We start from the raw sequence: 71,400 nt of genomic DNA, 5'->3' as shown, positions 1-71,400 counted from the left end.
CTTCCCAGCCACAGGCAGCTGGTGCTTGTTCTCTGACACACCATCATCCTGGAAAATGCAAAGAACAAAGCTTCAGAAACTCTACTTACAGTGCACTCTATCATAGCAGTGTTTGTATGTACATACAAACACTGCCGGTGAAAGGGCTAACTTTACAATGCTGAACTTACATTGACCCAGCTGTGATCAAGCACCTGTACAGCCGTATATCTCTGATCCACCTCTACCTGCAGCATCCCAGTGATCAGATCCTAAATAAAGACATTATTATACTGGATACTCATGGCTAATGTGAGACACCATCACAACACACCACTGAAAGATTGTGGTGTTTCACATGGAGAATAACAATGGCAGATGTGGAGAACACTTCCAGACACCAACCTTGGCAGTCTCAGAAACACTGTCCCAGTATGGTGCAGGAAAATCAAGCTGGGCCCTCGAAAGCTGTTCAAAGTGAGCCTCCTGATCTTCACCACTGCTGTAGAAAATAAAACAGGTATTTTAGAAGCTCAAACTAAGTTCCACATAATAGTCTATAATGTGATGCCATACAATAGACATTCTGAATAATATAATTGAGACAATTTAATGTGGTTAAAACATCATACTTCAAAATAAACACCCTGATACAGGAGCACATACCCACTGAAAGGAGGAAAGCCACACAACAGTATGTAAGTGATGACACCAGCTGCCCAAATGTCAACCTCGAGGCCATACCTGTAATTGAAGAGGAAGAGATCAGGTATCAACTAAGCACATCTGCAAGTAGCAATAGTTCACAAGAATTACTGTAGAAGTTTTTGATTGGGTAAATGGTATTTTTTTTTCTACTTTTCTTTTTACAGCAAATGCCTTAATAATCAAGTCTCAGATGAGGACTCTGGACTCACCCGGTCTCCGCGACAATCTCTGGTGCTACATAGGTGGGTGTGCCACACACAGTATAGAGGGGCCCGTTGACGACAGTAGCCAAGCCAAAATCCCCTAGCTTCAGAGACTTACTACCATCCTGGTGCTCAAACACCTGTGAAACACACACACACACACACACACACACACACACACACACACACACACAATAAGAGAAAGTGAGAAACCGCGAGTAAAGAGGTCTCCAACTCATATTCATTCATTTTGTGACAAAGATTCCATTAAGGTGCTTGATGCGAGTGTAAAATTAGGTAACACAGTGCAAAGAATGAAACAGAGAATTGAAGAAATAAAGACCTGGGAAGGGATTTTGTTGAAATTGCTTAACAGTAAAAACAGACCGTTTTGGAAAAGTACCAGAAAAGATCAACGCAAATACGGATGGTCTCTGTAGAATAAAATTTTCTTTTTTGCATAAATCATTACATAAATATATTATGTAATAAATGCAAAGGCTCAAATAAAAGTGCAGTTGAGACTGAGTTTAATGTAATTGAGGTTTGTGCCTTGTTTTAGTCTCAGGCTTTTCTTTTGCTGATGTGAATGAATGTCCTGCATTGATTCGATTAAGATACTTTATGTATTCTGCTTCTAAAATTTTAGTGAATAGATCAAAGCTATTTTACATCTAGGTCAGACTTTACAGAAGGGATGTGTTAGAAACGTGAGTTCCAAATGACCACAGTGATATGACACAGTAAATACCTTGTCCAATTGTGTCCAGTAATTTCTTTTCATGATTTAATGTATTTATCCTATGTATGTTACATGCCTTCGTGCATGTGTGATTGTTAGTTCTAAGTGCAAACTATTCTATGTACAAACTGAGGAGAAGAGTGACAATGGGAACGGGAAAGAGGAACATGGACCTATGAGGTTTGAAAATGGGAAGCTTTTACAATTTGGCTCCACTCACTGCCAGTACAGAATCTTTGTAGGTCATACTTACCAACAGGTTTTCTGGTTTTATGTCTCTGTGGACAATATTGAGGCTGTGCAGGTACTTGATGGCACTTGCCAGATTGAACAGCATACAGCTGGCATCTCGCTCTGTGTATTTGCTTGAGGAGGTGATTGCATCAAAGAGATCGCCCCCCTGGAGAAAGAGTATTTGGGTTGCTAGTTTTCAACCATGTTAATGGGCTGATGTAGCTGTATCCATTAACAGGAATCAAGTAAAAATCCATTTAGATGGATTAATATAAAACTATGGTACAAAAAAGATGTTTAGTTTAAGAAAAATCTGAACAGAACCTAAAATTTCACAATTATCCCTAAAATAGGATTTCTACTACATTTGAGCGTGAAATTGCTTTGAACAATTAACAAATATGTATTACCTTAACCAACTCCATTACAAGATAGAGCTCACTATAGGTGTCCATTTCCTCAATTAAAAGTACGATGTTGGGATGTTTCACATGCCGAAGGATTGACACTTCACTCTGGATCATGTGCTCCTGGGTAATAAAAGGAAGATCAATCAAAGTAAGAAAATCTATCAACACTGTATAGAGAAAATAATATATACAGAAACAGATCAGTGGAATGTGAGACTGGGTCAAGTTTGCTCTGAATATGAAAGACAAACAAGTTTCTTAAACGTTGCAGAAATTTGGAACGTCAGTTGAAATCATTTTGATCCTCGTTAACACTACTTAATTAGCTTTATCTGATATTAGACTGGTACATGAAAAATAAAGAAAGACAATTTAGTCCCAGAGCAGATAGCACCATCTGCTGATGAAGAAAAATAATGAAAGAGCATCCAAACCAGATCTCAAGATTGTACACAGAAAATAACTTCTTGATAGTGAATTTGATCAAACTTGGTGATGTGATAATTGAAGTCAGCGGATGTAGAGGTAGGGTCACCTTTCCCCTGCATTTTTCTTTGTTGATGATCTTCAGAGCGTACTCTCTTCCAGTGGATCTCTCCACACACTCTCGGACCACAGCAAAATTTCCATCCCCTAAAGTCCTCCCCACTTTGTACCTCTCTGTTATGGGCAGAGGCACTGTGCGGTACTCATCCACCGTCTCAGCTGTGGAGAAAAACAAAAGATCTATAATGTAAAGATATGAACAGTAGCCTTTACATTGCTTGCAAACAGTATGTTTCCACAATGATTACTTCTTACCTTCACTGCCAGGCCCATCTCCTTCATCCATTGAGCTGCAAACCTTGGTAGACGCTAAAGAGAGTGAAGAGCCACTGTGTTGAGATCCCTGGAAATAAGAGACAGCCATGATTTGAGAACGAAAGACACACTGATGCACTTGTTTTACTCAAACCTTAGAGGAGGCAAAGCTTTCACAAAGCCTACTTGTTGCACTCTAACGAGCCTCGAGTATGCTGTTTAAAATTAGACAAATAAAGCTTGGTGAACCATTATACTAACCTTTCCACCAGCATAAAGACTGGCAAGAGGTTACAAAATGGATTGAGAGAAAATAATATCCTCCGCCACAGCCACAATACCAAACACAGCCAGCCTGATGATTAATTAATGATGGTATCACTGAAAATTGGATTTCGCTCCAGAGTAGACTGTGCTATGCAGTCTCAAACTTGCTTGTCCTTCCCAGATCACAGCAAAAATGTGCTGCTGCAGTACTAACAATATTTTACTCAAGAGATAGCTCTAAAGCATCATAGTACATGTACGAACAGAGCTTGTGTTTACCGAGGGATATGAAGTTTGGGCGATTCTTTTTCTGGACAATATTTTAAAGGTCAGAAATCAATAAAGTTTAACGCTTCTGTTTAATTCCATGTCACTAGAATACTTTAAAATAATGTACATTGATGAAGAGATTTGTTGAACTCCTACCCAAAGTTGCTCTGGTATGATGTATGACAACATATAAAATACATCTTTAAGACATTGACATATTTACGGGAACATCCATTTTTATTACCCGTCGTCTTCGGAGGCTAGCTGGACTGGTCGGAGAGGGGCTCGAAGACTTCCCAGATCGAGGTGTGGACAGCTGACTGCCAGCAGTGCCATTAGCTGTCGGTACATTAGAATTGGAAACAAACAATCGGCATAATGATGAAATACTGCAGGATAGACCAAGTGTATATGTCTGCCTACAATCCTATCAGAAAAACTGTGTGAAGATTTAGAACAATAAATTTACTTTCAAGTGACCCACCCACCCACACACACCTGAACCAGTGGATGATGGGGACTTGCTCCTGCGGGACATCCCACCACCTCTTGGCGAAGAGAGACCCTGAACGGAGGGGAGCCGGCCATATGATGCAGACTTTACTACCTTGCAGTCTATACAGAAAGAAAACACTTAAAGACGTACACTGCTGGAGCAACATTTTCCTAGATAATACAAGGCTACCTTATTCAACCATTTTGTCAGACTTGAGTATGTGACAGACAGATACATTTCATTAATATGAAGTATTTTCTTTTGGGTACAACAGCCTATAAAACCACAGAGCCACAAAGTATTAGTGATGACATCCTCTTTTATTCTGACCTGCACATTCATCAAACACACAAACTTTATACCACAACTATAAACTAGGCCAGGCTAATGATAATGCCCTTCATATCAGCTGTATTCAATGTGAAGCAAATTAGTATTTCAGTCCAACTCTCTCCTCACTATAACAACTGTAAGCATAAATACTATGGTAAAGCTGTGACACCACTCCACTAAGGCTATTCTGACACCCTTACATTCATAAGTGGTCTTAATAAAATCAGAAATCAGATCTTCAGTATGTGGTATTTGAGAGTCCCGCTCTGTTTGAAAAATATGGTGTCTACATTTTTAACAAAAAGATTTGTAATGAAAAAAAGGTAACAGGGAACAAGATGGAAGCGACACCTTATACTGCATTTTAGTAGAGCTCCAAAAGGTCTGAGCAATAGCAGTAACAGCACTAGAAAGAATAGATGTATGAGAACAAACCTGCAGAGGCACAACAATAAAAGTTCCACATGTTTGGCCTATCCTGAATTTACTTTGGCCACAAAGAAGGATGGTTTGATGAAAAGCTATTCTCAAACGGCGTTAGTCCCATGTTTTCTCCACTGAGCGACCATATAGATGAAGGTACACTTACCACTTTCATCCAAGTTGAAGTCATCCTGATAACGGAACTTCTCAGGGCCACAGGCAAAGAAGATATCATCCTCCCCAAAAAAGTCCTGAAGGCAGGTGATCTGGTGAAGATGGAGATGTTTCTCTCAATTATAGTTCAAAAACAAGTTTGATAAGTGATGTGTACTCTACCCAGTGACACTGTAGATGATATTAATTCCAAAGACAGTACCTTTTTTTGAAATAGCTGGAACATTCCAAAAAAAAATCAAATGAACAATCTAGAAAGCTACAAGTGTAGGTATTATTTTTCACTCATTACACAGAAAGTCTGTTGCTGCACTCATGTCAAGTTTTTAACCACTTTCAAACTTTAATGAGTATCTTGGTTCAGTATCAGAGGTTACAAACTGAATCCACAAAATAAGCCTCTAATCTCTAAAACTGAAATAAATGATATGGTAGGAAGTTAAATAGTGCCTTTGATGTTTAAAAACTTTTGTTAAAATAATATCACTTTAATCTCATTAATATCAGAGAAATATAAATTATAAGCCTCACTTTTCTACAAAGAGAAACTAGATGACGGAGTTGATGCATCTGCTGTGGTCATTAACACAGCACCCCATCACAGTGGATGCAGTGTCATAAATAAATGAAGATGCTAATGGAGTCCTGACCTTCCACTCAACAGAGTTATTGATGTACTGAACTACAGCAATGCGCCAGAAAATGTTTTAATTTTTCTCGACAGAAGGGTGGACTCTGCAAAAGCTCCATCATCAAAAATGTGATTACATATAAATTATTCGTCACTAAGTGGACATTTGTCTTGTTTTGACTTTGCAGCGAGGCAAAGCTCTACTCCTGGCCAGAAGCTGCTGCAGGGTGCGAAGCTCTTCAAGCCGGAGCTTCCGACTGCAGGTCAAAGGCGTGAGCAAAGCCGGATCTAGGTCTGTCAGCGGAGGGCTGGTCGCTGCCAAAGGCCCAACTGGAGTCTGAGCTGAAGGACTTTCTGGTGAACCTGCATGATTTTCACCTAAAACATGATGTTTGTCTCCGTACAATGTAGTGAGGGACAAAAAGGTTTATAAAACGAGACAATTGCAAACATCTAATATGTACATATTAGTTATTGTCTCATTGTTAAGAACCACGAGGAGTTCAGCAGAAGCCTAATAAGATGAATTAAGTGCTTTGACATGAAGTGGACGGACAAAGAAGCCACCACCACAGTCCGTCAACCCGACTGCCCTCTAACCATATATTAAATGTTATGTTAGCATCCTCCTTAGTTATGAATGTGAATATGGTCTGATTTTATTAAATCTCAGATTATTTTGAAAGAATTGTAACCTTTAAAATGGTCAATTAATTAAGAATACGCTATATGCAACTTTGATATTTTTCATCCAAAATATTGAAATGCTGGATTGTTCACCAGACAAAGGGATCGGAATTACTTTTTTGCACATTACAGATAAATATATAAATAGGTACAGGTAATTCTCACCATGAAATCTTTTTATAAAATTGAGCACAGAGGGAGGTTTAATATGGACATTTTCTCTGCAGATGGTCCACTCTGACAGCCCCCCTGCCCCCCACCCCTCCTCCAAGAGTGTGAGATCCCAAAGAGAGGAGAGATGCACAGCCGTCGTCAGGGAGACCAGACAGAATCACAGCTGAGTTTGAGACGATGAGAGAGACACGACTGCTATAAGATTGTCCCGTCAGAGCATATCTGAGGCACTGGACATTACAAACTGCAGACAACAGAACAATGCCACAATCAGTCTAGGTAAGACAGAATCATTTACAACATCATGTCACTATGAAGATGTGGGTTGAAATCTGGCTTCACACCTATGGTTAATGGTCACCCACTATAACTCTCCATTTCTATCTTAAGCAATAAGTAAATCTGAGTAGAAAGAAGTGACAATGTTCCCCAATAGGATCAGAGATCTAATCAACAATGCACACCCTCAAAACAACAAATATGTGAACAACTATAGAGTGACAAAATATGGATTGCTTCATATAAAGGTTTTGAGTCAAATGTGTCTCACTGATTTAACAAGAGCCACTCTTTATCCGTTATATGTAACTCTTAAATAACTCATATTACATTGATATATTACATTAATTGCATATTGTTCATCTGGAATACTAGGAAATAGGAAAACGCCAAATTTTTGATGGAGCAGCGTCAGTGAGGCATTTGTGATTGTGCTTTATATTGATGCCTGCTGGCTGAGTGACACAGCAGCTCCATAAGGCCTACCATCCCCCTAAAACACACACACACACACACACACACACACCTAGCAGTTCTGAAGCAACCTGTACAAATATTGATCGTCAGGGTTTTATCCGTTTGAAAAACAACGGGAGGTATGCATGCTTTGGAATCTAATCAATCTGAGCCTTAGTACAGACCATAGATTACACACAAGACACAAACTGGTAATAAAGCATTGCTCAAACAGTCGACAGGTGGAGCTCTCCAGGGTGCTGAATCTCCCCTTTGAAGCGCATGACGGTCACTCAGAATGTCAGGGAGAAACATGACTCATCTTCACACGCAATTTTCTAATTGTTCTAGTTCATTTTGCATGGACTGCCCTCATTTACAGTTTCAGAGCATGTTTTACTTTTTTCAAATTTGTATCCTGTAGGATTAAGAATGTCCAGTAGAAAGAGAGGATGGAAAACAGTATCTTCAGTGACATACATTATCCAATATTCAGATTGGGTCTGCTGCAGAATTTTGTGACATAACTGCAGTTGCTGCATCAAAAGATTAGAGTAATAGCTGCCTTAAAAACTGCAAGTCAGCACTGTGAGTACATCCATAAGGACACACCCACAACTCAAGCATACATATGAGCAATAACTCTAGCCCTCACATTTTCAGCATTCCTAATCACAAAGTCCTAGTCTTCAATTTCTATATTTACCTTTTAGTAGTTCTAAAAAGGTATGCATTTTAGCAGCAGATATATTGTGTCAATATATTTAAAATATGTTTAAATGTTAAATTAATGCATATCTATATTTACGTATACAGACATATCTTAGTTCTCATTACAAATGCTCTTACTTTTCTGCAGTGTACAAATTAAAGTACAACAGCAACTTCCACTTTGGCTCAAGCATAATGAGTAGCCTCCCAGAACAAAAAGAGGATAAGGCAGAAAATGTCTTCTCTACACACCAAATGCAGTAGGACAGTGAGCATGTCATTGTTCTGTGTTTAACAGCCAAGTCACAGCAGTAGGTGAGCAGAAAGCCAGACATCCTCTCTACCTCCTTCATCCTTCTTTCTACCCTTTAGTTACAGAGAGATATTTAAAAATAGCAGGGTTTGAAAATCATTTATTCCGTCAACAGCAAAAAAAGTAATTTAATTCACTATGTTACATTCGCACCAGAAGGTAGTTAGTCTTTCTATTGTTAATAAATATCTTAAATACCATCCCTGGGAGGTCTCTTAAAACCAAAACCAAACCTATGTTTACATTAATGTCACTGAATTGCAGGAGAACATCATTTGATGCTCTCTTATAATCATTTTGTGAAATACAACTGATTTTAAAATATGGCCACTATGCATCATACAGGAATGACATCAGTGAGCAGAGACCAATAGAGATTCAGTATGGACACACACAGGCCAAACCAGGAAATGGCAGAGTCAAGGTCAACTTGAATTTTTTTTTTGAGGTTTTACTCTCTGACAAACGGGGCACCATACATTTCATAACGTCTTCCACTATATAATTTCTTAAATGTAAAAATGTTTTTCACATCTACTGATTTACTAATTTTACGAGAGAATTAAGCCTCTGCTTTCGTGCATTGATGTCATCCCATGCTACGTCCTTGGGTGGCTGTTTTGACATCTATTTCAACAAGAAGTGTTGACTCTAAAACACAGAAGTTAGCGATGTGCATAATACCATTACAGAGCAGAGCCATACCATATGGAATGCCATGGCCTAAGTCTCCTCAGACGTACTGCAAATGTTTTCTGCTCCATCCCACACAAACATACCAAGCCATGGCCTGTATTCTTGCTATGGACCTCGTCTGCAGATTGTTTGTTTATTTATAGCTTTCAGTGTGGATAATGTTTTATAAGCCATTAGTCATCTGCAACCCAAAAACTTTAACTTGGCTGTGCCCATTTGGCCAGGGATCACAGCCATCAAGCAGAGCGACCTGAGAAGCAGATCCACTAAACGTGAATCTAAAGACTCGGAAACAAATGTGAAAACAGAACTTGTCTGTCGATGACTTTTGCAGCAGAAGAATCAAGAGGGATAGACATGACTGAATGAAGTTATCAGCAGAAATTATAATAATCATTGTAAAACTGCAGCAAATACACCAATACCAGACATGCATAACAAGCAGTTATACCATGGCAAGGAAATCACTAAGCTGAATAAGCAAAGATACCTCATGTGAGAGATAAATGGAGAACCAGAGAAAGAAATTCTAATATTTTACTTTCAGAGTATACACAATGGACATATACCTTTGATATATTGCAGTGGCATGCCCGTTTATTCTTTGCTAAACAATCTGTATTCTTAAAACAATTCAGAGGATTTCTGGAGGCAGATTTGTTTGTTGTTGTGCAAATCCTTAACTGTTCGCTCTACGCACCATCACAGAATGGGATTAGACCTGAGCCGTCTTGCCGCCATGTGTATCAAGAGGCCGTCAGGCCGAGCACTGCCGCTATGAGCCCTCTCACACTACACCTACAGTCCTGACATCACTACTGCACTGCTCTGCCGCAGAGGCTGTTCCTTAGCAACCAGCTCAGGAAACCATGTCACCATAGAAACCATCAGAAGAAAATAAAATGACAGTATTGTGCGATAAGGATACTAATGCAGCATGCAGGTGATACCGTTAAAAAGCTGGTTATATCTGTGGGATGTTTTGAAACTAATGTTTGTCAGTTGAGCTCTATGTGAAGCAGCCACTTAAGTGTTATCCAATCAAATCAGCCCATAATGGCCCACATCCCCCATAACTGTGATGATATCTAGAAGAATATGAATTACTTATGAGTAAAATGTAGTGTGAAATAAGGCACTTGTGCCAGGATGTCAACAAAGTATAATAATGTAAATAATGGCTACTGTATCTGTGTGTATTACTAACTCACTGAGTCAATACTGTAACTATTCAACAGTGTGCTACTGTTTAGTAGGAATATGACATAGGGTACTAGAAACCCATTTCTTGTAATACAGTTAGTACATTTTCCCAGTTGACTTTGAACCTCTCTCTCTGAGAGAGAGAAATTTTCAGAGAATGACAGTGGAAAAGTTAAATTTCTATAAAACCTCAAAATTCCCTTTCAGCACTAGAATAACTCAGCCTGGATTGAAGGAAATATGTACCATGTCTGCCTCATGTGCAGTGTGCTGATGTAAGATTCTTATGCGAGATACAGTAACACAAATGGGAAGACAGCATGTGGAGAGAACATTTAAACTAAAACAGCAAAATACTAGTCTCCACAACCAAATGTATCTCGGTGCTGCACACAGCCAAGCTATGAACAGATAAGACAAGGTCATACCAGTGATTTATATCCAACAAAAGCATCATTTCTACTTCCCCAATTAATTGATCAGTGGTGGAACAGGGTGTAAGATAATGACAGTCTCTCAGAGTATAGAGAACTTAAAGTTGTCCTGGCTTCTTCCCTTTGAAATAAGCATACTGTAAATAAACAGCAACAAGTAGAATATGGGCTATATAAAAGGGTACATCTCTTAAATGTATGGAAATTAGGTTAATTTTCAAAACAGATTAATCAATGTTTGTTACAAATGTGCAACCAGCTTTACCAACTGCTTCCCCTCTGAGTAAAGGGAGCCCTTGAAGTCACAGACTGAGGTAGGGCAATGCCTATGTGACTTTCACAAACTAAAGTAGATATGATTCCTTAATTTACCAGTAGACACCATATCACATATTGTGACATACATGCTGTAGCTAGCTATACAAACTTAATATTGACTGTGTACTTCAGAAGAAAGTAACATTACACACACAGCTAATGTGTCATCATATTCTACAGTGTATTACATTCTTTTTTTCTGAAGTTTAAATATAAGAATATAAAAAAAATGTTGTTGGACCTAAAAAGTATAAAGAAAAACAACCAAATTATTTTATCTAGCCATTACCAAAATGGAATTTTCTCCAGTGTACCCTACTCGGAAGCATGTTGGGGAAAATGAGCGAAAGTGAGGCTCACAGAATCACCACTAGAAATGAAAACTTAACACCTACCATCTTGCCGTCAACAGTATATAGCTTTTTGACGAGTCCAGAGTCCATCTTGATGGCGTCTGTGATGTCAGTCATGACTTGCTCAAAGGAGTGTGCAGTCTTCTTGTTGAGCAAGATCCGTACGGCTTTGCGAGGCTTTACTCCGCTGCGGACAATGGTTACCAGTTTGGGCTTGATAAAGTCCTTGCTCTCCCTGGTTTCCGGGGATCCAGCCATGGCGCTACCAAGGGAAGAAGGGTCACGGATGGACACAGCAGTCCAGCCACCAACAGCCCAGTTGGGATTTACATTCTTTGTGTAGTCCAGCATCTTGTAGGGCTCTATGGATGCACAAACATAGCTCTCCCCTGCAGCAAATCAAGACAGAAAAAGAGATTTTTGATTTTCCCACAAACAAAAGTTGAAAGATTGGAAGATTAAAAAAAAAAAAGTGATTATCACATGATAGTGTGACACTGGCTTATTCTGTTGTACAAGATGGGGTAAGTCGCGCATTTTGTTTTGATCTGAATTAGCTGGTGGGGTTTGTGGCTTGATTGATCTTACATTACTCAATATAAACATAATCTGGAGCAAATTTACAACAATTCAAGAACACTACTCACCTTCCACCAGCTGGTCCATGCAGGTGATCTTTGTTGTCCCATCAATGGTATATATGGTCCGCACCCCTTGTGGCAAGTTGACATTATCTGACAGAGATCGAGTGAGGTCAGCCAGCAGTGCTTCTATAGACCCAAATCTGTCCTGAGAAATGGCATACACAATCCCTTTGAAGTAGCGGTCCCCATTGCGATAGAAACGAATCTTCTTGGCCTTCTTTTCTGAGGTCAGTTTTTGCAGTGTCCTGGTTCTGTACAGGCTGCAGTGAGCGCTATGAGTGGGACTGGGGAGCCCATTCCCTCTTGAGCCCCTTCGGGTGTATCTGAGAGCCTTGTCCCGCTCATCAAAGTGCTCCAGCTCCATGTCTGTGCAGTGCTGTTAGACCATAAATAATACAGGGAGAAAGCTTAGTTTTTGAATATGCCATTCAATTTGAATTTGTATAAGACATAGTGCAATTAGGCTCTCTGTCAGTTGTTTACACTCCTGATACAGCACTGATAGAGGCTTTGTTGCTACTGCTACTGCTGCTCCTACACACATCATGAATTAACATGTCACACCCATTTCATGCTCCCTTGTGATACTCAATTCAATCTTTACAGCAATGAAATTCACATGCACTTGCAATGGATATTAGACCATCCACCAGTGTAAGGCTGGTACAGAATGGTGGCTGAAAGCGTATCGATAGGTAAACTATAAAAATATATAACATAGCAAGAAAATGGTCTAGAACATATGGATTTTCTTGTACTGGTGCAATCTCTCTTACCTTTGAGGCCAGGACAAATGTAAAGCGTTTTTTTTCTTCCTATAAGCAGAACTTGAATCTCAATGAATCATTTGTTCATTTGATGCCTTGTAGATTAAACATGCGTCCCTTTGTTGCCCCCGTGATGGTGCTGTCTTCCTGCTCGCCTGCCTTCTCCGCTGTGTGTTCGCATGCAAAGAGGAGGCAAGGCTGTAGCCGGTGTCCTCCACCCTCCCCTCCTCTCCCCTTCTCTCCTCTCCCATTCTGCCATCGCAGTGATTTACATCAGACCTCTTGAGGGTCAGCGCTCCTCGCGCACAAAACATGAAACATCAATGCTAGTTTAGCTACATGGTGCGCCTTCACGTTGACCTGCTTGGCATAACCTCATACCTGTGATACTTATAGCTAACGTTACATATTAATACAACAGATCCACATATCGCCATTCACTAATTAGCACACAAGGACAGAATAGCGTTTAAACGGTTAAAGCTACCAATCTACCATATTCAATGAATTTGTAACGTTGTCGTTGGCCAGTTAGTGTTCAATTCAAAGCCAAGTAGGCTAAACCTAACGTTAATATATACAATGTAAATTCCACTGCAGGAAATTAGGTGTTAAAAATACCCTCACAAGGTGACCGAGCAGAGTAACATGCTGGGGTTACAGATAGCGGCTAATACTGCACTCCAAATGTAATATGACAAGGTATCTGGCCTGTTTGAGACCAACCCACACAGGTGTAGGTGATGTTTGTAATTAATTGGTTCACCTGGAGCGCGTGGATAAGTGTGGCGAGCGGGTGACGGACGCACAGGAACTAATAAACATCAATTAAGTATGAGCAGAATACCACCTAATGGGTAATTTGCACGTGTTTTTGTATCCAAATATTCACAGCAGTCTGTCACACTTCCATAGACCAACATCTTGAGTGAATACTTGATGTGGGAGAGGAGTGGGTCTAGGAAGTGACATAATGTTACTTTTATGAGTATCAGCATTTTTGAATTTGTTCAACCTGACATAACCAATTACTTTATTATACGGCTTCTGTCCAGTTGGCCTGCTGCAGGCACAATTCACTTAACATCAACATTTTGAAGGTTGTTTTCTGATCAGGCTGTCCAACTAAAAGATATTAAAACAATGGACAAACTTGTAACTTTGAAAAGTTTACTTTTCTTTTTACCGTCAACATTTTGTATCTTAAAATATTAGTTAAAAATGCTGTACAGGTTGTGATACATAAAAAATGTACTTGACTAGAGAAGAGCATGTTCACGTTTCATCTTCCTTTGTTTAAGTTGCTTCATATGTGAATCAACAGTGTTTTGTTTTTTTTGCTGTAAGGACAAAGGGAGGTTCTTAAAGATGAGCTTGCTAGAGAGAAGTGCTACCGCTCTTCAAAAAAGGAACGTGACCTCCAGGCTTCTCTTCATTCTTACAAGGACCAGAACCAGAGGTTAGACTTCCAGATTGTGTTATCAAAACAACTAAAAGTGGTTAACTGCTAAAATGCTTGTGTTTTCTGCAGTCATAGGGAATTTTGTTTGTGTGCATGTAATTCTGCTAATTTGGGGATAATAATTTTACTGGTGAAACTGTATCAACAATAACTTTTGACTCAAAAGTGTTGAGTCATGTTTGCAGTATATATTCACAAATCCTCATACATTCCACAGGCTACAAATCAGAACATCTTGTTGATGCTTGTGTGACCTTCTGCCCTTTGTCAATGGTCAGTTAGACCAAGCAACCACATTACAGCTCATGCAAGGTACATGAACTACCTGAAGGAGACTCTACCTCCGAGCATGAAGTAGGTCTACTGCATCCCTTTGGCAGCATGGGGAGACAATCTTTTGCTGTGATCATTTTCATGACTTAATGTCTTGTTTTCCACAGGTAAATAAAGCTGTGGAGGAGAATGTGAGTAGTTCCAGGAAAAACATACAAAAGCCACAGAAGATATGGTACATACTGTCCTAGCCAAAGAGTTATTATGACTAACGAAGAATATTTCGCACAGAGCAAAGCCAGCCGCTAAGAAGTCAACTGAGGGTATGAATATTTATTTGCTGTATTGTATTTTGTGTCTTTTGATGCAGTTGTATTGACTAACATGTGTAACATCTGCCATGAGACTACAGATGAAAAATAGCCTCTTGGCTAACTCTGGCACATTTACAGGAATGTTTTATTAATGTGCACTGGCCCTAACCAAATAAACCAATAAATAAAAAATAACTCTCATAAGCACGGGAAAGCAATTTTCAAATAAATGTATTGCATTGTTGGAGAATCTTTCCTGCAGTGTGATTTAGTATTCCATTTCAGAACATGTCTCAAGAAGATGCACTCAGCAGAAGATCTGTCAACAAGTAAATCGGACATCTAGCACAATAACCAATCCTCTGACAACGGCTCGAATGCTTCCTCCAGCTGACGGTCTGACCACAGTGCATGCACAGTGCCCATAAAAAGGACTCCAACCCTGGCTGGACATAAAATATAAAATTAAATTTCCTCTGTTGATGTTCAAATTTATAAGTAACAGAATAAACCGTCAGTTTATTATACTATAAAAACACTCTGTAATTAACATGTAAGACATACAGCCACTAGATGGAGGTATTAGACTGACAGATGTAAGGTAGTGTTTATTACATTTAATAAAACTACTCAAAAATAAAAAAAAATACTGAATTTCTTATTTCTTTAAACATTTTATTTTTTCAGAAAATTCTCAGTATTTCAGGAGGGAAAGAAATCTCAATGGCCAACTGGAATACTAGAAAGCCATTTAACATTTACATTAACCTGCTGAAGTCTTCAAGCTGCGGTTTAGAAGGATTACAAACCAGATCACTCAAAAACAAAAGACTAAACAGCTTTGCAAACAAAATCAGCATCGCACTTCAAAATTCACATTTATCTAAACGTTGTCCATCAAAATAACATCCAGATTTAAATATGAAATACTATAAACATCATTTTGATCCAACTGAAGTAAAATACAGACTATCGCACTGCGCATTGTACCAGAAACCCTCATTCATAGGAGATGGAAAAAAGTCTTAATACGTGAAGGTCTAATAATGCACTATAGACTGAAGTTTTACAGTTGCAGCTTTCTCAAGACATTACATTTTTGTACATCATTTGATGTTTGCAGGCACAGTGGGCAGCAGTGATTATACCTCATATTAAACAACAGTATAACAGACGCTTTTTTGTCTGATTATATCCAAAGATACTGACAAACATAAGATTTTTTTATTCATTCAAAGTATATAAACTGCACTTAGTCTACCAGTGATAAACTCAAACACACAGATGCATCACACAGATTAGGAACGTTTCCAGTGTCTAGTCAGCAACAATTAAATGCTGTCTTAGTACAAAGAGCAGAATTAAACCGATATCTTCCAAATTAAGTGATAATACCTGAAAAAAAAACGTAACCATGTTTTAATTTGAGTTATGAAATCTGCCGTTTCTCTTCCTTTAGGTCATCTATCTAATTTAACATGAAGATTAAAGTGCTCAAGAGCTGTACCAAACTATAGGATATGCATAGAACAGTAGTTATATTGTAAATATAGAACATGTTTTTTTTATAAATAAAGCATATTAAGTTTATAAAATATATTTGATAGAAGAATATAAATGATACTTTAAGGTGTGGCTTAGGGAATGAGGCTATTTGCCCGACTTCTCCACCTGCTTCCCACTCTCTGGTTTCTCCTGGAGCTTGTAGTCTTCCAAAATGGTCCGTGCCGTCTGCTTGCCAGTCTTTTTCACCACAGCTTTGATTCCCAGGTTGTCAACATTGAAGGCAGTGAGGCCAACATTAATGGCAGAATTGACAGCATGGTCTGTGGCTTGTCCTGCGGCCGCCCCGTACCTTCATCAGGAGTCAGATTGAGTGAGAGGTCAGAGCCAGGAGGCGAGAAACAGAAGGATTTCGGGGAGAATTAATTAATATGCGGTGCGAGGATAACAAAGATGGCATGCTGTATGTCAATTGTAGTGTGAGGACTACACCCATGCAAGCGCGATCTTAAATTAAGACATTTCTAAATGCCAGGATCAGAAGTCTAAGGGTGGGAAATATGGATATAATCAACTATAATGATATTTATATTTATTAATTTTTCCATAATAGATGTATATTGAAATTTAAATGAAAAAAAACAATCATTTTTGGCTAATCCAGTTAATAAATACCTGTCAAATCAAGTACTTCCCTTAAAAGACTCTACACAATATTCAGAGCATTAATAAAGTATCAAACAACTATTTTCAATGTATATATGCATAAGAGTAAACGTCAACCTGAGCTGAGAATGAAGTCTCTCCCCCTCTGTGTGTGTTGTAATGGTAGGTTCTCTGTGCTTTGTGTACATGGCCAGGCAGGGTGTGCATGCCTTATAGTACATGTGAGCGTCGCTCTGCACTGAGCTCATATGGTGCTTACAGCTGATAACGACTTTCCGACCGGCAACAGAAAGGTAAACAATGTTGGCTCTCTAAGTACTGTTGTCATTGTTTGCTCAGCCGTCTCCATGTTGAGAGCTGCGTGGAGGCGATAATGCTCCGAATTTCGTATTGAGCACCTTTCAAGGGAGACATTGTACGACAAAAATGGTTGATAAATAGATATCAACTCATAATATGTAACATGATAGCCACCCAACCCTATAGAAATCAATAATCGGCTATATTGTGTCGATATTTTGCTCAGCGTTGGAACATGTAGCACCAATACAAACAATATAGGAAGATTTTAAAAAACAGGTGGGACAGAGAAGTTATTAATTGTGAAATATCCATTAGAAACATTTGGAGAAAGCAGCACCATCATGTGAATTGTTACTCAGGGAAGGGCAGTGGACAGGCACAGAATTAAGACAAATCATTCAGAAGAAATATCATGCTTGTAGTGGTGAAGAGTTGAATAGCTGTGTAAAATTAGGAAATATTATGCTTATTGTCATTAGGTGAGTCAAGGATGTTTTGTAGACCCCTAAATCTGCAAAGTAAATCGAAAAGGGAAATAAGTGAGTGCACGTTTGGTTCTGCGTGTGTAATGCAGGAGGTCCTTTGCAACACACACGCATCAACAACCTGTTTATTAAGCAGGGGTGAGGAAAATGTGCATTGCTTTATATTAAAGCAAGTGACAGTGGTCAAACAAATGATCAGAAGGGAAGGGAAGACCTACTTATGTTTCACGGTGGTGACCGTCTCCGATGCCACACTCGTAGTAATGTCCTTTGCTGCTGTTTCCAAACCAGTCCACATGGTCGCAAATCCTGAGCACATACACAAAACACAAAGCATGTTGGGACCATTTTAGTACTCTTCTGGTAGACAACTTCCTCTTAGACAATACTAAGTGTAGTAAGTACTCTACCTTGCACTCCACTGGCAGCCACCACCATCGCTCCATCTATGTTGGACCGCCCATCCTTATCTTTCTTCATAGACTCTGGGATCAGCTTGCCTCCGTGTTTTTTCACGTGTGGAGCCAACTCTCGACCCACGCAGCTAGCGACCATGCACACCCCGTCCACTGCAGTAACACAGCATTACTTCATTAGACGTCCGCTGCCGAATAACCACACAGGGGGGGAGTGAAGCATGCTGACTGGGGATGACGTAGTCACCTAGAAACTGGCTGACTTTGACGGCTCCTCCTGTCGCTTGCTTGGCAACATGGAGGCCTTTGGTGACTGAGGGGCTGACGTGGGTGGGTTTGTCCTCCGGGGTGATGTGCTCTCGGAGTTTAGATGCCCCTTTGTGAATGGCCTTGCCTGTAAACTCCGCTCCTTTCACCAGGCCCCAGCTTAGCCACGACGCACCTGATAGGACAACGGGATCACACAAGGCTAGTCTCTCCTGGCGGATTGTTAACAAACAACAGCGTTAAGATGTTTGGCGGGAAGATGCGGTTTGACCTCACCTGTCAAGATCCCGCTTGCCACCTTTTCACTCCACTCGGGCAGCGCCTTCTCCTCCTCGGTCACCGCTGGTGCAGTCTCCTCAGGTGCAGCGATGGAAACCTTCTGACTGAGATTAATGGTGTCTGCAGCTTCATCTGGAGCCTGATCGTATAGACACATTGTTTAGCTACTGTAAGACGAGGACAGACGATGCATGCTGAAAATAAGACCTGCTGCATTGTGCAACCTGTACACATCTCCGTTCATATGCTTGTCACCAAGTTAACCCCTCCACTCACACAGTAGATCCTCTCATTATTCTGTGCTTCTCGTTACAATGCACTATTTGTTTGCTTCAAAGAGACAGTCAAAAGGTCTCCGTGCAGTCTGAAAACAGTATCCCATTGTGCTGAAAACCTCACATCTTCTACTTGATCTAAAGAATTTTAGACACAAAAATGCGTACTTGCTGATAAGGAATTACGTCCATCAGAGAAGATAAGTAGCCTGATTGCACGCATCAAAAATGACCTCGCTTGGCATCGATCTGAGCCAGCGTCTCCACCTTCATCGTGGCTGCACTGGCACTTGTCTTTCAGCTGAAACTCTAAAGGTTGTTCCAACTGCTGCAGATAAGAGCATTATGACTGATTAATTCCCCTCGCCTGCCTGTCTCAAAGTCCCACAATGCTGAGGCAGGGGGAAGTTGGAGAAGTGTGCCAGCTCACAAGTAAGACGGAGCAAGAGCTTCATGCAAAAGGCGAAAACAATGAAAACGTTAGATCCTCAAAGTATCGCGTAAGCAGTAACTAAAACCTCTTCGTGGGAGGAAGAGATGTGACATCTGCAGTGTTTGCAATGATTACAGAATATGTGGTGATTTTAGGAGAGTGGAGGTTGTTTAGGGACTGTCAGCACTATTTTTGTGCACTTATGTCAGTCTGCACTTTCATGCAGAATTTCTAAACCAAAAAAATATATATTTATGTGTACATCATTTGCATTTCTTTCATAAGAAATGTCAAAACTTGTGTTGGGTTTTCACAAAACTGACTGTCGGGCAACAATGACCTGAACTCTGAGATCCGTGTTCTGGGAGAGCAGGTCCTGGAACAGCTGTCTGTCTGCAGCAGACAGCTCAGCAGACAGCACCACCCCCACATAATAGCCTGGAGTCGGCGCCATCATGTCCGGGAACATAAACACACCAGTGTTACACAGCAACACTGGCGAGTCCGAGGCCATGAGAGGGTACAGCCAGTCACACACCTGCCAGGAAGTCAAATTAAAAAAAAAGGTAAGAAAAAAATAAAGAACGCTGGAAAATGTGATGATAAATAGATACATGCGTGACGTTATAATGATGTGTATGAGCCCAACATTTTCTATTCATTTCTGAACTATGAAAGTAACATGATGATTGGTTTTGTAGAGAGATCGGGCTAAAACATAGGATTCTAAATATAACCTCGAAATGACAAGCCTTCAATTTCTCATGGAGAGTCTAATGAGTGCAACACAGTGAACCGTCTGACAGAACCAGAGGACACTGTCCCCCTTTGACTGCCGCATGTCTAACTGGATTATAGGGAATACCAGTGGAAGCAGGGTTTAGATCGTTACTCATGTGAATCACTGATGTCACTCGCTGGCAACAGCACCTGGGAGATTCCCCAATGAAGAGTCAAATGTCAGTCTCATGATCCACTAGTGTCAGTGTATCGGCTATTGGAACAGCAGGAATAAACATTGCCACAAAAAAACAAACACAAAATTGCTCAAAACAAGAGGAGTTGGATTTAAAAAAAAAAAAAAAAAGAGATATAAGTATTGATTTAGTCTTAACAAAAGCCTGAGCTGATTCCTTTGCATAGCTTCATGGAATTTATTATCTATGGTACACGTGATAATCCCCTGATTGGTTCAAAGGCCCGATGGTCTGCACACTTGTTATCTCAACAAAAAACCGAACACGATAACCCTCTTCAATGTAGGTGTTACTGTGGTGCTGCTGGCTTTGATTGCATCAGACTGTACAGGTGTATTTTAAGCACCATACTGGGAAAAATATCAGCTTTTGGTGGCATTCGTGAGGAGTGCAACGATGTTTATCGTTTGCGAAACATAGCCCTTAGTTCATTTCTAGTAGGTCATGAGTAAGGTACCATCTGTGTCCTAATCTTGAGCCAGTAATGATCCTGATTTGGGAATTCCCAGGTGGATGACATCATATCCATAAACCCATTGGGCTTAGTGTGCCGAGTAAACAACGCTCGCATGATCGCGTCCATCGGGAGAGGCAAAGGAGATCATTAACAAGCCTATCGCTTCCTGCTGATGACTCACAGTCAAAGATCTTACAAAATCAGGTTAAAGGGCACAAAAATAGACTGGTGACACTGCAGTGATGACATTCCACTTCTTGCATCGGACGGGCATAAGAGTTGCATATCTAGTTCTTTCAGGCTTTGTGCCAGCGAATGTTTTAGGGTGCTGAAACAGGAAATCTTTATTTTATCTTACCTGCAAAAATGCTGGCGGTCGGTTGGGCATCCTGTCCTCGGGGTCACTGGTGAACTTGACCAGCCGCAGGTAGCCCGGGTACGACGGAGCGCTCACCTGCCCTTCAGGCGTGACAAAGAATATCTGCACACCATGAGGGATGCACACCAGCTCCTCTCCATCTTCACCCATGCTCTGCAGAGACGGTGTCGAGTTAGATGTACGGCTGTAGAACTCGTCCCCGACCAATGACATCTCGCCTGAGTCTGTTCCATACGAGACAGATAAGTGGCCGTCGGCCGCCTGAGGAGAGTAAGCTGGAGGCTGTTCGGCTGGAGCCGCAGGCTGCTGTCTGGTGGGTGAGAGAGGTAGATCCTCACTGCTGCATGCAGGCAGGCCTCCTACAGCTCCTGCTGCCCGGCCAGAGAGTGGGTTTAGAGGAGGTGGCCTCTCCGGCTTGTTTTGGGTGGGAAGCTTTGGGTAGAGACCTTTTTCAGACGCCTTTGTGGCACCAGGGCCAGACACGTCGCTATTGTTCAGTGCAGGTGCAGATCCCAGGTCAGAGCTGGTCTCTATTACGGCCAGCCGGGTGGTGATGTTGTTCAGCGTCTCCTGCATCTTCTGCTGCATCTGTCTGGCGGATTCCCAGGCGCTGCCGACACACTCTTCTCCCCCAGAAGGCACACTGATGGCCCGGAGAAGGTGCTGTCGCCCCCGCTTGTACAGCTCCAGGGCCTGAGCCTTGTCCCCAGCTTCATCTACAGTGAGACCTTCATTGATGCACTCAAAGGCCCTCTCATAGCCGTCTTTGATCACTTGAAGTCTGGCACTGTCGAATGCATCTTGTTTAGCTTTCTCCATTCCCTCTGAAATAACACTCACAATTAGCTTTATTTACAATTTGTGTGTCCATCCAAATATTGGCTTACAATCATGAGAGAGAGAGGGGGGGGGGGGTCACCATAACTAGAATTGAACACACTTCATAATGCTTAAAGTTACTTAAAGCTACTCAAACTCCTTATATTTAACTTTATTAAGATCAGCTAATCCACAATCAGTGGACATGTCACATCACTCAGAAGAGAGAGAGACACGTGAAACTGAATTGACTGTTTAGTTTCTCTGACTGATGATTCGTTACCTGATTCTAGTTCTGTGCGTTGGTTCATCTGGTATAAGAGAGGTCGCAGCAGGACCTACAACAGGCTAATGTTGATGTTAGAGTTGCCAACACGAGCTAACAGCAGCTAACGTATCTGTTTACACGCGTTCAGCCGATACGTCATGTCATTGTACGAACAGCAACATAAATATAACAAAGTATTATTATAGCTAGTTTGCACTAACACTAGCGCCTTCTCTAGCTAACGGTTTCCACGCTTACCCCAGTGAGCGAAAACAATCCGAAGATAAGTGTAATCAGCCAGTTAGCTATCGTGTAGCTAACGTGACGTGTCAAAAAGGGTCCGTCTGGCTCTCGAACGGCGTTAATGTCTTAATTAAAGTTGTTCACGACTCACCAATATAGAGTAGTGGTGTTACACACTACTCTCCACAGTATTTACCTTTAAAAGTATCGTGACAGGATGTGTCGACCCTTCGCCTCAAAACGAAAAAATAACGTTTGCCTCGAGCGTGATCTTCACTTTTGGTTTTATTTTGAAAGTATTTACCGGAAGTGTTATCACGGCTGCATCGACGCAAGCTGGACTAACGTTTGTCTCGAGCGGTCTCGAGGCTGAATGGATGGTGACAGGGTAGATCGTATTAGAATCACTGGATTTTACTGCCACCAAGTGGCCACAATGAGAAACTGCAACTGATTCAAATTAGTCAAGTCAACGTCAATTAACAAATTTGAGCATACTAACACTTTCTGGCTTACTCTTACAAAATACATTGACCAAAAAATATATACTGACCAAACGGAACACATCTCCAGCGAACTGCATTGACGCTGGTTTGACTAGTGTAGCAGTTCGTCGCTGCTAATGTGGACATGGCAGCATACTACCAGAGCCCTTTAAAGAGAGAGTCCCGTTATCTCCTTTCACTCCAATGGGGCTTTTTTTGCATTGGAAGTTAGCAGCACTATAGAGTTGCAGCGCAATGGACCGTTCGTGATGCGATTTTATCAGGCAAGACGTTTAAAGAAATGAATTTTATATCATCGCCACACCTGAATGCGCATGTGTATTACAGCATGTTCGTGGATTTTCCACCACTAAATTAGTAGATTTAGAGAATGTTATCAGATAACATATTAAGCTAATGAGAACCATACTGGATAAAGTTAGCAACACATAACGGTAAACGAGGCAAGAACAGCCTCTGAATTTTAAATTCCGTTTAAAAAAGGCCATTATATCAAACGTTGTATAATTAGAGGGATAAAGGCTTCTAAATGAGATTTTTTTTGTGGGATAGGGGGATTTAAATATTAATATTAAATATCATATTTTATGAGTGAAATATAACATTGGGGCGTGTGATTATAGAGTTGTGGATGTAGGTGATGGCATGAGCATATCAACTTTGAAGTAGGAGCCATAATAATAATGTATAACAGAAATAAATAATCTGCACACTACTATTGACGCTGCTTTGACTAATGTGTTGCAGTTCGTCACTATGGCCACCAGAGGGCAGTAAGCATACAAGACTGGTGCAGGAACGATGCCGTTGAACTGAGTGTATTTAAAATTCACGAGTATTTACCGCCCTCTAGTGGCCAATGCGAGAAACTACAACAACATAAAACGTATCAAGTCAGCGTCAATATAGCATGGCAGCAAACTACTACTTCCGGTAAGTTCTTTCAAAATACATTGACGAAACTGAAGTTATCGGAAGTGGAAGGACAAAGTTAGTGGCCAGACTTAATTACGTTTATTCTAGATTTGTTTAGCTGGAAATGTCTTCCACAAAAATACAAAATACCAAGGATAATAACAAACAGAGGGAAAGCAAACAAACAAGCGTATTTGTCCTGAACTCAAATTAATCTTAAAATATTTGAGAAAATTACAAAGTCCTGATTTATTTGTTGGTTACCACTTTACATCAGGACGTGCCCATCAATGCAACATCAACGTGTGTAACATTATGTTATAAAGCAAAAATTACCACTTAAAAATGAAGAAATGATGACAATATGGGTGATTGATGGTTTCCCCACTGTTTAAACAACTGTTGCCACATAATTAATGATTCAGTAGACACATAGTTGTCAGGATCAACGGGTTGAGTGAAGCAGACAAGCCATGAGCAATTCTTCACCTTTCTGTGCTTCATTTAAATTCTTTACAGCGAATGCCAAACTGTGGTAAAATATCATACTGTAGTCTGTATGTGAAAAGTTTGGATGTGTGCACACCTATTATCATAATGATAAGTTATAATGATCATATTTTAACTGCAGTAATTTCATCTTTACTATTATAAACACAAAGTTGTATGAAATATAAATACTTTGTGTGTGTGACATAACATGACTGCAATGTTACTGCATCACATACAAAAAGTATGATAACTTGACCATTTACTTTTCCATGAAGATAAACATAATGGCTTCCATGGTTAGTTAATAGCCAATAAAGTAAGCAGTTAAGGCATTCCTAAAGTACTGGTGGCAGATAAATGTAAATTAGCTTATTTAAATGCAAAGAAAAATGGCTATTTTTCGAGCTGCACCTCTATGCGGAAGTTGTAAATTGACTATGTCTAGTGAGCTCAACAACAAATGTCTGGAACTGAAACAGACTGCTGATACTCGTATTCTGTCTTTCATGAATGTTCACATATGAGCAACATATATGCCCTTCATGGTTTTGCAAGGCTGGTTTCTTTTAAATATATAGAAGCATAGATGTGGTTTGGTCAGAGCACCAATATTTCAATGTGACATAATAATAACAATGTAGTTTCATTGTTAAAGAAACCACGGACTATCATAATAGCTGCACTGTTAAAAGTTGATACCATTACCATTACCTTTATGTTGTTCTCATTGTTATCGTTCTTTATCAACAGTTGCCACACACAAAGAAGCCACATTAAGATTACATGTAATCAAAAAACAGCCTGTCAGCATTCCCTGTGCAAATGAGCAGACTTGATTGTTTCAGTACTCACTGAAAGGAATGATAGCACAATGATAAATGAGGAATGATAACTCAGCCAGCATTCAAATGATATGCACGTGCGCTTGGTGAAAGAAGAAGATAATTCTAAATTGTTTATGGATTCAATTGATACTTAGCTATCTAAGTCAATTTAAATTCACCAAGCTGTATTTTCATGAAGTTGAAATTTTGAGTTTTCCCCTGAATGTAGTAGCTGCCTGAACGGCGCGCACATATAAATTCAACCGCTGTAAATGTTTATGGAACATCTCAGCGGATGAAACTGGACACGAGCCTTGAAGGAATGTGCTGCCGTTTACTACTGATTTTTTACAGGCTGCTCTGTGGATCTCCTCGACGGTACAACTCTTAGATTTTATATTGTACATTTTTGCATCATTAAAAATCAAAACAAAATCATAAAACGTTGCTCTTTCTCTGATATCTTATTTTCCTGGACTGCTGGTCTTCCATTTAATCACTGCGTACACTATAACACACAGTTCATAGTTCATTAATAGTTATTATTAATCATTAGACACAGAACTGGTTTTTTTCTCTGTGCCAGATTTTATTATTTCAGCTCTGGATACAATTATGGGGACACTTTCTAACTTTCTTACTGATGTTCTACACCCATCTTCTCTTTTTTTGAAATAATGACAGGGTATAGGCCAGAAGAAGAGCTGCAACAGCTATCTATGGGTCCAAACAAATGCAAAAACACATGGCACATCACACATAATTTGTAGCATAGATAAAAAAATTCTGACAATGTCAAGTCAAACTTTGAATTAAAAACATGCTTTGCTCTAGTTTTTGCATCAACTGCAGTGGTCACTTGTGATTAATGTCTGCAGTATTAACTTATTCAGCTCCTCTGGTAAACCCATTTAACTGAGCTATCAACATGGAACAAGGAAGCTATGTCACTGTATTGCCATGTGAAGTTAATTACTAAGACACAGCAAAACGATTACATCTACACATGTTGAAATCAATATAGAACATCATATGCTGTCATCAATTAAAGGTATTCTATCAACAAATGTATGAAAAAATAGAAGGTTTAATTGTTGAAATCCCTGTGTCTCCTGTTCGTGAGATAAACAAGATTTATTAAAGTGTGATGGAAGAATTGCAACTATGGACAGAACGAGATGGAATGTGCAACCAGGACAGAGGGGAAAACACACAATTCTAATTAAGGCTAGTGTCAAAACTTGGGTTTTTTTTTTTCCCCACTGAAGACAGAAACTGACAAAACAGAGCAGCTGTGTCCTCTGTCCCTCATTTAGTTATATTTCAGACACAATTGCATGCCTAATAAAATCCATATGAATTAATGCAGTTCCTAATGGACATCACAACCTCAAGTCCCAGTTTCCCCTTCACTGTCCGCTGAGGCTCATCATTCAGTAAGTTATTGTCCCCACAGTGCATACAAATCTCTCCTTGAGGCACCAAATATGTGCTCTGGTTTCAACAAAAGTGTCACCCAGCAAGTTCACAACAACTGTTTAACTAAATCCTGTTTAAAATAATATTCCAGTAGCTGTTTGATACTTTTTTTTTATGTTGAAGTGAAGAAAACCTCCACAGGATGTAATTATTAGGACATAATAATTATTTGTGTCATTGAGAGAAAGGCTCAAAGTGTTAAGAGTATCAGACTCAGACTGACAGAGACGGTCAGGGTGGAGCTCTAAACTGTTGCCTCAGGTATATGTATAACTCATCTTCAGCTTAAAAAGGTATTAGAAGGAATGTGAAAACACTCCATTAATCACAAGAAATGACAGATGGGTGTTAGATCATATCTATAGCGAAAAGCTTCCATTCAGTGTAAATGTGCTCATCCTATCTGCTTTTAGTTTAGATTTTTAGTAAGTGTTCATTGTTCTCAGTTGACATCCTCATAACTAAAAGGAGGCTGAAAAGAAGAAGTTGTATTTTCTATTGGTGGATGAAGAAAATGGGACTGGATCACACTCCCTTGTAAACCTTTCTCTGACCCATGATTTATGGCCAGAGAGATCCTGTTTCTTTCTGATTCCAAGAAGCTGCAGAGTCTCGAGCTTTCAGTCTCGAGGTTAACCAAGACTCAATATTTGGAAAAACACTCTGTCCTCAGAGCAACTGCTGTGTCTTATTGAAAGTGCTAAATATGGAGCGGGGTACAAGTAATCTGAAACAGTCTTATACTCGGTAACATGAAGGTAAACCTTAAGTGCTGGCTCATAATAAATAAATAAAGGTTTCTTCAATAAATCAATCAGCTGTTAAAACGTTGTTAGCTTTACCGGAGGCTATAGTAAGTCCTTCCAGCAATCTGACAGCACTGCACACATGAGCACTTTTATCTCAGGAGAAATGACAAAGAGAACTGACGTCATTTGCACTAAAAAAGGGTATGTTTCCCATAAACTTAAACTTTAACAGGTTGTTGTGCCTGGACACAGCTTAGGTTCAGAGATATTAAAGTACATTTGTTTCCCTGTTGCTGCTTGTTTCTGTGATCTTACATTTATAATAACGTTAAAGATATTGAGAGCAGTTTAAATTGTGTCTGTGCATGGCTCAACTAGTGAATTGTGGTCATGTGGTTGTGAAACACTCTAATGCTGAAGCACATGAAGTAGTTTTGCTTAATTGTAGCAACATGATATTTAGATAACATGTATTACTCGTAAGTGCACTTTCACTTACCAGTGCAGAAGTTATCTAATGCTTATAGTAATGTGCATATTGCATACTTTCTTAGCAGCACTGGAACTGTACTAACATAGACACATGTAATGGCTTTGCTTCCAGTCTGATGAACCACATTTCCATTTCAAAACTACAAAGTTACCCGAGGTCATCATAAATTTATCTGAGTGAAGTTCTGTGTTTGTCCCACCATGTTTGATAGTCATGACTGAGCTATCAATGGTCATGAACCCGATTCAGGAGTCAGGTCTGATGTACTGTATCTTGCCATATTTGCCTTGTGTGTGAACCTCAAGTGACTGGCCATACTTTAAAAAGCATCAAGTAGATGAGAAATACTAATAACAATGCCAGTAATGGAAGATTCACCAACACATGCAAACATCATTGGTGCGGTTTCCCAAGACATTAAAATATCATTTTTCAGGAAAGTGTGGGAGGAAGGCCAAGACTATTGGATCAGCTACATCAACATCAAGACAGCCAACAAACGATCTAAGAGATAGAAAAATAAGGAACATATCTATGATGTTGCTTGTATTAAAATTTTTAAATAATTAGCAAAGTTAATTTAGATATAAAGATCTTTTTGTAATAAATTATATATTTTTATAATGATGCAGAATACAGTGATGTGAAAAACAGAAGGCACTCATGGGATGTAAATGATTGAAATAAAAGGACTCACTCAGTCCAAGCATCCCTGAGAGAGAAACGGTACTGTTATTATCATCATGACTGACAAGTTATGTAAAGTTTAAAGTGTTTTTTCAGCTTCACTATCAAAATGCAGCATGATACAGAAGTAGGAATTTGTGGAAAGAGAAAGTAGACTAAAGCAATCTCCAAAAAAAGAACATTGTGCCACCATACAGCCACCAACGCAAACTTTGAGGTGGGCTTTCTTCATTTTGGCTATGTCCTGTTTTTGATACCAGATGTGTATCATATAAAGAATAGTCAAATTAATTTATTTACTCGTATAGCATAGCCCACAAATAAGAAGCCAACACGAATCTTGCTGTTCACTAATGTCCCCACTTGTCTCAACACATCATGAATTACAACACTCTTGGCTACATTTCCAAGAGTGGAAAATGGAGATGTGTTCAGCATGTCAGCACACAGAAAGGAATTCATCAGCTGTATGTAGGTGTGGCTCTGCTACATTGTCTAGTCTCATGTTTTTCAGCATCTGAAAAACTTGACGTACAGAAATGTAGGAAATAATGGATGAATAAGATGGCAGATGCAGGTTTTAAAGGTATTGTAATCCAATATGTACCCCACAACCCTATGACTCACCAGTCATGGTGTAAATTACTGTAAAGTACTGTGTTAAGTAACACAATATTACCTTTTTAGCCCCCAAGCAGATTTCGAAACTAGAAGGCCGTTTTCAACTTGATCTGCCGAAGGGGGAGAGTTTCCCTATGTTCACATTAAATCTGACTTTATGGCCTGTACATACGAGCAGGACTTTGTGTTTGGCAACCAATCAAAGTCCAACATGCATCTTACAGAAGTGCGCTGTGCCAACTCAAAGCATCCAGAGTGCACACACTGAATAGACCGTTCAGTGAAGTAGGCGTCATCTCGTATCCAGCAGATAGACTTTTGCAGTCAGTTACATATCAGAGGCAAATTGCCATTCAAAGCAGATATTTCTTGTGCATCTTAAAACAAGTCTAAAGTGGATCTTTAAACATTTTCAAAATGCTGTTTGAACTCACATATCTTAGTCGGTCCGTTGGCTTTAATGAGGTATTAATTTCCAAGTGATCAGTTTTTATGAACTTCAGCATTGCATCACATGGAAAATTAAAAATATATTGTGCATCATTTTGCACACATTTTTCAGTAACTTGACCATTTTATTTGAAGACTCTTTCTTGAACTCAAAATAAAGCTCTGTGGGTTTGAATCATGGTGGCTGCAGTCCATGGGGATAATGAGGTTAGTTCAGGCGTGGCCTTAACGAAACCTTACACAAATATGCTCCTTTCACGTCAGGTTTTCTGCAGAGAAAAATCTTCCAGGAAATTTTGGTACAAAAATTCTTCCATGTGTGTTGAAGTGTACTTAATGATTTAGTTAGTTGGCAAGATTATTGTATTGTTCACATTTTTGTGTGTGTCTGTGAAGTTTGTCCGCCTGCAGCGATGCAGAAACACTGAGCCATTTCTCAGACCATCACAATATCACTGGCTGGACAGAGAGGAAATGGCAGACTGGAAATCTGAACCACGAAGCACAGGGAATCCCGTCTACGTGGCTCATGACTCCTATAAACTGCTGGAGGAGGGGAAGGGGAGTGTTGTTGGCGACCAGCTAACTGATCATGAAGGAAAAGAGTGAAATACAGCCTTCCCACTCTTGTAACCAGCAACAAAAACAAAAGTCTTATGTGTTGCCCGAACTGATGAAACTGTGAACCTGTGCTGGCTTAATTATTAAGTCACATGCATTGGATAGTTTTTTAACATCATTCCCTGAGGTACTGTAATTCAGAGTTTCCTTGCCTCTTCTGTGCATGTCTGTTCATAAATCCATTCTGATGCATTGTAACTTTCAAAAAAACCCGTATACTTGGATTTCACTGAAAATAATCAACCACAAGGGAGACATATTTTACAACAGAGTCACAGAATGAATAATTACGTAACTTTCGTAAAAGTTATTGTTAAGCGAGCCCTCTCGCTCTAAAGAGTTGGAAGACTCACAAAAAAAAAAGATCGTGGAAAACAAATTGTCAGAAATCATGCAGCAGAGGGCAAGATATTCAAACGTTTAGTCCAAGTACACTTCCCACTGTACAACTTGGTAGTTTCATTGCAGTCTTCCCTCACGCGAGGTGTTTTCTCCCCATGCCCCCATATCAGAATCAGAATCATCTTTATTGGCCATGTATGCATACGCATACATGGAATTTGTCTCCGGTTTCCACTCTGCTCTCAATGTATTTCATTTGTAGTGTATAGGCTTTCTGTTAAAAATATTTAGCCTTCAAGCCCAAGCCGAGATAACTCTGGTGTCATCGCTTAGGTTATCACCTCAGACGAGACAAAACGTCCTCTAAAACCACAGAAGAAATTATAGAGATATGTTTATACAAGAGTCAGGCCAGAATTCCTGGTTATTACGTCTTTCTGCAATGATCACTTCTGCATCTCACGATTCATATCCACTAGCAACTTTGCAGGCAGACAGTAAGGATGATGAGATTGCTGAGGATGACGAGTGTGTAGCTCCTCAGATTTTTATGCAGGAGATTTGAGTTTGTATCCCATTACTTACCTGCAGTTAACTTTTGCCATTGTATTAACTTTAACCAGGTGTTTACTTGCCTTATAATGTTGTGTCATATAACCGTCTTTTTTGCAACCTTAACCATATTGTAGTTTTCATGTGCAGTTATTGTAGAAACAGGGGATTTCAAATCATTGGCATTGAATGTATTCTGGGGTTTTGCAGAATATTTTAATATTGACAGTCTTGCATGGCAATAGGGTTGAAAAAGTGACACTCTGTGACAAATAAACTGGTCTTGATATGTACAATCAGTTGATTACCATTTTAAGCTACTTTATCTTTAGCTACTTCCCGAACAGGTTGTATAATGGGATTAGCCAAAATGTAAAAGTTGTGGTAAATTATATTCTGAGGAGGAGTTACATCACTAATCGGTGTTACACCATATGGATACAGATTTGATCACTACACTGCATGTCCTCCTGTGGCACAGTGGAAAATGTCGGGATGTTTTCCATGAGGGCGAGTTATGAAAAAACTGTGCATGGTCTGTTGGCCATGCTGTATTTACAACTGTGTTGCACCTTCCCAATAAAAAGTGATGTTCTTCTTGCTGTCACTTAAGCCAAGAGTGCTCCAGTAAAAATAAAGTGTGTCATGACACCACTGTCCAATATGTGTGTTCAATGTAGGAGGATGGTGCTCCAGAAGAAAGCAGAATGCTCATTCTAACGTCACATAAGACTTTCTAAATCTTCTGTTTAGACAAGTTACCACATTCTTCTTTGAAGCACTTAAGTTGCACTGAAAAGCATTTACCAGCTGTTGAACTTGTGTCTCGGTCAAAAAAGATCATTTATACAAAACTTTAATCCAGCACCAGAAAAGAGTCCAGGAATAACTTTGTCCATCCACTGAGTTCGTGTGTCAATAATCCAGTGACTTTCCCATTTGTTTCAGAGACTACGTTCCTGATCCTTATTAAAACACTTAAGGATTTGTGGGTTATGTTCTCATTTGTGTATATCTATTGTGTCACATTTATGTAAAAGTTGACTTTGACAGGATGTCTTTGAAAAGGAATTTGGAGATATTTGTGAGTAAATAAATAAATGAATAAATTCTCACAATACACAAAGTTTATCATTGAGAGGCAATCATAAAGCCGTCTATAAACCTAACATACCTGGACCTACAAAGCTTGTTATCTGGCTCTGGCAATATGGAATTTACCAACCCAGCTATATGTGCATTTACATCAAGTGGGATTCTAAACAAAAATACAAAACCTACAGGCCCAAAATTAGCCTGAAGGAAAACTATAATTCTCACGTCAAGAGACATAGATAAAGTATAAACTGAGTTGTTAGTGTTGATAAGCTACCGTCAAACAACCCCTGCAGATGATTTCTATCCATTTTGTGTTACAGAACAATACAAACAGGGCTTAATTCACATGTAAGCATTCATTTTGAAAGTCACCCTGTCAATTCAGATGAGTTGGTGGTTTACCAGTGATGCAAGGTAAATAAACACTTCCCTGACCTGGAACTGTTACTCAGAACACAGTCGGAGAATATTGATTCATGTTAGCTTTTGAGTAAATTTCAAATAGCTTTACTGCTTGGGTATGGGTACATAAGGTTAAATCTTACCTCGCATCTCATTTGGATAAAGACTAAGGTCTTATTTTATTGTGGCTGTCACGGGATTTCACAGATAGGACCCAAACGCAAAACCACAGGAGACAGAGTCCGATGTAACGGATTTTATTTTGAAGGTGTGTGAAGGTGTGGAGCCCGTGGTCCGACACCGGAGGGCAGGCGGATTGACAGTGTCAGTCCCGTGGCTCGACACCAGAGGGCTGGTAGCTCGACGGTGTGATGTCCCGTGGCTCGACACCAGAGAGTACGCAGATCGACCAGTACTCTACACCTGTAGCAGAGAGGAGAGAGATTAGTTCAGGAAGGAACAACGGGGTTCAAGGTATTGGAAACCCCGACGGCGAACATCCAAAAGTCTGTTGACCGTATGCACCGGGCCTCCGTCGATGAGTCGGGCGGGTGGTGGGGGTCTGGCCGGAGGGGATCAGTGACACGTGGAACATCGGGTGGATCCTCATGGATGAGGGGAGTTTAAGACGAACCGCGGACGGGTTGATAATGGCCTGGACCTCAAAAGGGCCGATGAACCGGGGGGACATCTTCCGGGATTCGGTCCTTAAAGGGATGTCCTTGGCGGAGAGCCACACCATTTGACCGACTTGGTAATATGGAGCAGGGATGCGGCGACGATCCGCCAAACGTTTATTTTGTTCCACTGTACGGAGAAGAGCGGCCCGGGTCTCCCTCCACACCTTCCTACAGCGACGAAGGTGGAGCTGGACTGAGGGAACGGTTATCTCCACCTCCTGGGCGGGGAACAGAGGTGGTTGGTAACCCAGGGAGACCTCGAATGGAGTATGACCAGTAGCCGATGATGTATGGGAGTTGTGGGCATATTCCACCCAAGGCAGGTGAGTACTCCAGCTGGAGGGATTCGATGCTGCCACGCAGCGGAGGGAGGCTTCGAGCTCCTGATTAAGTCTCTCTGTCTGCCCGTTGGACTGGGGGTGGAACCCAGAGGACAGACTGATGGTTGCGCCGAGGGCCCGGCCGAAGGCTCTCCAGACCTGCGATATGAACTGTGGACCTCGGTCTGACACAATGTCCACAGGGATCCCATGCAGACGGAACACCTGGCTGACCATGATGTCAGCCATCTCCTGAGCTGAAGGAAGCTTGGGCAGAGCGAGGAAGTGAGCCGCCTTGGAGAAGTGGTCAACCACCGTAACGATGACCATGTTTCCTTGAGAGGGTGGCAGGCCTGTGACGAAGTCCAGGGCGATACGGGACCAGGGACGATGTGGCACCAGGAGGGGTTGCAGCAAGCCAGCGGGAGGTCGGTGTGACGTTTTATTGCGGGCACAGGTTGAGCAGGCTAGGACAAATGCTCTAGTGTCCGCCTCCAGCGATGTCGACCAAAAGGTTCTCCGAAGCAGATCAATGGTGCGTCTGACGCCAGGGTGACAGGAGAACCGGGAGGTGTGTGCCCACTGGAGCACTTGGGAGTGTGCGGACAGGGGAACAAAGAGGCGGCCGGGAGGCCCGCCTCCGGGTCTGGCTGGGTCCGGAGAGCATCCTGCACCACTGATTCGATCTCCCAGGTGAGAGAGGCTGCCACAAAGGTTGCAGGGAGGATGGTACCAGGACTGGAGACGTGACCCTCAGGAGAGAACTGGCGAGAGAGAGCGTCGGGCTTGGTATTCTTGTGGCCTGGGCGGTAGGATATGGAGAAGTCAAAACGCCCGAAGAATAGTGACCGCCGAGCCTGGTGAGAGTTTAACCGCTTGGCCGTCCGAATGTACTCCAGGTTCTTATGGTCCGTCCAGACCACGAACGGATGAACAGCCCCCTCTAGCCAGTGTCTCCACTCCTCGAGAGCCAGCTTAATTGCCAGCAGTTCCCGGTTCCCAACATCGTAATTCCTCTCTGCTGGGTTCAACCGGCGGGAATAGTAGGCGCAAGGGCAAAGCTTAGAGTCAGAGTCCGAACGTTCCGACAGGATGGCCCCCACGCATTTGTCAGAGGCGTCCACTTCAACGAAGAACTGTCGGGTATCGTCGGGCTGAATAAGGATGGGGCAGAGGAGAACTGTTCCTTGAGGAGTTGGAATGCCTGACCGGCCTCCGGTGTCCATACAAATATGGTCTTGGAAGAGGTGAGCCCAGTGAGTGGGGCCGCCAGCTTACTGTAGTTCCTGATGAATCGGCGGTAGAAGTTGGCAAACCCCAGAAATTGTTGGAGCTGTTTCCGGGAGGAGGGAGTCAGCCATTCAGTTACAGCCTTGACCTTTTCTTTATCCGTCCTCACTTGACCTTTCTCAATGATGAATCCCAGGAACTGAACTGAGGTCACATGGAACTCGCATTTCTCTGCCTTCACAAACAGCTTATTCTCCAGTAGGTGCTGGAGGACCAACCGAACGCGACGCTGATGCTCCAGAAAGTCCGCAGAATAGATGAGGATATCGTCTATGTATACGAACACAAAACGGTTCAGGAAGTCCCGGAGTACGTCATTTACCAATGCCTGGAAAACTGCTGGGGGATTGGTTAGTCCAAACGGCATGACCAAGTACTCGAAGTGACCGAGGGGGGTGTTGAACCCTGTCTTTCACTCATCCCCTGCTCGGATCCGCACCAGGTGGTATGCGTTGCGAAGGTCAAGCTTGGTGAAGATTGTGGCTCCAGACAGGGGTTCAAATGCAGAATTAATCAGTGGCAGAGGGTCTTTGTTCCGGGTGGTGATGCTGTTCAGACCCCGATAGTCGATGCAGGGCCGGAGGATCTTATCCTTCTTAGAGACAAAGAAGAATCCGGCTCCGAGTGGTGATGAGGACGGGCGAATGATTCCAGCTTTCAACGATTGTGAGATGTACTCCTCCATGGACGCTTTCTCAGGTCTAGACAGGTTATATAACCGACTGGAAGGGAGCGAAGCGCCCGGGTGGAGGTCAATAGCGCAGTCATAGAGGTGGTAAAGAGAGGGCCCGAGCCTTGCTAAACACCTCCCCGATGTCATGGTAGGCGGTGGGCATGGAGGCGAGATCTGGCGAGGGCTCGTGGTAGCCCTGGGGAGGCCCTCCAGGGGGTAGCGCAGATTTTAGGCAGTTAGCATGACAGTAGGGGCTCCATGCGGTAATCCTCCCCGCCGCCCAGTCAATCTGAGGGTTATGGGTGGCGAGCCAAGGGTGGCCCAGAACTAGGGGGTTTTGCGGAGAAGGAAAAACGTAAAACTGAAGTCTCTCTCTGTGATTAACGGACAGGATGAGCTGCAGCGGCTGGGTCCGGTGAGTGACTCTGGCCAGGAAGCTGCCGTCTAGGGCATTGACCACTAGCGGACACTCTAGCATCTCTAAGGTAATCTGGTCTCTGGCTATAAATTCAGGGTCCATGAAATTTTGTTCTGCTCCAGAGTCCACCAGAGCCGAGAGAGAGAGAGAGCGAGAGTGCAGAGAGAGAGACGCAGGCAACAACAGTCTTGGTAGGGAGTTGAGAGAATGCTCGGGTCCGCTCACCAGTATCCCAACCATTACTGGCGAACGCCCCAGTTTGACCGAACTGGACAGGAGGAAATGGAATGTCCCAGGCGGCCACAGTACAGGTACTCGCCTGCTCTGATCCGCCTATCTCTCTCCTGTGGCGAAAGGTGAGCACGGCCGAGCTGCATAGGCTCCACCTCCGAGGTGGAAGAGGGGGATGAACTCGAAGCCTGAGGACTTATCCGCTCGTCCTGATAGGCTGACGCAGGAGCACGAGGGCAGAAGCTGGAAGAGGATGACGTCACGGGCGATGCCCCTTGGGACCTGTAGTTCCTCTCACGTCGCCTCTGCCGCATCCGATTATCCAGCCCGATCGCGAGTTTAATCAGCTCCTCCAATGAGCCGGCCTTATTACAGGTTGCCAGTTCATCCTTCACTGCTTCAGATAGTCCGTGAAGGAAAACTCCCCTGAGCGCCGTCTCACCCCACCCGGACTCGGTGGCGAGAATGCGGAAGTCCACTGAGTGTTCCGCTACACTCGCTTGGCCCTGTCGTAAGCGGAGGAGTCGCTGAGCTGCATCCTTGGAGTCCACCGGGTGGTCGAAAACCCTCCTCAGATCCTCCACAAAGTTCACATAGTCCACGAAATTAGGCTGGTCAATACTCAATGTGTTCGTGGCCCAGTCCAAAGCCCTTCCCCGCAGTAAGCCGACCACGTAAGATACCTTGGACCTGTCTGAGGCGAAAGTCTGGGGCTGGCAGTCAAACACCTGCCTGCATTGAAACATGAAGCCCCGGCACCTCCCCAGCGTTCCGTCATAGGGATCCGGAGATGGCACAGGGGACTCCCGAACCGGCGGGGCGAGGACTGGAGAGGGGAGTGCAGGTGCGGGGTCCGGTGCTGGAGCCGGCAGAGGCTGGACTGTCCAAGCCAGTTCCTGCACGATGAGGCCAATCTGAGAGACCTCAGCTGCGATGGATCTCTGTGCTTGACGCATCTCCATGAGCATCCGCTGGTGTTCCTCCAGCAGCGTGCTATGCAAGCGTAGCTGCTCCTGTGGCCGCTGAATCCATCTTCTGGTCAGTCCGTTCTGTCACGGGATTTCACGGATAGGACCCAAACGCAAGACCACAGGAGACAGAGTCCGATGTAACGGATATTATTTTGAAGGTGTGTGAAGGTGTGGAGCCCGTGGTCCGACACCGGAGGGCAGGCAGATTGACGGTGTGAGTCCCGTGGCTCGACACCGGAGAGTACGCAGATCGACCAGTACTCTACACCCGTAGCAGAGAGGAGAGAGATTAGTTCAGGAACAACGGGGTTCAACTTACGGAACAGCGGTGGAGGCTACCGAGGCAGAAGACAATACGGACTGACAACCCAGGCCTGCAAGACCAGGGTTGATATGCTGCTGGGTAATGAGCCAGATTGTCCGCAGCTGTGCATCCATCAGGGTGGTGGCAATGGGAGGTGTCTGGAGGCAGGCCCAAGAAAACAACACCAAGCACATGGCACAACAAAACAAACAGGGGAAAGACAGACACATGAGGAGAGGAGATTGGGGGGAAACAGAGGTTAACACACAATGGGTCAGACAGGCATCCTGACAGTGGCCAAGTCTATACATGATGGCACTGTAGTGAAAACTCATCCCAAACTCAACCACCGTGCCAGAAATATGTCAGCTCTTTGGAGTCAATATCCAGATGAAGAGTTACTTTCACACAGCTGCATAAAAGGCATTCACTGTTGTGCACATTTACTGAGCCAGAGAGTTCTCCTGGTATGCTAATACATATTTGATTGATTTGGGCCAATTAAAAACAGACTGAAACCTTCCCTGAACTCCAACATTTGTGGATCAGATGAGGTGAACGTGTATATTACATCAAGGACATTATATTGTTCATCCTACTTTTCTAAATGCAAATATGCAAACATCCTGCATTTTGGAGTGTGATTAGATATACATAGACCTTATTTGGATAATTCACACCTGAAAGGATCAGTTTATAACCAAATATATTGATAATGTCATTGCACAGTATGTATATAATCGAATCATTCATTGATTATTGGATTCTGGAAGACTTTGCTCTGCCTGTTTCAGGGATACCAAATTTAATGCAGTACTATTATAAAATCTAAGATGCTAATTTCATTCTGTAGCACAAAGAACATATTTAAAAAAAAAGTGTTTTGTATTAAAGCATGTACAGTGTGATGCAACTTTCAAGGCTGAAACTCATTTCATTAATACAGTATTAGGTCACAACATTACAAACAACAAAAGGCTGTCAGATAAGTGAAAGCTCATTCGGCATAACGATACTGGAAATCAATTAGCTTCCTGTGTGGTTTCACTTAATGAGCAGACAGCTGTCTGTTGCTGATAGTGATGAGCAGTGGAAACTGTCGAGTGATGTTTGAATCAATTGTTGGTGGTACCAGCACTCTAATAAATGATTTAATATTTGATTGGGAGATCACTGAAGACTACAGTGTGGACAATCCAAAACCAGATGGAAAAGCAATAGGATCCTCCAGCAGATGTTTTCTCAATTTTCATGTCCTGCTGTGCATCTGACTGCAGAATGTATTCAATCTCTCAGTGGAAAGATTTTCATGTTACTGTAGCGGTTTGCTCAAATAGTTACTTAATCTTTGCTGGTACACCTAATGCAACAGTCTAAACAAAGGGGAAAATATCACCAAACAAACAAGCAGAGGAATAAATGTTTTTTTTTATGTTTATGGCCATGACTCATGGAGACTGTATTCCCAGCCCCCCACCAGCATTATTAAACACAACATAATAATGATACTGAATTAGGGTCAGTCACTTGCAACAAGACCCTCATTACACAGGACAAGACCATGGACAAGACACTAAACTCCCCAAGTTAAGCACGTTTTAAAAAACGTATTGCAACAACCACAGAGTACAGATATGAATGTGTTGGTACAGGATTTAAGGGCTATCTTCTATTGTTTTTTACATTTGTTGATCTTGCTGTATAGCAAACAACAGAGTAACATATTATTGTACTTTTTGTTTGGTTGGCAGGCAAGTTATTTTTTGGGTTTTCCACGGGCCACTGACTGGATGATTTTATTACTGAATAAAGCATCATTTCAATGGCAAGACAACAATGATTTCATCACTTCAAGCTGTGATAAACCAGCTGCCTGGCTAATAAAGCCTGTTGTTGTTGTAACATAAAATTACACATCTACAAAAAATATCTTTAAATGTTGTGTTTGTGGTTTAGTTCTGTATGTTGCAAGAGTTTGCAATTTGTACCCATTTTACTCCATCCAAGAAGTCATAAAAAGCACTGAAGAGTTTTGCACATGAGCCAAATAACAAAGGAGCTTGGCCTGTCCCAAATCTCTGCACACAACAGCTCACACAATGTCCCTGCAACCTCAACGTATAACAATGCATTCATTGTTGATAATATCATATTACCCACTGTAAATAAAATAACAATTACTCATGAATGATTTATTTGTAATCACACAATAAAACTGATATAAGTTATTCAGTGTGGCTGTAAGCCTTGTGTACAGCACACTGACTATTATCTTTTTGGGCCTAATTGTGGAAATACTGATTCATGTTATCATAATCTTGTTGTCCGAAAACAATGCTTTTAAATTGTTCTGAAAACAACTTTTCGAAAACGATGATCAATGTCTTTAATTTTGTATTGTTACCTTGGTTCAAAAAATAATGTTCTATGACAGTAAGAAAAACTACAGCCAAAACTGCTAGGAAAACAGCGCCCCAAGAATGTTCAGAATACGAGGATCCAATAACGTTCTTGAGGCTCCAATATCTTTTTGTAAAGGTAAAGTTCTTTGAATGTTTGGAAGAAAAAAAAGTCCCAAAAACATTAACAAAACAACGTTACGAAAACATTAGGGATACATATTCCAAGACCACTCCGTAACAACGTTTCAAGAACATTCTGAAAACAACATTCCAAATATGATAGGAAAAAAAAATGATCAATGTTTTAATTTTTCTGTCATTACCTGTCCAATGGAAAATAATACCTCATTTGTTTTACTTGTAAACAACGTCCCAGAACAATTCTGTGAACGTTGGATTATAACCTCTTGAAAGTTTTCAGAAAACAACGTTCTGTGAACATTCGGAAACCACATTCCGAGAACATTCCAAAATCAACACCTCTAAAACTGCCATTAGAAAACAAAGTTCTGAACGAAGACGTTCCGAAATTAAAGTCCCGAGAATGCTCAAAAAGCAGTGTACTGCGAACATTTAGTAAACACTTGGAAAACAATATACCGAGAAAGTTTAGAAAACAATGTCACAAGAACCTTCCAAAAATATTGTTCTGTGAACGTAAGAAAACCAACGTGCTAAAAGTGCCAGGAAGACAAACTTTATTACAAGAATGTTCTGAAAACTATGTTTTGAGAAAGTTAGGAATACAATGTTCGAGAAAGTAAAGATTATAACGTACCAAAAACACAAGTTAAACAATGTTACGTTAGCAAAAAAAAGTTCAAAGAACATCAGTAATTCAACATTCCAAGAACATTTGTAAAAGAACATTCTGAGGACTCCATAATTACGTTCAGAGAACTTTAGGAAAACAATGTTCTGACAACGTTTGGAAAATAACGTTCCAAGAATGTTTAGATCATAACATCCCAGAACGCTCAAAGAACTTTCAGAATATAACGTTCTGAGGACATTTGGAATATAAGACTCCGACAACATTCAGAAAACAACATACCAACAACATTGGGAAAACAATGTTCCAAGAACTTTCTGAAAACTACTTTCTGAAAACAACATTCCAAAAACGTTAGGAAAATAACTATGTAAAACAGAGTTCTGAGAACATTTGGATAAAAAATGTTTTGAAAATAATGTCCGAAGAAAGTTTGGATATAATGTTGCCAGAAGGTTCCAGAAAAAAACATTCAGAGGACTTTTCCGAGAACGTTTGGAAAAATAACTTACTGAGAACGTTCGGAAAGTATAATTTGGGGAATATTTGGACTTTAACGTTTCGAGAACTGTTCAGTGGTGGGCCGTCAGGGCCAGCTAAGCCTTCTCTGCTGGCCTAAACAGAATCACAAAGTTATAGCTATTTTATAATTTTTCACAAATACACTATATGTATTATATATTTTTTTCCCATTAGCTTGTTTTCTCATTGCACAGCTCCTGTCTTCCTCTGTTGCTCTGCTTCCAGCCTGCAGCGCTGCTTCCACCACAGCTTGTTTTAAGTAGAGCTTTTATCCAATCAGATTTAGCCTCTATTTCTCTATGTAAGGAGAGAGGCCCGAGGTCCTCTGGTAGACTTTGGAGTTTAAGTAAATGGAGACAATATTGTTGATTGTCATAGTCTTCAACCAATCAGATCTTTAGTTTGACATGTTGGGCGTATTCTTTCACGTGCCAGTGGCACCGGGTAGCCTGCTAAGTACGTCTGCATTAACGTGCGCCGTGATTGGTCAGTGGGCCAGCGTGAATTTTGTCAAACAGAAAGCGAGCTAGCAGATCTTAGTGTTTAGTAAGAGTTCAGGTTGAAACATATGTAACTCCTCCACAGCGTTGCCACCACCTGCACAAACAATACATCAAAACGTGCGGAATGACTTGGAATGGGGTGCTGCTAATTTTCTCAGAGAATCTCCTCGCCGTTTTCACGAAAATCACAACTTTGTGCACACACACTTAGGAAATCGCCGTTTAGAGAGACTAAAAACACTCATATTTAGGCCCTTACTGGTTTGCCATACTTTAACATAGGCATTTTCTTTTAAGTATAAATGACTCAAAAAACTTAGGATTTTATTCGACCAAATGAGCATTTTGATAGCTAGTATGGTTTTCATGACATCACAGTTCAAGTTTCAGGGAAATATTGGGACCGTTTCAGATTTTATAATGGGTGTGTGTTGGACAGAATGTTCAGACTTAGAGCAGTGACATCACCGCTAGAGAGAAGAGGAGCTTGAAAACTATTTTGTAGATTTTCCAAACAACTTGCTCTCATTACCACAATATTCCCTTCATACACCATTTTAGGTCAAAACGTAGGACATATTGTGCTGCTCGCAGACATGTTTCTATGGAATCAAATGGAGTTACAGATTTAGCTCAGGGAGCCTGAAAGTGAAATGAATGCCAATCAAGTGCCCTAATGAACTCAATGTTAACTCACAATGTTAACAGACAGTACCTGTTTTGTAACCTGCTCTCATGCTCACATATTGACACCACAAATATAAAAATGACATCACCGTGTTCGGCAGAGTCTTATAGACAGCTGACTTGACTGAGCAGCAATTATGAAGCATTATGATACTTGATCTTATCAATCTATCCATTATCTCTACCACTGGCCTTCAAAATGCTTCATAATGTCTTCTAGTTATTGCTATAAAGAATTATGAATATTAATGACTGATTATAACTATAAGTATACAGTACCAAAATCAGATTAAAAGGCATATGAATGTTTATAATGCATTATAGACATGGTCGTCATTAAAAGTGTTTCATGTACAGTTTTATATACAGTAGATACATATTTTCCAGGAAAAATACAAAAATAGTTTTTTTGCACATTAAACCCAGTTTATTTCAAATTTTACAAAGTTTTCAAAAATGGGCTGCCAAGCTCCCTCCTAAATATACATTAAAAAGGTGGCATTGAAAAAGATGACTCAGAAATCTTAGAGTCTAGGAGACTAGTCTGTTCTTGGAAATACAAAATGCAGACACATTTAGATTTGACATTTGATATTCAACTTTTCTAAACCACAGTCGACTACTTAAAAGCCTTCCAAGTACATTAGAAATGACTCCAAACAACGGCCTTTTTAAACAGGCATATTTATATAAGAGAATGCATTTTATTGGAAGATGTTTAAAAAATAGAAAGGAAACAATCTGCAGTTGAATACATCGATCCAAAAAATACAAGCATAGACACAATTTACATGAAACCTTAAACAACTCACAGCCACAGATACGTAGAAAATCATTGAAGTCTGAAAACACACCATTTATTTTTCTATTTTTTATCATGCTGAGATTTATAAATCTTCCAATACCGCTCGTAACATATCCTTGTTTTAACCTTCACCTCTAGCGAAAGTTTAAAGTGTAGAACTGAAATGTTTTTATTGCGACTCTAATGGTTCGGATTTAAAAAAATATTGCTACCCTGACTTGCTTGGCGTCTTTAAAGTAATGCCAAAATGTAAATTTTAACCCTGTTTACATATGCTGACATTGAACACTCATAATAGATATACATTCAAAGCACAATTCAATTGTTTGTGAAAATATTTTACTTTTGTCAATTTGTCAACATTTTAAATCACTGACATTTTAAGTGTATTCTGTATTAAAAAAAACACTAGTTTCAACCTCTGGGTTTGGTGTCTCTCTCTGCCTTTACATGGTCGATATTCTCATCCGTCCATGCTCAGATCCTTCCCCTCCTCTTGTTGCCATCTGTTAAAAAAACAATACATGTCTGTCAGCCAACTCATGTGGAATAAATTATTATGAGAATGTAGAATACGTATGGCATGGAAGTTTTGAATCTGGGCTCTGATAGCCACAAGGGAATATCAAGCTCAGCAGAACAGCAGGGGGTGATGATTATATTTTCATCCATACTCCAAGCCTACAGGTGGATGCTGCGGTGGAGGTGGGGCTCATTCAAATGGAATGCAGTATGAACAGCAGCCGCAGGGGCATTAGCACTAAGTGTCAGCACAGCGTTCATTTGAGCTTTGTGGCCGCAATGGCAGCAAAAGCATGGCAGCAAAAGATGGAGCAGCACACAGTCAGCTTAAAGGAATAGGAAGACATTTTGGGAAATGTGCTTATTCGCTTTCTTGCCAAAAGTTAGATGAGAAGATTGATACTATTCCTGACAGTGGTATCAATCTTCTCATCTAACTCCTAGCAACAAGCTGCAATACTCAAAATGTTGAATTATTCCTGTACATCCACCATGATAGAAGAAGTGCGTTGGATAAATGATACAGGGAGAAGAATACTCCATGAGAACATAGCATTGGACTCATGTTGACTGCCTGAACCAGCTAACAGGCTACGCTGCATTTATTACAAATGCAGGTTTTTTGTAGACTAGATGATGTTCTTTATCTAAAACTCTCCGGGAAGAGGTTCTTCTTGGACTGCCTTCTATAAAGGCAAACAAACATATAAATCCCACATTATCTATGCATTATTCTTTCCAAGTCACTGAGATGAACACACAGATAGGACTCACCTTGGATGTATTGGGCAAGACTTTCACTGTCCCCCTCAATGTTTGAAACATCAAATTCTGCAGGAAAAAGAAAACAGACTTAAAGTGAAATTGAAATATTAAAAAAAATATTTCCCTAAAAATCCAACCACATTTACCACCACAGCAGGGAAGAGAGCAACACAACGTTGAACACCATTGATCATGATAGTGACTTAGAACAATAAGCCCCATCCATGTCTTGTGTTTGAATCATAATCAGTTTAACTGACCTCCCGGACCGATGTTGGTGGTGTGAGAGCTGACTGAGAACTGACGGCCTGCAGATGACAGCAATTCAAGAGTTTGTGAGATGATTAATGATATGAAACTACTGACGTATCGATTCATGTAAAAAAACATTTACCTCCAATGACCCTGGTAACCTTAGTGATAGTGGGTTCCCCTTGAATGACCCTGGTCACTTTAGTTATATCAGGAACTGTAAAAGAAAAGTAAAACATGTTGCACTACATTGAAATTGCAGGCAGTACAGCATTGCCCTCCAACACAGAGAATATTTGCATTCAGGTATCGTAACATTGGACCTTTCATTCGATCAAAAAGTTTGCTTTGACTAAAATGTGATTAATAATAATTGCTGACTGGTACGTGAATTAGCCAGTAGCAGATAAGAAATACTCTTATCCTCTTTCTGATTGATCAGCACGTTTCAATTCAGCAGGAATCAGACTAGTTTTTCCCCAATTCTGTGCATGCAACTGTTTCACTAACGACATATTAATCAATCGTCATTACTGTACCTTCCTCGATGATGATCCTCTCTAAAAACAACAGGAGGTATAAATTATTGAGAGAGAAGAATGTCTTTTAAGAGATTAAAACTTCTGTATAGCAAAAAACACACACAAATATACATAATAATACTGCTACTTACTCAGAAATGTAAGGGGCATTTCCTGATATCTGAACCCTGATATGAACTGTAAAAAATAAGTAGAAAATATGTTATAGCCATTGACAACATGTACAGTATGACCATCATTTTTTGTGTATGCTGCATAATAAAGCCAATTGTCAATTAATCTATAAAACCAACTTCTGAGTCAAAAAACCACTAGCAGGATGCTGTGTACAGATGGTTTTCAAGCAGGGTCTTGTTCTGTACTTCACGTTGAGTTACATACATTATATTTTTGGCAGCCTTAGAGGTAATAAGAAACAACAACACCTGCACACAGAAAACTGCACCCTGCCTTTTACAAGTCTCACAGCTTTAATAACTAGATGTAAATCTTTGATATGACACCTTGATTTGCATGTAAGAGATGAGCCTCTTCAATAGCATGAGGAAATCCTGGCTTCCAACTGGCACATCTAAAAGAAAGCACAGGGCGTTAACTTAGGTTGGGCCTTTACAACTGTTATAAAAAAAGGGCAGAGAGTGCATCTCTTGACAGATTTACAAAAGTAATATTAACAGAGTTGACAGGGTAAACATTTTACCTCCTGGATACAAGACTTGATTGACGAAGTGGATGACTCCATTTGTGGCCATGATATCAGATTCAGGGACTTGGACAGAATTCACTAGCATAGAGTTGTTTGCCTGAGGGAGACAGTTAAAACTATTACAAACAAGAAAAACACATAATGATGGGCTTATTAACCTGTATTTCAAAATAAGGAATTAACTCTATTCTTCAGTAAATAACTATATTAGTTTGCTAAGGTTACTGAGTTATACAATCCAGGATGATATTTTATCAGATAATAATGATCTAGACTATTATAATCTTAATGAATAATTTAAATACATTTTTACCCCGTTATACTTAAAGATAACACAAAATATAAAGGTGAAAAGTTTATTGACACAAGATAAATGTTTAGTCTTGCTGTTCTAAATACATACAGACATCACTCTGAGGTTGCTGCCCTGAAGAGACTTGAGAAGGTTTGTCACCCCAGTCTCCAAACCACCACCAATGAAGATGCCATTATTGATGTGATACAAAAGGATGGTTCTGAGAGCATTCATGTCACCTGAAATAAAGAATGGCAAAAATATTAACTTCATTTTTTTGTTTTGATTGTGATTTCCAACTAGTAACATAAGGGCTTGAAACACATGTATAAAGGTAGTATGGAAGACCTACTCTTCAACAAGGACAAATCCCTTTCACTTAAACCAGCGAAAGCCTTATCGCTCGGGGCAAACAGAGTAACGTCTCCCTCTTGTTTCAGCAGGTCTGTCAAGCCAGCAGCTTCCATCAGAGACAAAAAGATCCTGCAGCCAAGAGAAGAAAACGATAACTTGGCTGTTACAGAACCCACTGACATATTGTAACAGCACTTTCTGATTCCCATATGTGCCATGTTGATTTAATGGAAAGATACATGTATGTAACCAATATGTGGTTGTGCTGCTTTTTAATACGGGCAGTCCATTTTCACTACACAACATTGCTCTTTACTTACTTGAACCCTCTATTTTCTGTCAGAATTTCAAACATCGATTTTTCCGCCGGTTTCAACAGAGTCCTCATGAGATGAAGGGCCCCATTGCTTCCTTCTTTACTGCCTCTTACCAGACAGGAATTCTCAATGCACACAGCCTGCAGAAATAATCCACAAGTTAAAGGCAAGGGGATTTGTTACATCTCAAAGATTTGAGGATTGATGGTCAAATAACAGGGGTAATGTATATATCGTATGTTTAGTGCCACACAGCCACAATGTTTGGGCACAACTTCAGAGAATAGGACGCACTGTGCGATAGATGAAGACTCTCAGAAATTTCCCTGCAATGGTCTCCAGCAGCTGGCCATTGAACAACTCTCCCAGGACAATCTTTCTTTTCAAGATGTGGCTCTCCAGGATAATCTTGAGCAAACTCTGATCCATGGACATCACTTCATCTGTAGAGGAAAGACATTTTATATTCCCCATTACAAATGAAACATACCAGCAACATTGTACATTTACATCTAATGTATTGCATCAGAAATTGCATTTATATTTACATTATTTTGAATATAATGTCCAGAGAGCAGTAGCAACAATTCTAACTGCACAAAGACCTATCTGCCATTAGTGACTTGATTTACTAGGCAGTTCTATAGGTGGACCACATTAACCTATAGATCATGAGACATGATGTCCTGTACATGAAATCATTTACAGTTTGAATACTCTGTTACATTCAGCTGTTGCTTGTGCATACTTGTGCACCCATTTAAAACCATATGCCTTTGAAGATAAAAGTATTCTGCCTCGATCAATTACACATTCTTGTTACAGACGCAAAACACCTTTACTCCCTTCAGGTGAAGTCCAGGAATGTTGTCAGGGGGAGTGGGTATTTGGTCTTACATGGCATAACGATTCTGCAATATTCCAATAAATTCACTATTTCCCTGTAGCTCCATTTATGTACATTTCTATTCACGTTATGACTCAGCATGCAAAGGGGAAATACAAAAGATCCTCCTTTATTCTTTATTCCAGATTGTGACTGAGTGTGGAGCAGCCTAGGTTCATATTTAGCCACGTGCTTAGTGAAAAACAGAGGGGCGTTCATGATGTAATGAACAGTATGTTGCTCACCACTGAAGGCAGCATTGAAGGGAGCCAGCAATGTGTACTCAGTGCCTGGTCTCATGGCAGCAGAAAGGCCCAGCTCGGATACCATGTCACCAAACGTTGACTGGGAACTTCCTACCAGTTCCATCACCTGTTTAGCTTAAAGGACAAAGAGAATCCCACCACCATTAAAATATGAATTACAGAAAAACATGAAACACCTGGCACATTATATATTCATATAGTAAAGCAGGTATGCTTAAATAAGAGGAAAAGATGGGAGTCTAACCTGAGTCTGGCATGAGCACTTGGTCAATAAGGTGGATGACACCATTGGTCGTGACAATGTCCTTCTTGCGCACCATCTTAATGCCGTTGACTGTTAGACTTTCACCATCGCAGCCAATATCAATATTGTTGCCCTCAAGGGTCTCATAAGAGCTGCCAGCCATGATGGCCTCAGAGCACTGGACTGAGTCCAGAAGGTGGAAATTCAGAAGAGCTGAAAAAGCAAGACAGTTTTGAATTAATGTTTAGTTTAGAAGGTCAGTTTGCTGCATGGGCTATTTTATGTTCTTTCGCATGTTTCACTGCAGCTGAGGATAAAATGCCTTGGGAACTTGAGGACCCTTTGGATCCCTCGGGTCCCTGAGTCAGAAGACTTGTTATTTTCTAACAGTTCTGTTTGACGTGTGAAATGATCTGATCTCACATCGTAAGGCAAGCTGTGGACCAATAAAAATGTTTTGTGCTGTTGCCAATTTGACCAGCTTGCTCAATGAAGCAGCTGTTTCTTTCCTCTCGGTGTTGACACAAAACAAGACAATGTTAAAAATGTTGAGATTCTGCACTATTTAATTGTTTTTTCCTGGATTTTTTAAGAGCTTACGATCACTGTATACTTGAAAGCTTTAACTTGCTCTGATTGACGATTACAGTGGAACAATTCTTGCAAATGTCTGAGAAAAATACTAATAGCTACATTATATTAATCCTGACTTACTCACAACATGTATACCTCTAAAAGTATCAAACCAAAAGTGTGAAATGTGTCAAATTGTTTGACTTTCCACGAACAATTTCATGCGTGACTTGAAACTTGAGACTTATTTTTACAAGTCTCAACTCTATTATGTACAGCTTGTCAAATGTGTGTAAGTTCCAGATCAATTACTGCGTCATCTGTTTTGAGTTAGAAGAAGTTGAACATGTGAATAAATGGTTGACTTAGTGTAAGAAAAATGCCGCCAGTGAATCACCGAATTTATTTTCCTGTACCTCATCGATAAATGTAAATATGGTCCCAGGTTTGCAACAGTTAAAATAAATCCTCAGTTTCCAATGCAATGTTTTAGAAGGCCTTGACCTCTTTGAATAAAAGTCTAGTTTACCCGTGAGGACCGCCTTGTCGCCCTGAAGTCTCTCCAGCACTTCACTGCCCAGACTCTCAAAGGCTTCGTTGGTGGGGGCAAATAGAGTGTAATGTCCTGGTTGACCGAGCTTCTCCAAGAATCCAGCCGTTAGAGCCACATCCTACATGGTGATTTCACCAGTGGGATTATGTTCAATTAACTTAAATATACAATAGACTACAGTAGAAACATTTGCAGGAGACAGACATAATAATCTAATCATCTGAAAAAAAAATATTTTAAAGTAACTATATTGCAAATGCAAACTCTGCGTGTGTTTTTCCATTCCCTCTAAATCCCTGCATAGGTAAGTTTTTTGCAATAATAACCTGCAATATTTTCTAAATTGCTCTGCATGCTTGCATTCTATTTTAATTACTTGTAATGTGTTTGCACTTAGTATACAATCATGGTCCTTGAGGTGTTTACATTATTTTGTCTATCCTTGTATGTATTTACTCACGCTCAGAGTTGTCAGGTCATCGTCAATCTCAATGACATCCTGGATTGTGTTTCCAACAGCACTGACAACACGGTCAACGACATGCACAATGCCATTGGTGGCAACCTGATTGCCATGGATAATCCTAGCGCAGTTCACAGTCACCACCTGCACATAACATACACAATGTTATACCACTGAAAAGTGTTTATAGCACAACTACAAAAAGGACCACGTGGTAATCTTGAATGATAATACTCACCCCATTGGAGTAATGGTTAATTTGGAGACCAAGGTCATTGTACATGGAGGTGACTGTCATTCCATTCTTTAGATCTTTAGTCAAGAGTCGTTTGTTGGCCATGTGATAATGCAGAGCGTTGTACAGTTCAATGTTGATATTGCTGACCAGTCCACTCCTCATTGTCTGATAGGTGAGGAAAACGAGATGTTAAAACCTTAAAGACAGAGAGCCTCCAGCTTATTATTTTGTTCTTGACTTACTTCATCCAAAAGCTCCCAGGCGTCGTTGCTGGGGGCAAAGAAGGTGAAGGATCCAGATCCCTCAATCTCAGGCCTTAGCTTAGAAATATCAGAGTATTTTTGGGTTGTGGTGGCCTTCACCAGACCCAAGGTGCCATACACATTGTCAATCGGGGCCACTGAGAAAGAGATTTACAATACGCATTCTTAGATGTCAGCCTGTCATTCCAATAATAAACTCTACATGTGTGGAAAGTATGCTTCACCATCTTTTTCTAGTTTAGTTGGTCTAATTTCAAAACTAGCATACAGCTGCTCTACAATGTAGCACTTAACTCACCTGCAGGGCAACCACGCATGCCCTCCAACTTCATGTACCCTGGGCAGCACTCATAAAGCACAGTCCTGCAGGCAAAATACACAAATCACAAACATGGGTATTATCTTAAATAAGTAGCGCATAGCTTGAAAGTATCTTTCAACATTGTAAGACATTTTTTTTCGGGCTGCCATGTTTTGCGCTGAATCGTCATTCCACATTGGTGTATTCAGTGTTTCCAGATGTTACTCATTATCTCTTTTATAACCCAAACCGACCATGGGAAACCTAATGGAAAGGGTGCCTCAAGGATTATGCTACCATTACAGTAGTATATTTATAGTATCAAGACCTCCTCTTTGAAGCTAAACAATTAGTTTGAATGATTGTACTTATTTGGTTAACCTCAGAAACATTTTGGCCTTGAAAAACTGCAGTCTAAGACTCAGTTGAGGTTTAGGAAATGATGGTTGACAAGGAACATTTAAAAGGTTTGATGGTCTTTATGTAAACATTTGGGCTAAGCTGAAAAACAACATTATTGAATTGTCACCAGGTGTTTTAGAGCTGTTTTTTTACTTTTATAATTTAGAAAGATAACTATTGTAATTTCAGTTTATATGAATTAGACAGATGATATATGTTTATTTGCTGTTGGACAAACATGTGAGAAGTAGTGCTGGACAATGTAGCCCGAGAGGGGTAGTAAAATTCAAAGTGCAGCTGCTACATATAAACATGACTATGCCCCTTGGGTCAGCAGGTTTGAACATGTTGGAACTATATCATTGTTTCCAGCTCTTGGAAGACCAGACATTTGCAAATGTACGTTTCACCTCAAATAACTAACACCAATAAAAGAAACACAAGACATAAAGAACAGAGTTGGCTGAGGAGTGCGTTTCGGTACACTGCCCAGTAGAATCGTTAGAAAACTCGAAGCTGCTTCTTTTCCCCATTAATCAGCTCAACATGATTTAAATCATCTTGCAAAATAACAAAAACATTATTCATTCTTTGTCTATTACAAACTGATCACTTGTAAATAGCAAAATGTAACAAGTAGCTTTTCATTTGGTTGTGTATGGGAGTGAACAGAGCTGGTTCTACATGACAGAAAAGGAGGAGGAAGACGAGGACTGCACCAAGATTTAGCAGTTTCTCTCAGCAGTTTCCCTATGAGATCTGCACACCAGGAATGCTCCATATGTGTGCCATATGTAGTTCAAATCAGACAATTTTGACTTTGTCAGCATGGTTAGGGACAAACAAAGACATTCTTGGATTTAATGATTGGATGACTAAAAGATGCTACACGTGCAGTAATTGTTAATAGTTGCTCTCGAGCAAAACACCTCTAATAGTAAGATTCTAACACATAATAAAAAAAAGTTAAAAAAAAAAAAGAAGAAGAAAAACCTATTTCAACTGTCTCAGACAGGGTACAGACCGACGCTTCTGGGTCATGGCTGACTGCAAATCTTGAACAGCTCTATTTGAATCAAAGTTGATTGGAGTTGGGGGTACTGGGATGAGATCACACAAGCCCTAATGGGGCAGAGTCAGCAAAACCCTCGCTACACTGCTCTCCCACACAGAGGGATTGTATCTGGCCATGGCGTAGGAAACTTTTAACTTGTCAGCATCTCTATAAAATAACTGTTCCAAGAACCATGATCATTTTGTCAAACATATAATAAACTGTATGTGGTTTCATTCCAATTCAACCCATCACTAATGGGCAGTTTAGAAGTTTGGTTGTGCAAAGTTTTCTTCTTAGAGAGAGATAGCTGCTCTGGAAGCCGAAATAATCTTACTTCTTGAATCAGTGGGACAAGTACAAGTATTTGCCTAAATTAAGTTCCACAGCATCAATTGCCAGATACCACTGTAAAAAGGGCAATCTAAGCCATATTAGATCATTTTGGTCAGTGAGTTAGCGTGAATTAGTTTATATGTTTGAGATTGTAATGCTTTCCTGCTGCTTCTCTGATACAGTAGGAGAGATATCTTATTGTATTTGATCTTATACACAAGTTAACCTTGCTGCATAAGTTATACCAATTTCATTAAGAATAAACTTGATTCTGTTCTGATTGGTCTAAATCAGTGTGGGACAGACACTGAAGTCAAAGGTGTGTGTACTCTGCAGCATGCAAAATGAACAGCTGATTAGTGAAACAGTTTTCTTTTAAATCAACTCCACTAAAACACTAATGAAAAGTAAACTTCGTCAACTAATTAGAACATTTCTGCCTCCAGTGCAGCTCAGTTTTGAATAAATGGGTGTGGCTTAAACTTGTAATTACTAGTTATATGTTGTGATTTTAGGACACCTTGCATCACCATACAATAACCGGTGTAAATTAGTAATCCAGTCCACCATGTGAATTAAACTTTGGCCCACTTATGTTTTGATTGATTCCACAGTCCCATGTCAGGCTCCCATTGAAATAGATACAATTCTTTGGCTGTTTCCAACATTATCATTTGCCAAGTTCAATGAGCAGTGGGTATTCATCATAAAGAACTAAGCCTGTTTAGAGTGCTAAGCATGACTTAGGCATAATGCAAGCGTCAAGGGCAGGGTGAATGTGTGTGTGTGTGTGTGCGAGTGAGAGAGACAGAGAGAGAGAGAGAGAGAGAGAGAGAGAGAGAGAGGAAGCGAGAGACTGTAAAATAGGCATGGCTTCAATCCATGTTTAAACACAAAAGTGCTGAAGGGGCTGGAATAATATGAAAAAAAGAGTCCGTCTATTATGACTGAGCTGAACGCTTTTCCATTCATGAATACAGTCAACATTTTGCAGCCACATCATAGCCTGGAATCAGTGGTTCACAACTCCACGACAACCAGGCTTTCTGTGTCCACAAATGTGTTTTTCATTTTAAGCGGTAGTTTATTCAAAGTAAGATAACAGATGTCTGTCTCTATGGAAACATTCAAGTTTCCACCAAACCCTTAAAGCAGAAGCAGGAGAAGAAGCAGACACTTAAGATAAATGCTATATTTTCAAAATACGTACAGAAATGAGTACTCAGTAAAACTTTTAGTCATTGAATTTGCTCAGAATGTTCATCTTTAAACAAGAGAAATAACTTGTCCTATTGGAAACATGAAAATACACTTACGCTTTCTTTCCACAGATGGCCCCGCGGTACCAATTACGACAAGTGCTGAAGTACTTCTTCTTGGTCCCCATGACTTGCTGGAGTGCGCAGACATTGGGTCTGATGAGAATAGAGAGTAGAAAAAAGTAATGAAGCATATATCAGCAGGTAAAACACAGGAGTAAGAATTATTATGTGACAAACAGCACTGCTGGGTAAGACATCAGACTGTCAAGTGTGAAGATTTGTATATTTGGCAACTGGCACAGCTGCTTCTGAAACAGTAGCAGTACAATATTACTAATCACAACATCCACATCTGCTGGATATAAAATTGGTTTGTAAGATTTGGGTTATAATTTGACAACTATAACCCTGCTGGTTTGTACCTTTTCTAAGTGAGACGTAATGTTATGATATAAAATATGTCAAAAATGAACAATTGATATTTCAAAACAATTGTGACAGCATACAATATAGCAGATTTAGCAGAGACAAATATGCTGAAATGTTTAGAACTATGCTTGTTGTGCTCAAGGCTCAATACTTTTGTATGCAAAATGAACTAACATGACATTACAAGGGTGTACAAATATTCATAATGAAACATATTGATAAGCTTACCCTTCTTTTCTTGCCCTGACGCGACTGTGGAAAACAATTTTGTCATAAGCTGAAGAGTCGGCCTTGTCAAATGTGGAGAACACAAAGAGTGCAAATGCAGCTACAAAAAGGAGCTTCATCCTTGATTTCTAAGCTAGCCCCTCCGGACCCAGAGTGATGGGAGCAGACTCAGAGTGGGAGTTTATATACTAGTCTCATCCTCCACTGATGGAGGATGGCAACATTTCATGTACAGTTGTGTGAAAAAGTGTTTGCCCCCTTCCTGATTTCTTATTTTTTTGCATGTTTGTCACACTTAAATGTTCCAGATCATCAAACTAATTTAAATATTAGACAAAGATAACACAAGTAAACACAAAATGCAGTTTTTAAATGAAGGTTTTTATTATTAAGGGGGAAAAAAAATCCAAACCTACATGGCCCTGTGTGAAAAAGTGATTGCCCCCCCCCTGTTAAAACATAAATTAACTGTGGTTTATCACATCTTTGGAAAGCTGAGTTCAATTTCTCTAGCCACACCCAGGCCTGATTACTGCCACACCTGTTCTCAATCAAGAAATCACTTAAATAGGACCTGCCTGACAAAGTGAGGTAGACCAAAAGATCCTCAAAAGCTAGACATCATGCTGCGATCCAAAGAAATTCAGGAACAAATGAGAAACAAAGTAATTGAGATCTATCAGTCTGGAAAGTGTTACAAAGCCATTTCTAAAGCTTTGGGACTCCAGCAAACCACAGTGAGAGCCATTATCCACAAATGGCGAAAACATGGAACAGTGGTGAACCTTCCCAGGAGTGACCGGCCGACCAAAATTACCCCAAGAGCGCAGCGACGACTCATCCAAGAGGTCACAAAAGACCCCAGAACAACATCCAAAGAACTGCAGGCCTCACTTGCCTCAATTAAGGTCAGTGTTCATGACTCCACCATAAGAAAGAGACTGGGCAAAAATGGCCTGCATGGCAGAGTTCCAAGACGAAAACCATTGTTGAGCAAAAAGAACATAAAGGCTCGTCTCAGTTTTGCCAGAAAACATCTTGATGATCCCCAAGACTTTTGGGAAAATACTCTGTGGACTGACGAGACAAAAGTTGAACTTTTTGGAAGGTGTATGTCCCATTACATCTGGCGTAAAAGTAACACGGCATTTCAGAAAAGGAACATCATACCAACAGTAAAATATGGTGGTGGTAGTGTGATGGTCTGGGGCTGTTTTGCTGCTTCAGGACCTGGAAGACTTGCTGTGGTAAATGGAACCATGAATTCTGCTGTCTACCAAAAAATCCTGAAGGAGAATGTCCGGCCATCTGTTCGTGACCTCAAGCTGAAGCGCACTTGGGTTCTGCAGCAGGACAATGGTCCAAAACACACCAGCAAGTCCACCTCTGAATGGCTTAAGAAAAACAAAATGAAGACTTTGGAGTGGCCTAGTCAAAGTCCCGACCTGAATCCGATTGAGATGCTGTGGCATGACCTTAAAAAGGCGGTTCATGCTCGAAAACCCTCCAATGTGGCTGAATTACAACAATTCTGCAAAGATGAGTGGGCCAAAATTCCTCGACAGCGCTGTAAAAGACTCATTGCCAGTTATCGCAAACACTTGATTGCAGTTGTTGCTGCTAAGGGTGGCCCAACCAGTTATTAGGTTTAGGGGGCAATCACTTTTTCACACAGGGCCATGTAGGTTTGGATTTTTTTCCCCCTTAATAATAAAAACCTTCATTTAAAAACTGCATTTTGTGTTTACTTGTGTTATCTTTGTCTGATATTTAAATTTGTTTGATGATCTGAAATATGTGACAAACATGCAAAAAAATAAGAACTCAGGAAGGGGTCAAACACTTTTTCACACAACTGTATGCATGGACCACCCAGAACCTCTTAAAAACCACATTCTATAAAAAAAATATACTGTTTTTTTTTTTGGTGTGATGAATTATGATGATTAGTATTTAAATAAGTTATGGAGGACTATTTAAAAAATAAAATAAACGAGACCACCATCACATTCACAAAATGTTTTGTAATATTTGCCTCTTTTATGCATTTCTAAACATGTTTATTTAACCTGTTTTAATGTTTTGTTAGACGTCACATTACAGCTCTAGAACACTGGCAGTGTTATTTGAGAATACTTTAACAAAAGAGTAGATTTTATTGCATTGAAAAAAATTAAAACAAATTTAAGAATTTAAAGCTCAATATTTGGTTTTAGATGGATTTAAGTAAATATACTTCTCGCTTTTAGAGACATGATGGGATGCATAATCCAGCTGCATCATTCATTTGGACCGCAAACAAAGAAACATTGCATAATCTCTGCTCTGAAGAAATGCCAGAACACTGATCACATAAATCTTTCAGAATGTAGTTTGCTCCACCAAGTGGTGGGAAAGAGTGCAGGCAGTGACTGTTAATGAGCATCAGTATTTTAAGTGGATGTTTCTTTTACACCGGAGAGGCATTTAATACGGAGGTAAATCACTATTTGAGATATTTAAGACTTCCAATCAATCCATGACCGCCCAACCTTAACACCTAAACTTAGATGTAAAGTCTCAGTTCTTTTCAGTTCTAAATCTGAAAACGTGTACTTGTATCTCTACTACATCACTGCTTTTATCATTTTGTCAAATATATTCTCATAAGAGCCACACCAACCTTTCAAAGCCACAAAACTGGATCCAGATCTCAAACTGATTGACAAGTCTTGTAACACAAATACTAACAGGACACAGACATTCGTACTTTAATGTTAGCAATCGCATCTTACAGAAACAGCACTTCTTGTTGTGAGCAATTGTCTGTGAATTGGCACACACTTGTACAATGTGAAATCCAAGAATTATTTGAAGAAAATGATAATAAACTGCAATCTACAAACAACATGAGCACACGTGTCAAACATATTAAATCCGCTAATTTAAAATATGCTATTGGATCTTCTTGATTCCTTACTAATAAGCAAAAGGACATATGGCAGCAAACATTGTAAGTTCTAAAAGTGCAGCTGTTGTTAAGCTTTACCAGTGGGTGTTGTTACTCACAGGATGCCCAAGTGACATCACTGACACCATTCAGTCTGCCACATGTTGTCCAACCTCCTGGCTAGACAGATGTTACAAATGTGCGCAGTCGATTGTTAGCTTTACAATCTACATATCCAACAAAAGTAAAGTAAAGACTCAGTACTGGCTTGCATGGAGGAATAATAGCTGCAGTGATAATAAAATGTGTTTTTACACTTTTACACACTGACACAAACACTACATGTGTCACAAAGAATGGGAAAAGGTATGTCTTGGTAATGGGTAGTTTACTCTCTTTGTATCTTGTAGTAAGCTCCTTTTTGGAGTGGAAATTTAAGGTAAGAAAATGACAGCTCTTCAGATAAAGAACGAAGATCCAGCCAAATTGATTGGCTTCCTAAAGATAGTGTGATTTGCTCACAGCTGCTATGTTAACAGAAACCTAAAGACCCCAGGTTGCTTGCAGTTTTAAGCTATGAAGGTGTGAAGTTGAATATCTGTGCAAATACAGAATATAAGTAACTAAACTTCAATAGCACACCAATACAATTGATAATAATTAAACCCTACTAATATCAATAAACACTGTATTTATTGCAACAATACAGTAATTACTTTACCACAATAAACTCAATATTAGTGGTTAAAAGCTGCTCAAAGGAAGACCTAACATATGTAGCTATGTGAATGTTCTGCACAGATTGATAGGTTTTTTTTCACTGTAAAAGTACTGTTCATGGGTGAGTGTCCAGTATTTATACAGTTATGCCATGTTTACATATCTTCATTTAGCCCACAACACTCCACCAGTCTTTTATATTCTTACACATCACTAGAGGGCGCCTGATGCTTGATAAGTAGTAATAATTCAACACAAAGTAATTTGTCTTCTAACCACATAATCATGAAATTATTAGTGTTAAGTGCTAAATTTTAACAGTGTTAAGGCCCCTAAATTAACTGAGTTAATACTTTAAATCAACGTCAACATGCAGAATTGCCCCTTTCAGAATTATGTTATTATTGGATGATCATCATTCAGTTTACAGCTGATTGGAAAGGCATGCAGGATGTGAATAATGTACCAAACAAGAATTCAAAGAGTGCACCAGAACCTTGGGTAATGCTTGTTCTCTGAAGGTCTGAAAGAGAGAAAAGTCTCTCAGGAGGATGTCTATGTTAACTGTGCATCTAGTGCACTGTGTTAGAGGGACCACTGTATATACAGCCAGAGAGAAGGTAACAAACTATTTACTGAAATCTTTTCTGCAGTAAACAACATGAGAGCGAAGATTCCAGCCGAAAAGCAACTCAAGTGAAAGGCCAACTAAAAAAGTTCAGTTGTTTTCTTCATCGTTGTGTCATCTTCTCTCTGTCCTAATGTTAGAAATATGCATATTTTGAAATGGATAAAGAGTACAGCATGTTGAAAGGGGTGGCAACAAATGACTCAAAAAGAAAATTAGGAACAATGTTTTTTGAATTACATTCTCTTATTTATTTGCAGAGTAATTTCATTACATTACAAGTAATAAATAAAATAGCACAGTAACACACAGTCCAAATAAGGGCCCTTACGCCTGCAACTTATAGTGTATGGCACACCAGGTTAAGGAATACAGCTCGCAACAAATCTCAATTAGATTGCATTGCGTGCCTCTTCTGCTTCAACGACAGAATACCAGTAAAATATGTTGCTCTCACCCTAGACAGGTTAGGGAGTTCATGGTGGAGTAAAAGAGAAGCTGACCCTAAACTCTGAACTAGCTAGGTGTTACATTGCTAGTTAATCAACAGTATTATTTGTCCAAGTTTAATATAGAATTCGTTCCGGTATTAAATACAACTAAACTTCTGTTGACTCAGTGGCGGAGGAATGGATACTGTAAGTATACGATGAATATTACTTTTTTGAAGACATAGAGAAGATGATTTTGCATATCACAGTCAGAAGTTCAAGGTGGAAGAGGATATAATAGGCAGCAGGATGTCAGGGCTCTTTGGAATTAAATGCTCATGGTAAAATAGGAATTAGGAACTTGCTTCACAATTCAAGTTAGCCCTTACTGAGGTCTATCCTCTCAGTTTTGTTGTATCTTCTATCAATCAGAGGTGAATGCATGTAATATAATGTGAGATAACATAACATTACTATACCATTATATGTATTGCAGGATACAAGATTATTTTAACTGCATATATGGTTTAACTTATAATCATGAAATAATACAATTATTTTTGATAAACTTTTTTACAAATGGTAGTTGAATTACTGAAAGTTTCAATCCAAAAATGTTTTAAATCATTATCAAAATCTCTCCATTAAAAACACAAATTAATTTTCATATTTTTTTGGACCATTTTTTACTGCCTTAGTGTGTTCTTTGCAAGAAATGTCAATCTCCTGAATGTCCTTGTCCACTTTCTGTACGACTTCAACGATCACTCTCTCAGTCTGAAGGTGTTTTTGGTTTTGTCCACCAAATCCCTCCGTATCTTCCTCTGAGTATATTTTATCATATTTCGGAGAGAGGAGTCCCTGTCCCTGGAGGGACCCAGAATCTGATAGCTCCTTCTGAGTCTGTCCTATGCTTGACAGAAGAACTGAACCATGTGCTTGCCTGTTAGAGCCCAAAGAGCTGGTGGTGGTGCCAGCTCCGCTCTGCAGGGTGGGGGGAGGTGATGTCAAACACGTTTAGCTTCTGTTGAGGCTCATCGATAGGGAATTTGGGAGAATACTTGAATGAGTTTCCAGGGTAAGCCAAGCTGGAGCTTGCAACGTTACCTGCGACCCCACCTTGAGGTTTACCCTTCATCATTCCGAGGACTTCATAGCGGAAGCTGGAGATATCCTGCTTGAGCTCCTATCAAGTATTGAGAACGAGGGATTAAACAGCAGAGATAACACAGCAATGAAAAACAAACTTGAGTAATTGACTGCATACTACCTTGAAATTCTCTTCCGTTAGCCCTTCCTCTGTCTTGGCATCTCTGATCATTGCTGCAACATAGCGCTTCATGAGGTTCCTCAAAACCTCCTAAAAAAGATAAATAACGTCTTGAGGTGTAAAACCATGGAATTGTTTTTAAATAAAGTTTCATCAAAAATGACCAAAGTCAAAAACAATACATCAAATCTTTACAGTTCATTGAGTAATACAAGTCATTACCTGATACTCATGGTTTAGTCTTACATTTTCGGCTGCACGTCTCTGAAACAAAAAGAAAAAATGGAACATTAACCAAGTGACACGTTATCTCAGTTTGCAATGGTAGGGCGAATTGATCTTACTTTACTTGCCCTTTCTTAATACGAGGTTTTATTATATAGATTAAATTAGCGACTAATCAAATTCTGAAGATAACAGGTGATTTAATTTACTCTTCATTCTTTTGGAGCCACCCGCTTTGACTATAATACCAGACAGGCATTGAAAACATATGCAATGCATAGGTGACAACATAGATCAGAAGAAATATCAAATATCTCCTTACCCCCAAAGTTTCAAAGGTTTCAAGCCTTTTTAAACTTGTCCTCTTAAATAAATGTGTATATATCCATCCAAAAAAATAATAAATTGACTTTGGACTGGGTATGATATTGAATGGAGATGGCAAAGTTCCCCCTTCTTCAAAATAGCTCATCCATAATTTTGTTCTTGCAAATTTCCACTCTATATCTGCATGATCCTGAAAAGAAAAAAAAACAGAATTTGTAAAAAAAACAATACAAGACAAATTAGTGTGCTAAAACTAAAAAAATATGTAAGCTCCAGCACTCACAGCAATGTGCTGGTAGGAGTTGTTCATCATTGCAATTAGCATGTTCAAAAGCACTACCAGGGAGATGACGTTATACGTGCCAAACATGGTGCGGCCTACAAACTCAGTGAATTCATGGGGTGGGTTCACATTGGTCACATGGAGGGAAATCAGGCCAAATACAGACCAAAATAATGACTGCAGTGTCTCGAACAGCCTGAAAAGCAAACAACCATACATCACACAATGTGCTGCTGAAAAACTAACGGTGTAATTAATAACAATGCAGATATGTCAGGGACAAAATATTTGAGAACTCCAACTTGCGTTGAGAAGGCGTTGTTTTGAACTGGACAGCGAATACCCCTGCATCCATTGCATCCATTTGTGTCATAATAAAAGTAGAGTTGGTTAAGGCCATTTGCAAAGGCTATCAGCACTAGACAATAGATGAAGAGGAACTTGAGGATGTCCAGGAGCATGCGGCCCAGTGAGATCTGTAAGGGGCCCAGATGGGAGTTAGCAGTGAAAAGGCAAATGAGGCGCAAGGAGCTGAAGATGTTGGCAATGGCAAACAATGCCTCTGCAACCAAAGTCGGATGCCACATATCCCAGCAGTATCTCTCTTTGGCCCCACTGTACTGTAAAAAAGAAGAGAACAAGAATAATTAATTCATAGACTACCATAAACAATAGATGCTGCAACGTTTCAAGTTTTTCAGCACACAAATTAACTGTTCTACTTTAAAGTACAATACTGTGATACCATTTATTTTCCCTTTCCTCTTAATAGTAAACTATGATTGAGGCTCCAGCAAAGTTAAAAGCTGGGGTTAACATACCTGTTTTTTCAATTACATTAAAATGCTGCAATCTTTGATATACTATGTTGATAATCATAGTCAAATACCTTGCACTGTAAGATGTACAATACCTTTGTAAAGGCAACAATCTTCAGAGAAATGGTTGCAATATACAAGGTGTTCATTATGAAGTCCATTAAGTTCCACCAGTCATCTATGTAGTCTTGGAAACCACTATCCCACATCTGTTTGATCTCAGTCCATATAAAGCCTCGGAGAGAAGAACAAAAGGTTATTTGTCAAAACTATCACTCAAGTATACAGTAGTTTCACAGGAAACAGATAGAACAGTATGGTCGTGGTTACAGTAAGCACCTTTGTTTGACTTTTACCAAATGTGTGTGAGTACAGTGTAGAGATGTACAATAGTGCACAACATCAGGATAAACAGCAGTCTGTTAGAGTGTGTGTGTTTGTGTGTGTGTGTGTGTGTGTGTGTGTGTGTGTGTGTATGTGTGCTGTTACCAAGCACCCAGGGCAGGATCAGCCATTCCACAATGGTGGGTGCTGGGCCTTGAAAGTCTTGATACTTCGAGGGTGTAAAGGCTATATGCTGCGAGGCCAACAGGAGCAGGAAGAGGAAGGTCAGGTAGGAAGCAGTGTGACAGATGAACTTGATGAAAGGCTTACGGATGAATAAGCCATAACGGCTCTTTGGAGCGATCATGTAGAAGATTGATAACAGTGGAAAGAGGAGGCCAATGAAGATACATGTGATGAGTTTCCCTGCCCAGTGACGCCTCCTCCAGCCTGGGAACTCATCATACCACTGAGATGCCAGCAGCTGCTGACAGTTGGGCTGAGCAACAAACTAGAAGTAAGAGAGAGACAAATAAAGACATATCAACTAAAAATGAACTACCTCCTTGTCCGTGAATTCCATTCAGAAAATGATGGACAAATCAGAACAAAGGCCACTAAGCTTAAACTACCTGCATTAGAGACCTGCAAACTGTACACAAAAACAAAACAATATATATAAAACCAACAATTAACAAGACATTAAAGGCTGTATTCAAAATGTTTGTGTCATGGTGCTCACTGCACTACATAGTATCTCCCTAATGTTGGGATGTGAACTTGAATTATTACAATTATCTTGGCAATAACGATCTCAGTACCATCTCATCTCTATACAATGAAATAAATGGAGTAAAAGCTAACTAGCATTTACATGTTTTGATTTAAATAAACATGTTAAATAAATTATAATTAGAACAATGTGCAACTTCTGTTGTTTTTGTTCTCTGCAAACAAAACTGCTGACATAATTGCTTACTCCACTGGATAAATGTTTATATATACTATTATGCTATAAGTATGCTAAGAAGAAGCTATATGTTTTTTATATTTTTGAGAATATATAGTAATAGCCCGTGTTTGTTTTAGGAAGTCTAAACTGCCACTGAAACCGGAGGTATAAACACCTCAGATCAGATTCTTCCTCAAAGTACCAAGCTTGTCCATCCCCTACAAGAGGCTCAATAGGACATGCCCCAACTACCTCAACTCTTATACAACAACCCAACATCTAGAACCTTCATGAAATCTCTAAAACCATCCTTCAGGAACCTCTCCAACAGAGGACATTGAACAAACACGTAAACTGGATTTTCATTTTTTTTTCTTACTGTATGTTGTCTATTTTATTTTTAGCACAACTTATCTAACATCCAATCGCAAAAGTTGAATCCAATCACTACATGACTGTAGACTCGTATGACACAAAATGAATAACAGACTTTTATCTTGTGAACATGCAAGACAAAAATTTCAAGTGGGAAATTCCGAATCTTGTTGAGAAGTGATTGACTGTGAGATTTGATATAAACATCTGGCTGACATCTGCAGACGGGGATCGAAGTTCATTTCAGCTTAACCAAGTTACGGCCAAATGGATCCCCATTATGGTTCTATATAGCATTACATGGGGGATGATGAGGTCATCTATCAATGCAGAATCTGACATCTTTAATGTTTCCTATTCGTCCTTGTGAGATGTTGACTTGCCGTTACATGACTGGAGGCAAAAGGTGGCATCTGTTGGGAACAGATTTTGGCTGAGGACATTTTTGGAAGGTGAAAACCCCCCTCTTTCACATGTCACCCCACTCTCCTCCTAAAAAAATATTATTAATTCTGTCCTAAGGCATGTTCTTAGTGATGACATACTGTGTTGTGCCTATTAATTAGCTAATAAAAAACATGTTGTCAGTTTATTTTAACATGACCTAAATCAGTTCCACAGAAAATACAATTTATACTATAATATTTTGCCATTTTTGGTAGATAACATTAACTGTCAGTGTATGTTTCTGTACATGCATATTGTAGATAGAAATACAACAACACTTATTCAGCGATTACATTTTTTATTCAACACTTGACCATGTTTTGCACTTGTTAAATTTTAAAATAACAAGCCATCATGGGGGGTTTTCTGAATGCTTAACCATTACAGTGACACAGCAGAAAAGCTACATCGTTCTGACCCTTTTCTTAATTGTGTCTTATACAGAGCTAAGAGCAAATCTCTACAATGCATTCTAATTGTAAATTTGTGAAATAAAAGGTTTATGTTGCCACAAAAAGCAACAACAGCTGCTCTTCTTCTAACGGAGGGTGGTCAGAGTAAAACGAACCCATTAAGCTGTTCGTTTTATGAAGTTCAATGATTTTTCTTGATTCAGCATCACTACGGGACACAGAGGTCAAGTATTTAAATACACAAGATAAAGTTGTCTTATGCATTATTGCATCCACGATTTTACTGGCTGAAAACTGACAGCATCTCTGTTTCCAAAGCTTGAGTCAAGTCTTAAAGAATTTGAATCTCAAGGAAGTCAAATCTCACTGCAGAAGACTCTGTGATTATTATCATTATCACTGCAATTATTATTATTATTGGTAGTAGTAGTTGTAGTAGTAGTAGTAGTAGTAGTAGTAGTAGTAGTGTGGTAGTGCAGTGATGATCAATGTAAAATGTAATCCACAATTTACCAAAGAAATCTTGTCCTAAACACCCATCTGTGTTAAAACAAATAGCCACTGAGCCCTTGAAGTTTAGCTGTAAAACCTTTTGCCATGGAGACCAATTGTGGCACAAGGGGCTGCCAACAGTCACACTGATCTTTCATTCTCACATTACCAACTGTCGCATCACAACGCAATAGAAAAGCACTGCATGGAAAGACTCTTAGATGCTGAAGGCGAGACCAAATTGAATGTAGAAGAGCATTTAAGTATGCAATTACTACACACCTACTGTATGCAAACAAAACCCAAAAGCTTGACGTAGTCTCTTTAATGAGTGGAACAAATAAAAGACAACTGCTGAAATGAGTCTATACTTATATATAGCCTGTTGTGCAGGAACCAACAGAAAAAACAAAACAACCCTGAGCTTTCCTTTACTTGTGTATGAAGTAAAATGTTATCGTGCCACATTTCCTGACCTCCCACCCAAAAGGGAAGTCATTTTTACCAGCTTCCATTGTTAACACCTGTTGCTGTATTAAGCAAAAATCCATGCAAAGTATTTACATTTACAGATACATTCTGTTATAAACCTCACAAGTGGTGCTTAAATAGTGTTGATTAATATAAAACCCTTTTGACATATCTCATTCTGTTACTGCCACTGTGTAACCACAATTTGTAATTTTTTAGAGGCTCTATTTCAAAACAAATGACAAAAAGTTAGCATTGCATCCAAGGGATACATACTCCAGAGAAGATGGTAAAATACAGTAAAAGGTTCCCTCCCTAATTAAAATATTATGAGTACGTATTTCACGGAAATGACCATCACTTATTCCATCATTATCCCCAATTATCCAATTGTCACGGGACTGTCTTAGAGTGCTACTGTAATGCGTTGCTAAGAGCCAGCCTGGCAATTATATGATGCTCTAAACTCCCTAAGGACATCTCCACCCATCTGAGGCCATTTACAACTCATCTTGGAACCGTTATTGTTATCCAGTCCATGTTGTTATAATAATGCAACACGTATTCCTTGTTGTGTGTGTGTGTGCCAGTGTTACCAAGACAAATTGTTATTAAAATACTGTTGGACACTGCAATAATGCGAAAAACAGGATATCATAATCTAGAAAGAGCTTACCTCCTTCTGGCAATATTTGATAGCCAGCTTCAGTCGGGCCAGATCATTGGTGATCTCATCCATCATAGGGTTGATATCATCGCGGAAGTTGAGGATTATTTCCAACTCTTTAGAGCTCCGGGTCTGGTCCAAGAGGTCCTTTGCAAATTGTTTACACATTCGTGCCAGTTCCTCATACTCTGACTTGAACTCGTTCTCTACTGTGCTGAGCTCCTTCAGCTCCCAGCTGAGTTGAAACGCCGTGAGGAAAGGATCTTCACTGGAGAGGGCGATAAGAGACGAGCTGGCAAGGGCCTTGTAGATGTTAAGACGGGAGCGTGAGTGGCGTAGGCCGTCCACGTCTGAACTGGACAAACACTCCACACAGTTGCAGCGCACAGCATGTGGCTGAGGTATGGAAATACCTCGCTGCAGAAGTAGTTTGATGATCTCGTAGTTGTTGGTGTGGGCTGCAAGGATGATTGGAGTGATGTCTGGGGTGAAGTCTGAAAACTGTTTGTCCAGTAGCATTTCTGGAACCTTTTCAGGAAGCAGAGAGAGGCAAAGAAAAATTGGAGGAAATGAAACAGAATAAATTTATAGTATACTAGTATTTTTTAAGATAGTTCATAAAACAACATTGATTTTTAAACCCCTCACATGAACTGAAACAACTGGTTTGAATGGGTCTAATTTCATTTGCCTTGGGTCTCTGACAATCTTGTCTAACAGCAAGCACACAGCTAATGGCTTGTGGTTCAGCTGGCCTCAAAATATCTTCCTGGTTGGAAGCAACTTCATCCTTTATTTTTTTCCTTGTCTTCACATAATACACCAAGTCCATTACCAGACCCAGCAGTGTCAAAAACATATAGTATTTACAAAGATGTCAAGAATTTGAAAGCAACCCAAACAGTGGAGCATCACTATTTGTTGTAAAAGCGTTTTCTGGAAAATCGATACACGGGTTGGTGACAAATGTAAATATGAGTGTACAGTACAGTAATCACAGGAGGCATAAGTGTGTGGGCAGGTTGGTTCAAATTCTATTTCAGAAGAAAAGCGGCTCAGAAAAAGTCTTGTGAACATAGCTTGAAGTCCAACATTTAATGAAATGGAATTGACCGATGCCAGAATGGTTAGCAATAAACAGCAACTTCAACAACAAGAGAAACCCCTGTGGAAATGTAAACTGTACATGTGATGTGCTCATGAATGTACTACCTGTTTTTCTCCACGGGGCTTCTTGTGGTTGAGCAGCAGCTCCACGGCCCCCACCACTTCTTTGCGGATGGCATGTAGCAGGGCATCACCCACATATACGTTAAAGCTGAGCAGCAAATCAATGATCTCCAGGTTCTCATTTTCAATGCCAATGAGCAGCGCTGTGCGCCCCAGGGGGTCGATGCAGTTGATGTTGATCCTGAAGTAGATCTCAGCCTCCTCCAGGGCTTGTTTCACACTGGCATAGTCCCCCTTCTCAACAGCACCCAGGTAGGCCTTCTCCAGGGCAGAGAGCTCAGACTCGGCTCGCACGATCCGCAGGGGGATGCGGTCCCTGTATGACGAGTTGTCAGTATTCCTGTAATACAGCTGTGACATTGCTGCTGAATGAGAAATTATAAGACAAGGGAGAATATGGAATCAAGTTTCAGTGTTAGCTGTCATGTTCCAGACACAGTGGGAACAGTATCAGTATGGAACCTCCCAAAACAGTCTTTCTGTAATCATCTGAACAATGTAACAAAACTAAAATGTTACAACGGAAAACAAAGCATTTAGGTCAGTATTAGTTTATAAGCTTCATGCTTTTTTGACAACACATTTTGCCTAAAAAGATGTAGGCCTATTTGTCTTTTTCATTGAAATTGTTGTTTAAACATGTTATTGTTAAACTGAAAACACTCTTCCACTAGTTAACATAAACATAACCTGAAACATGATTAAAAGTATTTTTTCGTTCACAGTTTACAACTAGACAACTAAATAGATGACTAAAAAAAAAAGACACATTTTCGTTAGAAACGTGCGTAATCACTCATAACAACTCGGCCCCCGCAATAACATTGCACAAATAAAACACGGAAACTTTACCTTCTTCCTGTTTCTTTCCAGTTGTGATTTAATCAAGAACCACTCGACGCAGAACCAGATGATGGGGCAGTCAGAAAGAAAACAGGCGCATCATCATCTTATCAGTAAAAGTCTCCACTGGAGACAAAGTAACTTATCACTGGCATGTCCCCCTCCACCCCTTTCGCTCTCTCGTCTGTTGGAGCATTAAGCAAATGTTACTGCCCTGTCCTGCACGTCTCTGCAAATACACGCGTCGAATCAGGTGACAGACTGTATCCTCTTATATAAACTGTTAATCGGCGGGCAACGCATCTTTAGCCATCACCGCCCCTTTTTCACTTCGGTTTTCTGTATCAGTGTTGCCTACATTTTACAAGTATTGGTGTAAGGGGGAGTTTCCCATCGAGGCAACCAGTTCCACCTTGTTGTCCACTATGTAAAAGTAATACATTTACTTTTTTAATAATATTGTCATATTGTCCAAAAACAATGCAGCGTTTTGTTAATAAGATGTGACAGTAAAGGTATCCCTTTATCTTTGCTCACTTGTTTTCTTTTCAGGTTTTATTGGCTAATTAAAGTAAAACGTATATGTATCGTGGACATATAGGAATCCCAATAGTTTATACATATTTATTTGTGCTTTATTCATTTATTTTTGACTGATTAAAATCGTGAAGCGCACATAAACTTTTGATGTAGCCCAGCTGTATTGGCAGTACCAGTGCCACAATGTCAATAGCTACATTGGGTATACCCTATGGGTCTACCCTAGACCCATGGTCCTGCAAATGTTTCACTATAAAGCCTTATTAGGAATAAAGGGATTCTGTCCGATGAATGCTAGAAGCTGTGAAGAAGAAATTAATACAGGGAGTGTTGAGCTATTAGCAGGATAATGTAGTAACATAAATTAAAAAGGGCAAAAAAAGAGCAGATCAGGAAACAATGAGGTTTCAATTTAAACAGAGGGAATAAGAAATAAAGGCCATGATGAGTAGCAACTCACCACTTGCTTTGTCTTCTTTGTGACGCAGGGAATTACCTGAATATCCACCTCTAAAGAAATAGTCAATTCCCTATTCATCACCTCTGCATTGATTTATTTAAAAAATAATCACAAGGACCTTTCTCAAGACATACTGTATCAACAATCATAAAGTCTGCTCATCAACCCAAAAGTGCATGATAGCCCACAGCTGTGTTGGAGGCTGTTCGTGATCACCCACACAAAACAACCAACCACTCAAGACTACTTCAACCATCAGAAATCTACATCCTCATTACGCAGCACCACTCTAGATACGCTCACAGAGGTATGGGACATAAAACACACAGGTCAGTTATATCTATTTAGGGATTTGGATGGAGGTTGACTTTGTCTAACAGGACATTTTACGGGAAGAGCCTGAGATCCAGGTCCTCATTCTGTAATGCAAAAATCCAATATGCCTTGCATCTCAGGAGGGCTTCCTTCAAGTTGCCTCCTCTTTTGAAAATTTGAACTCTCTTAATTCCAGTATGTCAGAGGATTTTTCATATGTGCAAAACGCAGGGCAACTGGACTGTCTTTGTTCGCATTGTTTGCAGAACGATGTTCCGCCACTCTAGTCTTTAGGAGTTATTTTTTTCTTACCAAAGTATATTTCACCACAGGCACAGTTGATGAGGTGAAACATGCATGTGCACAATTTGCTATTCAGTAATGCAACAAATCTTTACACGTGAAGCACATAATGGGATGAATGTAGTCTCACATACTCTGTTTCACACTGTAGCCTTCAGGGTTTTCCCTGAAATCAAACATCCCCAGCCTCTAACTGTTCTGTGTCCAACCTTTCTCCACCTTATACTTTTGCACTGCAAGGGCTGTTTGTCAATATCCCCCTCACCCCCTTGAGATACAGCTGATGTTTAAGTGTGTATAGAGACATGTTTGTCAATGGCACTTTGACAAACATTTTTATTTTTGCTATTTTGCTGTGATCTCATTGAAGATGTTTTCTAAAGCTAAAAGAATGGGAAAAAAATGCTCTTGTGTAGATGCACTCCAATGGGTGCAGTCTTGCAGGTTTGACAAAAAAAAGTGCATTAAAAAAAATATCTAGGGACAAATTTCATTACAATCTACATAGGCATAGTAAACATAAATAAAAAATAAAAAACGTAATACGATGTCAAAATTGAGGATTTTTGTTCATACATGTACGTTTTGATTAGTTCTTTGAAATAGATTTATGCCCATTAAGAGTGAGTTCACGTTCAGTATTTCCTCCTTTTCTTCTTGGTCATTGTAATTAGCATGTGTTGGGTTCTGGAGAAATGTGTGTGCTTTTGTGTGATTCTGGCAGATACTGTTTGTGTCTAAGATCCATTTGCCTCCCTTTGAATCAACAGAATCCCTCACTTACGGGACTTATTTTATCATCAGTGCAGCTATTATCACGCCACAATCGTCATGAGACATCTGCAAGGCAATCTTGTTTGTGCTATTACCAACTCAATCACAGAATACCAGCACCATTATCTGGCAGCACAGTGAGAGGCAATATCATGAACAGACACAAGATTTAATAGGACTTTTCACATTATGTATACATTGTGAAACACAGCTGGATGATATGGCTCTAATTAGCAGGACACATTTTGTACAATATCACTTCAAAACACAACTCACTCATTGTTATTAATACTAATTACTATGACCCAAAAGTGACATCCAGGAAAAAAAATTAAAAAGTCCGATGTACTGTATTGCCAAAATGAGTAATAGTGTAATGAGAGTCCATTCAGCTTACTGCTCTCTCCAGTGTAATAAGTTTCCTATTGGTTTTAAGTATTAAAATATGAGTGAGTCAGTCTCAAAACACGATCTTCTATTTCTCACTGGGACACGAAAATTCCCCAGAAAGTGAGCACAGAGTTCATTCAAGTTTCAAGTTTAATTTGACATTAAAGAAGACAAAGAAAAGGTCTTTT

The 71,400-nt window shown here is 40.0% G+C and overlaps 4 protein-coding genes across 13 annotated transcripts in view; all 4 read right to left on the bottom strand.

Moving 5' to 3' along the window:
• LOC116392386 (serine/threonine-protein kinase DCLK1-like) overlaps positions 1-13,342 on the bottom strand; it is a 17,283-nt gene extending 3,941 nt beyond the window's left edge. The window contains exons 1-15 of one of the 2 annotated variants that reach the window (XM_031863794.1): positions 12,716-13,342; positions 11,943-12,315; positions 11,338-11,684; positions 5,033-5,132; positions 4,113-4,229; positions 3,859-3,953; positions 3,078-3,165; positions 2,812-2,981; positions 2,277-2,396; positions 1,886-2,032; positions 897-1,030; positions 646-723; positions 385-478; positions 171-251; positions 1-48 (exon numbers count right to left, since the gene is read on the bottom strand). The exon at positions 1-48 is cut by the window's left edge and continues 66 nt beyond it. In XM_031863794.1, the coding sequence (XP_031719654.1) occupies positions 1-48; positions 171-251; positions 385-478; positions 646-723; positions 897-1,030; positions 1,886-2,032; positions 2,277-2,396; positions 2,812-2,981; positions 3,078-3,165; positions 3,859-3,953; positions 4,113-4,229; positions 5,033-5,132; positions 11,338-11,684; positions 11,943-12,303 (1,980 nt within the window). In that variant the 5' untranslated portion in view covers positions 12,304-12,315; positions 12,716-13,342. Of the gene's footprint in view, positions 49-170; positions 252-384; positions 482-645; positions 724-896; positions 1,031-1,885; positions 2,033-2,276; positions 2,397-2,811; positions 2,982-3,077; positions 3,166-3,858; positions 3,954-4,112; positions 4,230-5,032; positions 5,133-11,337; positions 11,685-11,942; positions 12,316-12,715 lie in introns of both variants that reach the window. The other variant, XM_031863793.1, reaches the window with a different exon arrangement.
• Positions 13,343-14,182: 840 nt separating this feature from the next.
• On the bottom strand, positions 14,183-22,829 carry spartb (spartin b). 5 transcript variants are annotated; one of them, XM_031863797.1, is made up of 8 exons: positions 22,298-22,829; positions 21,175-22,019; positions 19,723-19,920; positions 18,672-18,813; positions 18,376-18,570; positions 18,123-18,281; positions 17,931-18,021; positions 14,183-16,610 (listed from the first exon to the last, which is right to left on the bottom strand). In XM_031863797.1, exons 1-8 carry the CDS (start codon positions 22,323-22,325, stop codon positions 16,406-16,408), a joined length of 1,863 nt encoding a protein of 620 aa, XP_031719657.1. In that variant the 5' UTR covers positions 22,326-22,829; the 3' UTR covers positions 14,183-16,405. The 5 variants fall into 5 exon arrangements, with proteins under 5 accessions (XP_031719657.1, XP_031719658.1, XP_031719660.1 ...); XM_031863798.1 differs by having other exon boundaries at positions 22,541-22,829; XM_031863800.1 differs by having other exon boundaries at positions 22,677-22,829.
• A 20,223-nt stretch (positions 22,830-43,052) lies between these two features.
• Positions 43,053-54,722, bottom strand: postnb (periostin, osteoblast specific factor b). The gene is made up of 21 exons (XM_031863796.1): positions 54,586-54,722; positions 53,983-54,081; positions 50,872-50,936; positions 50,553-50,710; positions 50,311-50,475; positions 50,070-50,216; positions 49,586-49,727; positions 48,484-48,696; positions 48,219-48,353; positions 47,382-47,530; positions 47,091-47,227; positions 46,769-46,899; positions 46,525-46,655; positions 46,116-46,218; positions 45,919-45,986; positions 45,547-45,592; positions 45,413-45,433; positions 45,016-45,090; positions 44,882-44,929; positions 44,631-44,687; positions 43,053-43,840 (listed from the first exon to the last, which is right to left on the bottom strand). Exons 1-21 carry the CDS (start codon positions 54,702-54,704, stop codon positions 43,812-43,814), a joined length of 2,238 nt encoding a protein of 745 aa, XP_031719656.1. The 5' UTR covers positions 54,705-54,722; the 3' UTR covers positions 43,053-43,811.
• Positions 54,723-58,482: 3,760 nt separating this feature from the next.
• trpc4b (transient receptor potential cation channel, subfamily C, member 4b) lies at positions 58,483-68,600 on the bottom strand. Of its 5 annotated transcripts, XM_031863787.1 has the most exons (12): positions 68,440-68,600; positions 67,570-67,949; positions 66,367-66,885; positions 62,706-63,051; positions 62,312-62,451; positions 61,705-62,018; positions 61,399-61,594; positions 61,111-61,305; positions 60,786-60,827; positions 60,564-60,653; positions 60,401-60,479; positions 60,150-60,277 (listed from the first exon to the last, which is right to left on the bottom strand). In XM_031863787.1, exons 2-12 carry the CDS (start codon positions 67,945-67,947, stop codon positions 60,240-60,242), a joined length of 2,337 nt encoding a protein of 778 aa, XP_031719647.1. In that variant the 5' UTR covers positions 67,948-67,949; positions 68,440-68,600; the 3' UTR covers positions 60,150-60,239. The 5 variants fall into 5 exon arrangements, with proteins under 5 accessions (XP_031719649.1, XP_031719647.1, XP_031719644.1 ...); XM_031863789.1 differs by lacking the exon at positions 68,440-68,600 and adding an exon at positions 58,483-60,111 and having other exon boundaries at positions 60,272-60,479; positions 67,570-67,948; XM_031863784.1 differs by having other exon boundaries at positions 60,150-60,479.
• Positions 68,601-71,400: the final 2,800 nt, after the last annotated feature.

This window comes from Anarrhichthys ocellatus, unplaced genomic scaffold (genome assembly GCF_004355925.1).
Source record: "Anarrhichthys ocellatus isolate YVR2014 unplaced genomic scaffold, GSC_Weel_1.0 scaffold29, whole genome shotgun sequence".
Taxonomy (NCBI): domain Eukaryota; kingdom Metazoa; phylum Chordata; class Actinopteri; order Perciformes; family Anarhichadidae; genus Anarrhichthys; species Anarrhichthys ocellatus.
Note: the sequence above shows the minus strand (reverse complement) of the source record. Positions and strands in the feature narration are given on the sequence as shown.

What these genes read in the sequence shown, in the direction of transcription:
- spartb (XM_031863797.1), bottom strand. Translation starts at nt 22,325, where the DNA reads ATGAACCAACGCACAGAACTAGAATCAG. An exon ending in ACGCACAGAACTAGAATCAG is followed by an intron (nt 22,020 to 22,297) that starts GTAACGAATCAT and finishes GTGTTATTTCAG; the next exon opens with AGGGAATGGAGAAAGCTAAA. An exon ending in GACCGCCAGCATTTTTGCAG is followed by an intron (nt 19,921 to 21,174) that starts GTAAGATAAAAT and finishes ACTTCCTGGCAG; the next exon opens with GTGTGTGACTGGCTGTACCC.
- postnb (XM_031863796.1), bottom strand. Translation starts at nt 54,704, where the DNA reads ATGAAGCTCCTTTTTGTAGCTGCATTTGCACTCTTTGTGTTCTCCACA. An exon ending in TCAAGTCTTGTATCCAGGAG is followed by an intron (nt 45,987 to 46,115) that starts GTAAAATGTTTA and finishes GCTTTCTTTTAG; the next exon opens with ATGTGCCAGTTGGAAGCCAG. An exon ending in GGTTACCAGGGTCATTGGAG is followed by an intron (nt 44,930 to 45,015) that starts GTAAATGTTTTT and finishes TGTCATCTGCAG; the next exon opens with GCCGTCAGTTCTCAGTCAGC.
- trpc4b (XM_031863789.1), bottom strand. Translation starts at nt 67,947, where the DNA reads ATGTCACAGCTGTATTACAGGAATACTGACAACTCGTCATACAGGGAC. An exon ending in AAACCTTTGAAACTTTGGGG is followed by an intron (nt 60,828 to 61,110) that starts GTAAGGAGATAT and finishes TTTTTGTTTCAG; the next exon opens with AGACGTGCAGCCGAAAATGT. An exon ending in CCCCCACCCTGCAGAGCGGA is followed by an intron (nt 60,112 to 60,271) that starts GCTGGCACCACC and finishes ACTCAGAGGAAG; the next exon opens with ATACGGAGGGATTTGGTGGA.